Source organism: Equus caballus, chromosome 21 (assembly GCF_041296265.1).
Source record: "Equus caballus isolate H_3958 breed thoroughbred chromosome 21, TB-T2T, whole genome shotgun sequence".
Lineage (NCBI taxonomy): Eukaryota > Metazoa > Chordata > Mammalia > Perissodactyla > Equidae > Equus > Equus caballus.
The window spans coordinates 38,165,681-38,229,612 of NC_091704.1; the positions used below are offsets into that span (position 1 = coordinate 38,165,681).

At 42.8% G+C, this 63,932-nt stretch overlaps 1 protein-coding gene across 2 annotated transcripts; it reads right to left on the reverse strand.

Annotated features, from left to right (window-relative positions):
• Positions 1 to 299: 299 nt before the first annotated feature.
• Positions 300 to 57,151, reverse strand: NIM1K (NIM1 serine/threonine protein kinase). 2 transcript variants are annotated; one of them, XM_001498429.5, is made up of 4 exons: positions 56,860 to 57,151; positions 16,191 to 17,226; positions 3,274 to 3,542; positions 300 to 1,165 (listed from the first exon to the last, which is right to left on the reverse strand). In XM_001498429.5, exons 2-4 carry the CDS (start codon positions 16,480 to 16,482, stop codon positions 416 to 418), a joined length of 1,311 nt encoding a protein of 436 aa, XP_001498479.1. In that variant the 5' UTR covers positions 16,483 to 17,226; positions 56,860 to 57,151; the 3' UTR covers positions 300 to 415. The 2 variants fall into 2 exon arrangements, with proteins under 2 accessions (XP_001498479.1, XP_023481456.1); XM_023625688.2 differs by lacking the exon at positions 56,860 to 57,151 and adding an exon at positions 24,190 to 24,393.
• Positions 57,152 to 63,932: the final 6,781 nt, after the last annotated feature.

Sequence of the window (63,932 nt, forward strand, 5' to 3'; positions counted from 1 at the left end):
AATATCAGATCACCCTATCTGAACTCTCTGCATAGCACCTATCACTATCTAATATTTTTCTTAAAAAATATTTTCTTGTGTCAGAGCCTTTGTCCAGTCTTAGGATATCCTACTCAGGAAAGGAAGGACCCGGCCTATTTCATTCTTTGCTCTTTCCCTGGCACCTTAAAAAGTGCCTGGCACATAGTAGGCACTGCATAGATATTTCTTGATTAAACGGATGAATGCTAGAGTCTGTGAACGGGATAGCAAATCAAGCCAGAATCTGAGCTAACAGACACCTTTGGGGAAAAAATGCATATCTTAAATTAAAATTTATTTAAAAATTACAAAAATGTCTCCACCCAAGTTGTCCTTGAAAAAGTTTAAAAGCAGCAACAATGATCTTGGTTAATTACCAGCAACCTAATGCAATTTATAAAATTGAACAAAATTTAGATGTGTGTCTTATGCCTCTGTAGACACGAGACCCTTTCTTTAGGTCCCTTTCTTTAGGGTCTGGAAGTATCATTATTGGGACACTTTCCAAAGCCTTTTTCCTTTGGACTCTGTGTAAAACGATTCGATAGACCCCTGTGATGGAGCTTCGGGCATCTCTCCCTTGGTTATTCCGAATATGCTCTTCTGTAATACCCAAATGTTCTAAAGTGCTTTTGACCTCATTTTCTTCTTCTTTGAGGGTGCTGGTTTCTGACAAGTGTTTGGGATCTAGCTGGAAAGGTTCCAAAGGAGTGGGATACGGCACCCCTTGCATCCATTCATTGTTCATGATGGAGTCGATCCCGTACCTCTCGGTGGGCGTGGGCTGCAGGACGCCCCGGATGAGGCGGAGGCAGGGCGCCGACACGTGCGGAGGCACGCTGTACGTGCCCTCCAGGATGCTCTTCTTCAGTTTGGCTACCGTCTCTGCTCGAAATGGCATGGTGCCTGTCACCATAAAGTACAGAAGCACTCCCAAGGCCCAGATATCCACATAGACGCCGACGTAATGCTCGTCTCGGAAAAGTTCGGGTGCAGCGTAGGGAGGAGACCCACAGAAAGTATTCAGCATTTCACCTTTTTTACTCACTGTGCTGAATCCAAAATCGCCCACTTTCACGCAAGTATTACTGGTATAGAATACATTTTCTGCTTTCAGATCTCTATGAATAATTTGGTTTTCATGCTGTGAAAGAAGACAGGGAAAAATCATAATTCTGAAAGTAAAATACCAACACAAATGCATCAGTTGCTCTGAAATGGTGGGATGACGATGCCGTAATAACCAAATTCAGTGCAGATCAACTTACATCATGTCAGCCAACAGCAAGAGCTGCCCTGTCCTAACCTTGAGCCAAACGCAACCCACTCCCCCGCCCCCTCAAATAGACCAAAGGTTCTATTCTGTCGGCTGAGGGTTGAAGCCTGTTTCACACATGTGGATTCAGGAATTAACACCAGAAATCAGACCCAGATCTTATGAAACTACATAATGAAGCAGTAATCCTTCGTTTTTGAGGCCATATATGAGTCTTTCTGGCTGAGCAATTTCTTAACTAGGGCCAACACTGAGAAGGCTTGGAGTCCTCTGTCAACTTTCTAGCCATGCTCCTTTGGGTGGGCTCCTTTTAATTCTTTATAGAGTTTAGTAGAAGGAAGACGGCTATTATTTGGCAAGGTTCTAGCAGCAGGTCCCGCTGTGGGTTGTGAGCACATGCCCCACCCCCAACCCTTGCATTCTGGATCCAGACAGATAATCTTGAGGACCCTTGACTTGTTCAGTCCCAAGGGCTCTTGGGAAATGGTTTAATGTTACTTTTCCCCCATGGGTCTTCTGGGGTATGATTCCAAGCTTTGGAGCTTGACAACTTGGTTAATTCTGGGTCCAACTATACCAGCTATGTAAGGTGTGTATCAGTTTCTTTCTTTGTAAAATAGGATGCTGCTAACCACCTCCTAAGGCTGTTGTGAGAACTGTATGTGATGCTGCATCTGCAGTGTTCAGCATGGTCCAGGCACATAGTGAACTCACTCAATACAATTAGGATCTATGTCTGTGATTCACTCTTCCTCCTTTCAGAGACCAGAGAGCTGGGAGAAATGTCAGAGTGCGAGCTTCAGAGGACTCAGCTGGCACCCTCTACTGCTGGATTCTCTTCTGCTCTCCCACTAGATTTCTTTTCCAACTAGAATGTGGAAACTCTTTGCCCATCTGTCCTATTGCTTGGTATGGGTCTGGCTTATTCCCTGGCCCTGGGAAAGGACAGCACAGCACAGGACCGCTTAACTGACAACTGGTGGTGGTACCCTAGGTCTGAAACATCCACTCCCCTTGCAATCACGGTCTTCTATCTCACTCACTTCTTTTTCCTACCCCTCTCCCTTCTGACTGCTGTCTTGGGCCCCCAGGGTCACTGATTCCTCTGCTAATAATTTGGCCAGGAGGTCACTGACCCCAGTTCTTGCCCCACAACATCCAGGTAGAGAAGCAAACCAGAAACAGCCTCTCAACTAATATGGACTGCAGACAAGCATCTCTTTCCTGCCAAGTGGACTGAGATCTGGATAGAGAGAGTGGTCCTAACTTTTGCACTAACAGAACAGTAAAAGTGGTAGTCAGGTCTGCAAGTCACATTCCTCTTGCATGCCCAGCAATACGACCAATGCTAGAGAGGGCATAGATGAACCAATTCTTGGGGGAACTAGGGAGTGTACTTTAAGGAGTCAATTTATCGAAAGAAATAATCAGAGAACTAAAATAAGAATGACATAATCCAGTGTTAATCTGCTGAACACACAGGCAGCAAGAGGTAGAGGAGTCCACCAATGGCTGTGAGCTGATGAGAGACTCCAGAAAGTTTCAGAGAGAGACAGAACTGAGCAGGGATAGCATTTGAAATGTGAGGCATGACAAGAGCGGAAAGGGCATTCTAGACACAGAGTTAGGAAGGCAAAGCCAAGAAGCAGCAAGAAGCCAGCTCTGCGGGTAGTGGAAGAGGGGGTTGGAGAAACAGGTGTGGCCACGGAGTGGGTGATGGTTATCTTGCTGCTCAGAGGTACTCCTGCCAACTTCCACAGAAGTCAGGAGGCTGCCATGTAACGGGAGATCCCTGGGCATTGTTTCCAAGGCAGGGAACACAATCCTAGCCAGACTTCTGACGCTCACAGAAGGGACTACTGTCAGCCTTTGTAGGACTAAAACGCTGTGGGATGCTTAGATGACGGTAAACTAAAGCCCCACCCTCGTACTGTGGGCAGAATGTGAGCAAAACTCTCACTCCTGTCCCCACTCACCATGTGCTTCACGGCAGACACGATCTGGGAGAAGATGAGCTTGCTTTCTGGTTCTGAGAACTTCCCTTCAGTGCTAATCTTCCCAAAGAGCTCACCACCCCCTGCATACTCCATCACCAGGTGGAGCTTGGATAAGGTCTCCACGACTTCGTAAAGGCGGATGATGTTGGGATGGTGCAGTTTTTCCATGCTGGAGATTTCACGGGATAGTAGCCTTTGGGTTTTCTGGTCTAACTTGGTCTTGTCCAGGATCTTAATGGCCACCTTTTCTGGAAAAAAAAAACAATCAAAGTATATGTCAGATTTCCTAGGAGCATAGATATTTATAACCGGAATGGACCTAGATTAGCCCCTTTATTTTACTAGACTCGGAGGCTAAGTGGCTGTTTCCAAGCTCGGAGAGCCCATCAGCGGTAATGACAGAGAGCAATCCTTGAGTTCAACATCAGTGCTGGTCCCGTGGATCAGTGTGAGTCTACCACGCACAGGTTTTGATGCCAACTCCTGCCTCTCAAGGAGGTTTTAGTTTGATGATCTTTATCCAGTTTTCTGGATAAAGTTAAAGCTCCTTTACTGAGCTGAGAAAGCCCCTCTGGATCAGGCCCAGCTCCCTCTTCAGCCTCATAGTCCGTCACTCCTGTTCCTGGTCTCTACCTCTCTGTGCACCCTTTAGACCAACCGTTACAGAACTTTCTGTGGTTCTCTGAAAATGGACTGAACATTCCCACCTGGGACCTTCCCTCTGCCTGGATCATCTCCTCTCTCTGGCTCATCACTCCTTCCCTGTTCTTTGCTCAGTTAACTCCAGATGATCCTTCAAGGTTAGCCTCAGAACCAGCCTCTTCAGGAAGCCTTTTATGACACTTGTCCCAGAAAGATCATGATATCCAAATTCTGTGTATGCTCTGTACTGTCATCTCAGCACACTGGCCTGTAAATGTTCACTCCTCGCCTGTCTTGGCCTCCTCCCCCCTTCCCTGTGGCTGTGTTTTATCTGACTTTGTCAGGGCCTGGCACATAATGTAACAGCACAGGACACACCAGTACTGAATGTGTGTGAAGTGTTGGTGACGGCATGAGGAGACCAGCACTGCAATGGGCTGCTGGTGGGAGGATTAATTGGTACAGAGGTTCTGGACTGTAGTTTGCTATTACACATTGAGAGCCTTTTGACTCAGCCATTTCACTTTTGGCAATTAATCTTAAAGAAATAATCTCACACATGCACAAGACTGCATGTGTAAGAATATCTTTGTGATACGGGGAACAGCTTAAGCATCCAGCAAGAGAGATTGTTAAAGTAAAGGGGGGTTCGTCTCTCTCTAAAATGGTACACCATGCAGCTATCAAAATAATGATGTTGATCTTTATTTATTGACATGAAAAGATGCTCAATATAGAAGAAGTGAGGAAAAATACAAATATACATTTGCATAGAAAAAAAATCTGGCAAGATATTCACCAAAATGTTTAGAATAGTTCTTTTATCAATAGGGGGATCATGGATGGCTTTCTTTTAAATTTGTCTTGCTTGTCTGTATTTTCTAATTTTCCTACAATTAATTATACAACCTAATTAAACAATTAATATAGGTTGTGTAATAAAAAATAGTTAACATTTGAAAACTAATGCACCTCTACTCCAAAATAAAACTTCATTCGTGTTTTGGTTCAAACTGGACCAGACTTTCTCTTAGATAAGAAAGAATTTACCAGGCGAGTAAATGGGGAGAGCAGATCGCAGGGCACCTGTTTGACCTACTTTCAAAACAACTGCTTTGAAGATCTTTGCCTCTGTGATTCCCCCATGAAAACAGATGCCACTGGTTTAAAATAGCAGTGTTATTGGTATATTAAAGCAGGTCCATTAGGGCTTCTGGAATGGAAAGAGGCAGGGTTCGCTGGTGTCTGATGTGGCCACACTTGCTCTGGTGGTGGCAGTGTTAGGAGAGGAGGAGGCAAGCCATAAACAGGCAGAACCCTCCAGGCTTGTGAGAAACCGTGGAGGACGATCGACCCCAGCGGATGGACCTCCACTGCCCAGCCTCCGGACATTCTTCCTCCCCAGTGGCATCTTTTCTGCTGTTCAGTCTTTAGGATTAAGATTCCCTTCAGCTGCTTACCTGAAACAGAAACTTCTGGTTTTGTGTGTGAGTGAGCTCTTATTTTAAGAGCTAAAATAATGAATTCCATCCTTTACTCTGGCAGATTGCCTGTAGCAGAGGCCACTTCTCCTCCTCTGTCTCCCTCCAGCACTGACCCAGACTTCTGTTAAGGTGCGTGTCCCTCTCTGCTGCCCTCTCTGACCTGCAGCAACTGCTCACACCATTCCCCACATTGCAAGCACCCAAGAATCATCAGGTCATGGTGCAGGTCAGGCTGCTGTCACAAACCTCCCTTTAGCACATCCTAGTTTTATGTTATTTTTTTATGTATATATATTATATTTGAGTGGCAGCCCTCCCAGGACTGGGTCCAGAGTGAGGCAGGAGAGGAGTGGTGAGAGGGAGAGCTTCCTTGGTTCTGCACCCCACGCGCCTTGACGGCCTCACTCTAGTCCCAACCTGTGTCCTCCACTTTGTGTTAAATCAGATTGTAGGCGTGCCTCGTGACATGAATGTATAATCATATATGACATTTAAAAAGCATTGGTATTCCAAATTGTCACTAAGTGGTAGAAACTGCTGTCCCTTGAAGAACCAGGTCTCTCAATCCACTCTTTCAACAAATGCTCAGTGAGTACCTACTATGCACCAGGCGATGAAAAAGACAGACGCTATTCCCACAGTCCAGGGAGCGCGAAGGACTTTGCGAAAAGCCGTATTACAAGTGTGGTCATGTTAGGAAAGGATACAGACAGGAGGACGGAAAGGCCTCTCTGGGCGAGGACACAAGTTATGAGCAGGAGGTGAGGAGGGAGCCCCTACACTGGGCAGTGGGCAGTGAGAACGGCATGTGTTCCGGGTTTGGGCAAGACGTAACATTTGTGTTTGAGGACCTGAAAGGAGCGCACTCTGATGGGCACAGAGAAGGAGGGGAGATGGTCCCAAACCAGCCTGGAGCGGCAGGCAGGGGTCAGACAATGCAGGGCCTCCAACAGCCTTGGAGGCTGTCTTAAGAAATGTAGCCTCTATCTTTAGGGCAGTGGGAAGACATTACAAGGTTTTAAGGGAAAGTGTCATAATCTGATTTCCATTTTAGAAGGAACACTCTGGCTGCAGTGTAGGACACGATAGAAGAGGAACAAGCCCCAGAGCAGGGGCGTGGTTTAGGAGGTGATTACAGCAATCCTGAGACAGGACTCTCTTGGTAGTGGCAGGGGAGAAAGAGAGAAGTGGACAAATTTGAGAGGTAAACCTCCCCTTTCTCCAAATCTGGTGAAGAGTCTGACATGGGTCCCACCTAGTGGGCAACACACGCTTTAAAGCAGGACTTACAAATTCCAATGTCTCTAGAGGCCAGGGTGGTAATCAGGTGGCAAGTGATGCAATAGGCAGTAGTGAGGACTGTGGAGTCCTGAGGAGTACACGTCCCAGTGCAAAGGGGCAGCTGCTCCTCAACACCAGACACTTGTTACTGTCTTGCATGTAGGCTCAGTGTTGCCAAATCTGATTTTTTCAAGAGAAGCCAGACATCTGAAATTTTTTTTTTTAAGGAAGATTAGCCCTGAGCTAATGGCTGCCTATCCCCCTCTTTTTGCTGAGGAAGACTGGCCCTGAGCTAACATCTGTGCCCATCTTCCTCTACTTTATATGTGGGACACCTACCACAGCATGGCTTGCCATGCAGTGCCATGTCTGCACCCGGGATCCAACCGCTGCACCACCGGGCCAGCCCCCAGTCTATACACTTTTTTGATTGGCTTCCTTTATCAATAGAATAGTTTTGAGCACTACTCTATGTATATTTATTTATAAATTATATGCATGTGCTAATAACATATGCATTTTAAATATACATAATCATAGAAATTAAAAAGATATAATTACATATAAATATAAATGGAAATGCCAGTATTCTTCCCTCATCCCAGTGAATCATCTTGGGCACCCCCTAGGGTATGTGTACCCTACTTTGGAGACCACTCAGGGTCACCAATGACCTCCAAGTTGCTAAAGCCAGCGATCAGTTCTTAGGCTTCATCCCTCCCTCCTTGAAACACCTTTATCGTTTGGTTTCTAGGAAAACACACACTCCTGGGTTTTCTCCCACCTCTTGCCACTTCTTCTATGGCTCCTTTGCTGTGTGCTTTTCATCTCTTTGGCCTCTAAATGTTGGATCCCTGAAGGCTTAGTCCTTGGACCTCTCCTCTACAGTCACTTCCTCAGTGATTCCAGATGCGTAAATACACCTGCCTACATGACCTCTCCACTTGGTTATCTTAGTTTGGGTTCTGCCAGAAGCAGATCCTGAGGCCAGGATTCAAGTGCAAGTAGTTTATGAGGGAGGTGACCCCAGGAAATACTGGTAGAAGGATGAGGAAGTGAGAGAGGAAAGGGAAGATGGACAATAAAGCATGTGTTACTAAGCAAGTTACCAGTTAATCCTGCTAGGAGTTATCATGCCTAAGTTTTATCATGAGAAGGCTGAGAGAGCTGGGGTATTTATACATCAACTACTGCCAGTAACTAGTTGTTAGCTGCTCCTGGGGGACGTTAATTCCCCTGTATTTCTGGCCTCCCATGCATACAGGAAGAGCAGGCTCCAGTAACTAGAGAAAGCCCAGAGGCAAAGAGATGGAGAGACTGGCATTTGAAGGCCAGGCCTGCATGCACTGAAATGCTAAGGCCCAAGGAGACATGAGTGAGGCACCAACAGCCTCTGCCATATATGTGTAATAGGTGTGTAATAGGCATGTTCAATACTGTGCTCTTGATCTCCTCCCAACCCCAAATCTGCTCTTCCTATAGTCTTCTCAACTTCAGTAAATGAAGACTCTATTCTTGCCATTGTCCAGAACAAAACATTGAGTATTTGACTCTTTTCTATTATACTCCACTTTCAATCTATCAGCAAGTCCTGTTATCTCTATCTTCTAAATATAGCCAGAATCCAGCCACTTCTCAGCATTCCGTGGCTTCCTTCCTGGTCCAAGCCACCACTGTCTCTTGTCTGGATTATTGCAATGGGCTCCTAACTGATCTCTCATTTTCTGCCTTTGACCCCTTGCAGTCTATTTTCAACAGAGCAGCCAGGGTGATCCTATGAAAGGATAAGCCAGATCGTGTCATTTCTCTGCTCCCTCCGAGGGCTCCAGTTTCACTCACAGGAAAAGCCAAAGTCCTCACTATGACATATTGGCCTGACATGGTCTGGGCCCTGCTACTGTCTGCCCTCATCCCCCTCAGCCATGTCTGGAGTACTACAGGCCCGCGCCCACCTTGGTGCGCATATGCTTGCGTCTCCCTCTGCCTGACCACTTTCCCCATAGAAAAGCAGCAGCTGTGGCCAGCTCCCTCGTTTCTTTCAGTTCAGTGATTACCTCCTCAGTAAGGCTATCCCTGCCAACTTATCCAAAGCTGCGGCCCTCACTGCTGCCTGTCCCTGCTCCTGCTCTGTTTTCCTTCTCATCGCTTATCCCTACATAACAGAATATTTTACTGACTTATTTTTGTTTGTCTCTTCCCGCTAGAATATAAGCTCCATAGGACAGAGATTGTTGTCTGTTGGGTAAAGTGCTGTATTTCCAGTCCCTAAAAGAGTGCCTGCTACATAGTAGGTGCTCAACAAGTATATGTTGAATGAATAATCTCATTTAATCCTCACAAGAACCCAGGATAAATATTATCATTGCAGTGTACATTCAGTTTGGCACCTGGCATCTTCATTGACTATCGCATCCCAGGCATCTTCCACGTTACCACAGACTCTTCATAATCATGATTTTTTTTTAAACTTCTCTTATTTTTTTTTCTTTTTCTCCCCAAAACCCCCCGGCACATAGTTGTATATTCTAGTTGTGAGTGCTTCTCGTTGTGCTCTGTGGGACGCTGCCTCAGCATGGCCTGATGAGTGGTGCCATGTCCACGCCCAGGATCCGATTTTTAATCATGATTTTTAATGGCTGTGTAACTTTCTATCCAGTGTACATGCTTTAATTTACTTGACCATTCCTATATCACTGGGTCATAGAAACTATTTCTAGTCCTTTGCACTATAAATAACACCAAAATGAACATTTTTGGTTATAGTATTTCTAATATTGGACTTATTTTTAAGATGGATTCACCAAAGCCACTAACTAAGCATTTTTAAAATAGGAAAACAATTTTAATTGCTGTTTTAATGAATACGTTTAAAAGGAGGGATCAATTTTTAAAATCAGTGGGCCTTCTCTATTAAACTTTACTAGAAAGTGAGTTCCTCTGAGAAGATTACAGCACAGAGAACTCACCAGTGAGTACTGCCATCCATTGCTCTCCCTCCAATATCTCTTCCCCACCACTACTGGATTTTCATGAGAAATTAGTGTACTAACTTAATTCCCCAAGTATTTGTTGAGTGTTTATTATAACGCATGTGGGGGAACTCGAAGGATCAATACGATACAATGTCTGACACCAAGAAACTTGTAATCAGGACTTCCAACACTGTCCCTAAACCCTGGATTTGTTAAGCCCCACATTTTCATATCTCGTTCATACTTTCTCTTGGGCTCCAGGATGGCTATTGGACTCATTTACTTCATGACCTCCATATCTTTACTCTCAATTCCATTTCTTCTCTTGTATTCGCTCTTCCCTGCTGACTCATTAAAGCTGGAAACCTGGGAGTCGTCTTCACTTCTTCCTTTCCCTGTCCCCTCCTGCTCTCCCCCATGCAGTTGATCACAAGATTTTCCAATATTCTAAAAGATTTTTCAAATGCATCCCCTTCTCTCCATCCTCACTGTCACTTCCTTAGTTGAGATGGACATCGTCATTCATCTGGACCATCAGACTAATATTTTATTCTAACTTTCCTGACTCTTCAACTTCAATTCACTTTCCTCACTGAAATCAAATCATATTAATGACCTGTATTAATTGCTTGCTTAAAGCTCTTCAATGGCTCCTGATTCCTAAATGACAAAATCCAGATATGTAAGATTCTCCATGATCTAGCCCCTGCCTACATCACCCACCATATATCCCACCACTCTGTAGGTGCATTCCATGCCCCAGCCTCGCTGAATTACTTTTAAATCCCCAGTATCCCCCACACTGGCTCACACCTCCATGCGCCTTACATCCTCTCTCTCTGCCTGGAATTCCCTTTCCCCTGTGACCTGTATAACTTTTTCTCAAACCTCGAGACCTAATGCAAGTCTTTCCTGGCCAACTGACCCTTTCCTGACACCCTTGGGTACAACTGAGCATGCCCTTTGGGCCTTACTCTGTGACAGCACTTACCATTTGTTTCCTGTCTCCATTACCTACTGTGAGTTCCCATCAGGCAAGAACTGTATCTTATTCATCCCTCTAAGGCCCAGAACAACTTATGGGCACAGGAGAGTTTATTGTATTAAAAAAAAAAAAAAGAGGGAATGAATGAACTGATGAATAAATAAAGAGAAAAGAAGAAAGGGTTCTAGAAACATGAGACTAGAGTAACAGAAAGAAAGACCAGGGAAGAAAAGGTCAGGAAGGGCAGCAACAGAGAAAGGGATGGGCATCCATGGCCTCTTTTACTTTTGTTTGTGACAACAGATGGGACATAAAATATTTAGAAGCCCAGGGCATCATCTCTTTTGAAAAATTTCTAATCAGCCTAAAAGGGGACTCATGACAGCTCAGCCTGCCCTATCAGCTTGCAAGGCCAGAGGGAATCTGAGCTGTTAGCTATAAAAATAAACTCCAGTCAGCGGGGGGCCTTTACTGGAGCCTTCTTTCTAGAGATCCAGAGCAGCTGGTGCCTTTTTAAAAACTACTGTCCTAGGAGCTGCCCCTGGTACTGAAACCCACTGCTTTCCTGGGACTCTCCTCCATTGTCTTACCCAGACTGTTTACATTTCCTAGAAAAGCTGATGACAATTTGGGGCAAGTTGACTTTTTAGGGGGACCATATTTGTACAAATCACTGTTCCTACTATGTAATCTGACATGGCCCGGCAATGGGACAGGGTACTAGAAATCCCCAGAAGGCTTTCTAAACCACTCACAGTAAATGTCCTTCCTCTTCCAGAGGTAAAGATTTTAGAGGAACGTTCCTTCTTTCTTTCCATTCCAGTCAGCTCAGGGTAGCCAAATGTCCTCCCTCCTTTTCACAGTCTCTTAGTCTTGACTCTGCCATCCTCCCCCAAGATTCCATTTCTCAACACCTGAGCGGCTGTGCTCTTTCTTCATCCCCTCCCATCGATTTGCATCTGGGTTTTCCCCTCCTTCACACTTCTCAGTTCGTTTCGTTCTCACCTTTCTACTCTTTCCTTGACTAAGGGGCTCACTGAAGGGTAGAAGCCCAGAAGAGAGATGAGGAGGTTCTAGGACTAGGCCGTTACAGGATGGACCTGCAAGTCAGGAGGTGAAGTCTGGGATTCATTTTTCTGTTGCAGCCTTCTCCTGTGCTCAAGTTACCTGCCATTATGTTTTCTGGCTTGTTTAAACTTGCTTCTTGGACTGAGCTTTCCACTGCCTTGCTTTTGGCCTTCCCCTTCTCTTTCACACATACCATCCCACAACCAGAGGGGACATTATACGTTTGACAATAGGGCTACTCTGTGGCAGGTTAGGAGGGAGGGGAGCATGTCAGTGAGGCCACAGGGAAATGCCATGTTCTCTGAAACTCAAGGGACTAGAATTAAGTTAATTTTATAATACCACAGACAAGAAGCCTTTGGCCTTCAAGAAGAAAGTCACTGTGTAAATACCAGTTGTTGTTGTTGCCCCTTTTTATTCTGTCCTCTTCATATAATAGCCTGTCTACAGAATTAGACACTTTCTTTCTCCTGGCTTGTGGTGATCGCTCTGCTTAGCTGGTTATAGTCTCTATGGTAGAAATGTCCATCAATTTGCTGCTCTGTGTACTCCCCCTTCTCAGAGACACTTCTGTGGACCTCAGGCTCTGCCTAGAGAGCAGTGGGCCATGTGACCCTAAGGGCTGCAGCTGACTTGACACAGGCATGCCTTTGACTCAGGGGTGGCCCATCACCACCTGGCCAATGAGCAAGCATATTCTCTCTCTTTAAAATTTAATCTGGAACAGAATGAAACTAGTGAGATGGACATGGCAATAAAGCTGAGAGATTATGTAGATATGGGACTGGCAACAGCCACTCTTGGTCAAGTGCCTTCTGATGACTAAGAGAGAAAGTTACTCTGTAGAAAGCAGTGTGAAGATGGAACTCTTTCATCAAGGGAAGTAGAAATGAGAAACCACATGGCCCCAGAGAAAGACATGGAGAGAGTATTATCTTGAAATCTGGCTCTGCTTCCTTGCTGTGGGCCCACAGAATTCCCCTGTACACAATTCACCCCTTTCAGTGTGAGCTAACTTCAGTCGGCTTCTGTTCCGTGAACTGAGTGATGTGTGACTCAAACAGGCCTACAGGACCTTGTCTTTTTTGAAAGCAGATGAGTAATAGGATTTAATGAAGACTTACTGTGTGCTCTGTCTCGGCTCATGGTAGATATTCGATATATTATATTTTGAAAATCTGCTCCTCCCAGGAATCCTATGCAGCTGATATATTTCCCTCACGTATACACGAGGGAATTGAGGCCCAGAATGGTAAAATAACTTGTCCAGGGTCAAACAGCTAGAGAAAAAAGAATTGGAACTCCAACCAGGCCTGGCTGACTCCAAAGCTAACATCTTCCCACAATATTGCCCTGTCTTCTGCCCCTTAAGACCCGGCAGCAGCTCTCCCTTATCCGCTGTCTGAACAGGGAGAAGGTCAGGAAGGAAGTAGGCTGCAAGAAGAGCCCCTGCTGCTTCCCTGAGTCTGGGTGATATACTCTCCTGCTCCCTGTTGTTTCCTGTTTCCTCAGCCCTTCTGCAGGCATTTTGAGGGCAGGACCCCTCCTTGGGAGTATTGTCACGAAGGAGAAGGATGGTCTGTGAGCGAGCCGGGGTCTGGCTGGGGTCTGCTGTTGGAGAAGGCAGTGGTACCCATTTTGCTAGCTGGTCCAGGGCACAGTGTGGAAGACTTGTCTCCTCCACACTGCAGCAAAATCCTGAAGTGGCTTGGCGGAGTGAAAAGAAAGCTGAGTTCTAAACCTGCCTCTGCCATGACCTTGGGGTAGCAAACACTGGGCCTCTGTTTCCTCATTTGTAAAATACAGGAGAACTAGATGAGGTCAGTGTTTCCCAAAGTGGAACTTTTAACACTCACGGGCCAGAACGATTCTAGTGCATGGAAACAGCCTTAAATAGCCCTGATTCACGGCATCCAAACCCTATTCCCGTTTCAGTCCTCCTTTCCTTCTCCTAATTAAGGCAAAGAGAAAGTCTCAGATTCGTTGTTGGCTCGTTTTAAATTACCTTCTATTACTTGGTAATTTTCCTTCAAGATTTTTAGAAAGTTTCCAGGAGAGTAGATTTTAAAGGTTCTCACCACAAACAAAAAATTGGAATTACGTGAGGTGATGGATGTGTTAACCAGCTTTGTGGTAATCATTTTGCAATATGCACATTTATAAAATCACTATGTTGTGCACCTTAAACTCATACATTGTTATATGTCAATTATTTCTCGATAAAGCTGGAAAAATAAATAAATAATAAAACTTTTCAATTTGTTTGCATTTTATTTATTTTTACCATTACCTTCTATTCATAGCAAGTGATGTTGGTTTTTCATTATTTTGGTAATGTTACATTTCCTTTTGAAATGTTTATTTAAGTAAAAAGTAGAGTTGTACCAATGATAGTTACCATTCATTGAGGGGCCACTATGTGCCATGTACTTCACATGTGTTATTTCTAATTTTCCCAGTACATCTAAGAGAAGGATCATTATCTCTGTTTTACAGCTGAAGCGACTGAGGAGCAAGGAGGCTGAGTAAGATGCAAGAAGTCAGATGTCTAGTAGGTGACAATAAGGATTTGAAACAAATTTGTCTGGTTCTGAAGTCTGTGTTCTTTCCACTGCCCCACCCTGCTTCCTCTCCAGTGGAATCTAACATCTGGACCCACAGTCAGGAAATAGCTCCAAGTTGGCCACTCCAGCAGCCTTTGTGCAGACTTTCACTGCTGTGGCCTCTCTGCTGCATTGGATGCTCTCTCCTTCCTGAATTCCTCTCCCCTTTGCCTTTATCCAACTTCTCTCCCCTTCGTCATCATGCCTTCTGTCTCATTTCCGGCCCCTCGTCTCCCTATGCATTTTATCTTTTGTCTTTCATTTTTGCTCTAGACCGTTGAAAAGCAACTTCTGCCTCAATTAGATTTGAGTTACAGCACTACGTCTACTTTTACAAGTAAAGTAAGCACTGCTACTGGCTGCATTTTATCAGTGAGGGCTCCGAGGCTCAGAGGAGGACTATAATTCACCCAGGTAAGTAAGATGAGTAGCTGATGTGAAGACATGAACCCAGACACTCAGGCTCGGAGCAAGATGGAAAAGGACTTGGAGCTCCAGTGGCTCGGGAGCATGTGTGCACGCATGTGTGTGCATGTGTGTATGTGTGTGGGGTCTGTGGTACTTTTTCTATAGGGGTCAAACATAGGGATGGGAAGGGCATGGGATTGGGAATTGGAGGGGAAAGAGAAGAAAAGACAAGTCTAACATAAGAAAAGAGCAGCCTTGAAGACACGGTGGTAGGCTGCGTCCAAGGAGAGAAAATGTCAGTACGGGACTCACAGGGAGAGGGGAGAGCCAAAGGCCTTTAGAAAGTCAGTAAATTACACTGAGTTGCAAGCTTTCTTTTTCTGTCTCGTAACTCCCTTCTGATAATCTTCATGCTGTAACCAAGTAGAGGTAACTTGGGGAAGTGCCCGCTCTGGGTTAGGGCAGCAAAGAGCTGCTGGGCTCTCAGCACAGTTCCTCCCAGAGGCCAGAGTGGTGGGCACTGCTGGTCTAGAAGCCAGAGTGCCCAGTAGCCAAGTGTGGGTCTTTGGTAAAGAGCAAGGAGCCAAGCAACAAGGAGAAATAGTACAGAGTAGACTGAAGGAGAGGAGGTCCTGAGGTCAAGTCTCTTTTCTCGAAATTTAACAGAAATAGCAGGGGCCAGCCCTGGCGGCCAAGCGGTTAAGTTTGCACACTCTGCTTTGGGGGCCTAGGGTTTCACTGGTTCGGATCCTGGGCATGGACCTAGCACCGCTCATCAAGCTGTGCTGAGACGGCCTCCCACGTACCAGAACTAGAAAGACCTACAACTAGAATATACAATTATGTACAGGGGGTCTGGGCCAGTGGCTTTGGGGAGAAGAAGGAAAAAAAAAAAGATTGGCAACCAATGTTAGCTCAAGGTCAATCTTTAAAAAAAAAATATCAGAAGTAGCAGCCTCCGGTAAGGAGGGGAAACAGGACACTGCTGTCCACTGATAGTGGCAATCGGGGAGGTCTTCCGTGCCATTCTATGCCATTGCTAATGACACAAACGCAGAAGTTATAAATAAGGATTTGCCTTGGAATCAAGCCACACTCCACTTCACCTTTCCAAGGTCTAATTGGAGAGGACAGATTCCCCTCAATGTTTGAGTGAGTTCATCCACATGGCACAGTGGGAGAGTTTTTGGAGTCAAAATCATCTCAGATGGAACTGCTGACACCACGTTTAACTTCTTTGGATCTTACTTTCTCTATTTGTAAAATGAAAATGTTGACCTCACACCGTCACTGTGAAATGCCGGGATAACAATGGATGGCAGCTGGCACGGGGCTTGTGCCTAGCAGGGGCTCAGAGTGTCTCCTCACTTGTTCCCTTGGCCCCTGACTCCTAAACCATCCCCAGACTAGGTCCCAATGCCACGGGGATGACCCTTGGGAGGTCAGATCCTACCTTTGGTTAGGGAGTGAATCCCGAGCTTGACTTGGGAAAAGTTCCCACTTCCGATTTCCCCTCGGATTCGGTAGAAGCCAATCCGTTTCCCCAGTGTGATCTCTCTCACCACCTTCTCATCTTGGGACATGTCCTGTGTCATCTTCTCGAAGGGTGTCAGCTGGCGAGGCTGTCCCTCCTCATCCTCCTTGCTGCACTCTGTCTGACAGCCACTCTCCACGCTCTCCCGCCGATCCCATCTGGCATAATGGGGGTTCAGCAGGCTGCCTCCATTCACATACACTGCAGTCATCGTCCACACGGGCTCACGTCTCCATCTCAGCAAAGGGGCACCGATCAAGGGCAGGTTGGGGAGGAGCGGAAGAGGCTGGTGGGTGGGAGATAGGAGTTAAGGACTGCCAGAGCCCTGTGTCCGTGAGAGCTGGCCTGCAGAGCTGGGCAAAGACTCCTTGGTGAGCAACTCCCTTCTTGGCTTCAATCAGAGGAGGGCAGAGGCAAAGGGGCCAGCAGAGTGAACCGAGCCAAGCCAAAAGCTGCCCACCTCACTGGAGACATTTCACAGCTTCCTTCATGTTGAACTTCCCAGCTCCCACTATACAATCAGACACACATGCATTTCCCACAGCCACTTCCCTGAGCAGGCTCCAGGAACTCTCTGGCTGGCCGTGCAGCCTGATGCTCCGTGGTAGGCGGCTGTGTCCCAGAACAAAGGGTCGGGTTTGCTATTTCCTTTGATGGCCAGAGAATCTTTCTCTCTGGTATGTAAAAGCCCCAAGGAGGCCCCCAGGTCCCTGCTGCTGGTGCTCATCTCGGCCTTTCTTCATTTTGCACTTCTCCTGCTGTCAAATTGCAGGGCCCCAGAGACCTAATAATCTGGACTGCAGGAAAGCAGAAACTTGCAAATCAGCCTTCTGGTCACATGGGAAGTCAGAGAAGGATTAAATCCTTGCAATGTCACTTTAGCCGACCTTTATTTAGATGAGCCTTCTTCTAAGCTGTGAGCTGTCTCAAAAATTGGGCAGGTGCTGGGTCATTCCTAAGCACAGACAGTAAGAAAGTTTATTAGCTCATCTAATGTACTGTACAGGATTTACAATGAACGTGAAACTGCTTTATAAGCATTCATCTAAAAGCATTATGTAATTTAAGTTATGACTCATCTCAGTCGTAGATGCCTGTTTATATATGATTTAGTAAGAAGAAAATGTACACTCACACTCCTCAATCTACATTTTAGAAAAGCTCTCACATCCTGTAAATATTTCTAGCAAAACAATCTTTCTATTTCTTGATGTTTGGGAAAATACGCATGTTGCCTTGGGTTGCTTTAAAGCCAGATTTTTTGAATAATATGATAGTAATGATTATAAAGATTTCAGTTTTCAAAAGTTCTTACATTGATTCAAATAACACCGTGTTCTGTTTCCTTACCCTGCGTGTTCTCGTACAGCTGTTTCTATACTGGTTGCTCCCACATCTTCTTTCTATGTCATTCTGTGACAAAGGCTAATTTTTCTCCTAAGCTTATTTTGGTATTTCTGATCAAGTGTCCAGTCTGATCAGTATCCAGGCCCAGCAGCTTAGTTTGAGGGTACAGAAAGAGAGGGTAACGTTACTGGAGGGTAAAGTCTGTGGCATCCTCAGTGATAAGAAATAGCGCCCAGCCATAATGTCTTCATGACTTTTTTCCTGCACCCTCCAGTAAGAAATAATCACTTCTTCTCTGAATCCCCACAGCACTCTGTGCTTTTCCAAAATGTCTCATCCCTGTGAAGGTGGGGACTGCGTTTGGTTCATCCGTCTGTCCTGCTCCTCTCCTTTCTCCCTCAGCACGGACTGGATCACAGACCAACATCTGAAAATTAAATTTCTTGCACAATGGCCTTGAACCAGTTGTCTTGCCCTAATGGCCAGGGAGACAGTTAATCGTCTGTTCAGTTCAGATCAAGACGTTTTTACAGCTTTGCAAATGTTGCTGTGGGTTTGTATTGAGGATGAATTCCGACTTATCAGGACGTCAAGCAAGCCAACTGGAAAGAAAAATTGAACCCCTACTGTACACCTACTCAAAATAAATTTCAAATAGATCAACTAAGTAAATGTAAACTAAATTAAAACATAAAATAGTAGAAAAAGTCAGACATTTTTTCATCATCTCAGGGAAAGCCATAAAAGAAAACATTAAATTTGACTACGTAAAATTATAACTTTCTGTTTGCCATAAAGTATCATAAACAAACAAAGCAAATTAAATGATAAAATAGTAGGGAAAGCTTTTCAACATATCTGATAGACGAAGTGCTAATTTTCTAAATAAAGGAAGAATTTTTACAAACTGATATGAAAAATACCAACAACCCGAGAGAAAAATGATAAAGAACATGAGAGGACGTTTCACAGAAAATATAAATGGCTCTGTAATATAGAAAAAGACGCTCCTCACTCACAGCCAAAGACATACACAGCAAAACTGCACTATAATCCGATTTTTTACACATTGTATGTGGAAACTACAAAAAAAATTGATAATGCGCTAGTGAGAGAGGGTTTAGAGAAACAGGAACTCTCATTCATTGTTACCGAGGGTAGAAACTGGTACAGTCATTTGGAGGGCAGTTTTGACTATAGCTGTTAAAGGACAAGTGTACAGATTTGCCTCAGCAATTCCACTTGTCGAATTTGTCTAACATACACATTCACAAAGATATATCTATTTCTAATACAAAAATGGATAGATACATATTCACTGCTGCATTGTTTTGAGGCAGAGAACTAGAAATGGTTCAAATGCCCATCAGTAGGGGACTGGTTAAATAAATTACAGTACATATACATAATGGATTACTATGCACTTGTGAAAATGAATGTTACAATATCCAAATATACTGTTAAGAGGTCAGAGGAGCACATCTGATGTGACATCAGATATATAAGAAAGAGGAAGGAGGGCCAGCCTGGTGGCGCAGCCGTTAAGTTCACTTGTTCCGCTACTCGGTGGCCCAGGGTTCGCCGGTTCGGTGTGGACACGGTACCACTTGGCAAAAAGCCATGTTGTGGTAGGCATCCCACGTTTAAAGTAGAGGCAGATGGGCAAGATGTTAGCTCAGGGCTTCCTCAGCAAAAAGAGGAGGATTGGCAGTAGTTAGCTCAGGGCTAATCTTCCTCAAAAAAAAAAAAAGAAAGAAAGAAAAAGGAAAAGAAAAAGAGGAAGGAATGCCTAAGAAACTGGCAATAGTTAGGGCATCTGGCGAGGGGCACTGTTTGCCTCGGAATTGGAGTGAGAGAAAGGTGTACTTTTCACTATTTAACCTTTTATATGATCTGCATTTTTTTTCCACATGCATATATTTGCCTTAAAAACCCCAAAACATATAATGTGTTGCCACCTTACACAATTGGTGTGCAATGTTTGCTTTATTTTTGATTATATAGAGAAATTGCTGCACCAGATTCTCAAATATCTAATGGATTGCTCTTAAAATCAAAAGCTTAGGGGCTGGCCCTGTGGCCTAGTGGTTAAGTTCGCACGCTCCGCTGCAGGCGGCCCAGTGTTTCGTTGGTTCGAATCCTGGGTGCGGACATGGCACTGCTCATCAAACTACGCTGAGGCAGCGTCCCACATGCCACAACTAGAAGGACCCACAACGAAGAATATACAACTATGTACCGGGGGGCTTTGGGGAGAAAAAGGAAAAGAATAAAATCTAAATTGCTATTTTAAAAAAATAAATAAAATCAAAAGCTAATTAGGGACTCTGGTTAAATACTGATAAATTTCATGTATCGCTCCTTCCTTCCAAAAATCCACACTAGGACTAGGAGGGGAAAAGGTATAAACTCACAAGGACAAAGAGCATAAGAGAAGAGATAGCAGCAAATGCAAGACGCCAACACATTTTTGGGGGAGACAGAAAGCAAATTGAGGAGTGGTGAGTGACTTGGCAAGGACTGTGAAGAAAACGGCAACCTGAATCCCACATAAGGGCAGGCCAGTGAGATTCAGCTTTCTGAACACTCCAAAGACTTCAAACTATGAGAGACAAAGTACCTCAAAGTTTGGAGGAATGGAGCAGACCAAACACAAGGGAATTTTTGAATGTGGAGTGCAGACCTTTCCCTCCTCAAAGCCAGGTAGGTTGCTACTCTCTGCCACTCCCAGCCCAGCTCAGGAATGCAGGGCACAGGACAGCCGATTAGGTCAGACTCTGGGTTATGGGAAACCCTGATCCCTTCTTCTCCCTGCACTCCTGCACTCTGAGTTTCCAGAATGGAGGGAAACAAACATAATCTTCCAGGCAGGGCATTCCTCCTTTGGATAAATTCAGGACTTCAAGAGCAAAGACCTCCTGAAGCTGACATGTGGAGGATTTCCAGCACAAAAGCTTCCTGACCACCCACCGTGCAATCCTCCACGTGCCAGGCTCACTCACAGGCACGGAGCTTTCAGTCAGATTTCAGTGCCTTCTGCTTAGAATGAACGTCCAGGCAAGAAGCACCAGGCACCTGAGCAGAGGCTCCACAATGAAAGAAAGAAACCATATTCAAGCCAAACAATGACAACCAAAAGGAATTTGCAGGAAACAGAGAGCAGTTCAGGAAGCAGGAGACAAAAAAATTACTGCATGCGTAAACCCAGAACAAAATGCTAAAAAAAAAAGAGACAGAAAGAAAGAATAAGAAAGAGCCCTCTTGGAAACTGAAATTAAAGAATTCAACTGAGGAATTGTTTAAAAAAAAATCTAGAAGAGATAAACAATAGAGAAAAAAAGGACAAGATAACTGGGCAATCCATTCACGAAGTCCAATATCTAATTATTAGAGTTGCAGAGTCACAATACATTCCCAATAAAGTAAGACATACGTATGCTATCGCACTTGAATTGCCAACAAATCTTAGCAATTTCAAAAGTACTAATGAATGAGGGTAAACTCCAGATTCTCACATGTTTCAATAGAATAAAAATGTAGAAGAAAAAAATTTAACAGGAATGATAAATCCTGTTTGGATATGAATACTCATTTTTATTTTACAGGATTTTTGTTTTTCTAAAGACTTGTCTTAGATGTCTGGAAACAGAAATCCTGATTGCAGGTTGTGGGGATGCTATAAATAGTTTATATTTTGATTACTTTTTGGTAGTGTTCCAAAACATCAAGCTACATCATGTTGAAAAATAAGCAAATAATGGAAATTATGATATACCTAATTGCAGATGAAATCCCCTCTTTTCTTAGATGCAAGTGAGATTTGTTGTCATTTTACCTTTTGCCCCTTTGATTTTGACCAATTTTTATGGACGTTAATGAGAGTTTAAAAACCAGACAAAAACATGGAGTCACGTCATGATAGATCAAAGCCCCTGGAGGAGGCGGAACGGCCCTTTAATTATTCTCTTACTGTTGCTGCATGGCCATGGATTAAATAAGATTAAAGAAAGCAAAGCTTACTTGGTAATTTATTTTCTTGACTTGTGACCCACTGTGAAAATAATATCAAAGAAAACCATCTTGCCTTTGTTCTCTTTGCCTGAGTTCAAATTACAAAACTTTGGACGAGGCTCTCACAACCTCTTCCTTGGTTAGCAAGGCCAGGCACTGGTTTGCTCAGACGACAGGCTAAGTGTTCTCTCTGTGTGGCAACAGGATGCAAAGACAGCCCCATTGTAATCCTCAGGCATGCTGCACCCTCAGGGGATCATTAGCTCACACGCTTCATTTGAAAATCTATTTTACCATTTAAAAATCATGTGCATCATCTTAGCTTTTGGCCTTAGCTCTTTATTTCTCAGTACACATGTCAAGATCCCCATGGGCGGTGGCTGGGGAATTTTGAAGCAAATGGAAAATTCATGTGAACTGGCTGTGCCCTGGTGATGAACTGTGCTGCTCCTTGACACCACCTCTTGCCCTGCTTGACCTCACAGGCTGCTTTCCCGGCCACTTGGCCCGGTCTCCCGCATTCCCCTATTTACCCTCACCATCTGTGGTCAGTCCACTCAGTCTGACGGCCTTCCCACACTGAGTTCTACCACCCTTGAGGTTCCCTTGACCATCAAGGTCACAGACTCAGTGCTGAGGAGGGCCATGCAGGTGTTCTGTGGGGTTTAGCACAGCAACCATGCCAAACTAGGCAGCCCACGCTTGGCTCCAGCCAGGGTAGCCACGCTGGGATGGAGGCTTACTCTTGCCAGGTCTTTTAATTTAAAAGCAATTGGAAATCAAGAAATTTTTGGTGAACTCTCTCCATTTTCCAATGGTGGATTAAATATTTTAAAATATTGTGGTCAAGTGAAACTGAACTGTCAGGTCAAATGTGGCCTTCAGGTTGCCAATCTGAAGATTCTGCTCTAGGTTTTAGAGGAACATCAGAACAAGGGGAGGGCGTCCATAGGTCCATAGTCCAATACATCCGGGAATGGCGCCTACTACACCCCTCTTAGATTTTTGCATTAGTACCTTACGGTCTTGAGATATTTAAAACACACACACACACCCCTCACCAAAATCTGTTTGTCTATTTAATTAAGTGTTCTCCAAGTTTATTTAACCATCTAATTCATCCTCACAGAATACCTTTTTGTCACTGGTATTTTTCTTAAAACTCTGACCTCAGAGTTAGACAAAGTTATAAAATACTCAATTAACTGTCAATTAAATATTAACTGTCAAATAAATATGTCAAAAGGAAGATTATGAAAACAATCCACTACAGAATGAAACAGAAAACAAATCAGTTGAGTTTAATCTACAAATGTAGCCAACTGGGTGGGAGCACCCACTTCTGTGAGGTCCAGGATGACTTAATAGTTTCTTAGTGATTAAATATCTTTTGACCTTGGGAAGATTTAGCATTGAAAACAGAAATGTTGGGCCGGTCCAGTGGCTCAGCAGTTAAATGTGCACTTTCTGCTTCTTGGCAGCCCCGGGGTTCGCTGGTTCAGATCCCGGGTTTGGACATGGCACTGCTTGGCAAAAGCTATGCTGTGGTAGGCGTCCCATGTATAAAATAGAGGAAGATGGGCATGGATGTTAGCTCAGGGCCAGTCTTCCTCAACAAAAAGAGGAAGATTGGCAGTAGTTAGCTCAGGGCTAATCTTCCCCAAAAAAACCCCCCAAAAACCATAAATGTTTAAGAGACTCAAATCCCATAGTATTACTATTTTTGTTTTGATGAGCCTGTGTGAAATTGGTATTTTATGTATTTGTAATGTGAAGAAAATTTGGCGTAATAAAGTAACAAAATAGTTTTGTGATTCAAATTTAAAATGAAGAATTGAATAATTGATTTAAACTTGTGGTTTTAAGTTGAAATTTTATTGTTCATAAATAGCATTGGAGTATATTTAAGAGAACTTAAAGTTTACCCTGTTGAAATGCTTAAATCATCGTATTTATAAGAATTACTAGTATTTTGGAAGTTTTTGTTAATCAAAGTGCTTCAAAAGGAAATGAAATAAATTATAAATGCAGTTTAAAGTGATTAAAAGGATTTTAAGTTTTAAATGAGATCAAACAATAATCTTTAAAATTGTTAGATGCAGTATGTCTGGAATTTGCTTCGAAATAATCAGGAGTGGCAATTTAAAAGTGGAAATGATGAGAATTTAAATTTAATGAGCACATGGAGGTTTTAATGTTCTTTGCACCATTTTTGTATATGTTTAAAATTTTCTATAATGCAATTTAAAAAAATGATTGTTAAAATTTACTAGATCCAAAAATAGAATACTTGTAATTTTAAAGTGCTAGGCATTTTACAACAGACAGCAGTGCCTGATGAATGAATGAATGAATAACATGACATGACATGACAACCCTGTGAAGTAAGGTATTGTCATTCTCTTTTCACAGATTAAAACAAAAAACAAAACTGAGGCCGACTGAAATTCAGGAAGTTGCCCTTGATGTCTTGACAGCTCCATCAGGGTGGAGACTGTAAGGAAATCTTACACACGTGAAACCAGGAGTTTCAAACACATGAGGAAGAGAATGGACTTACGTTCCAGTGGAGACCTGGCGGAAACTCAGGCCCTTCTCCATAAATTTTTTAATCTCATTTATACTTCATTTCCAAAACACAATCTTCCCATCACCTCTGAGGGAGTATGCCGGCCTCCAAACAAATAAGAAATGGCATTAAGATACAGAACAGAATCACGCATTGAATCACAAGCAGGTGGCCCCGAGCAGAAAAACAAAATGTATTCTTCAGCTCCTCAGAAATAACTAATTTAGGAAACACAGTGTGGGAACACTCTTGCTTATTTGCAGCTCTTGGTTTATTTTTAGGGGATTAAAAATATTTGCAAGTCAAAGCACAAACTGCTCTTTCACTGCCTTGAACTTTCTCTAGCTCTAACGTAGTGAGTTCACCACGAAGGAGGGAATATCGGAGTGATGGCCTTAGGGGGTGTTAGGAAAAAAACGTTCTCCTTTTCTATTTGAGCAGAACTCAAGAGTCTCATGGCAGGAGGCTGGAGGGCTGAGGTCATGAAGAGGAAAACAGTGTTACAGACAAAAAGCTCGTACTTTTATCATCATAAACACTTCAAGTGGATTCGAAACCTTGATTAAGAACCTCTCACACCTGATAAGGTCCCGTCACACAATATAAGCAACACATCTGAGAATTCTTAAAATGTTTACCCAGTGGTGGAGGCACGTGAGGGCTGCTGGCAGGGGACAGGAGAGGAGTTCTTAAAGACAAAAAAAGCAAGAAGGGTCAGCGTGCAAGAGCAATTTGAGCTAACAGAATAGAGAATTTTTTTTAAAAAAAGATCTTTGTAGATATGGAAATTTAATATGTTACTAGAGATGGCATTTCAAACTAATGGAAAAGAGAAATGATTCAGGGGCCGGCCCAGTGGCGCAGCGGTTAAGTTCGAAAGTTCTGCTTCTCAGCGGCCCGGGATTTGCCGGTTCGGATCCCAGGTGCGGTCACGGTACCGCTTGGCACGCCATGCTGTGGTAGGTGTCCCACATGTAAAGCAGAGGAAGATGGGCACGGATGTTAGCTCAGGGCCAGGCTTCCTCAGCAAAAAAGAGGAGGACTGGCAGTAGTTAGCTCAGGGCTAATCTTCCTCAAAAAAAAAAAAAAAAGAAAGAAAGAAAGAAAGAGAGAAATGATTCAATATGACAAATAAAAATGGCAAGTAATAGGATATATTGGAATATATGAGGAAGCCATTTGGTGTAAACCTAATTCGGCCTGACCTTGTCTTTCCAAAAGGGCCTGACCAAGGCCGTTGAGCATGCATTGTATATCTGCTTTAGAGATTCCCTATGGCAAGAGCAAAAGGCCCTTGAGATAAAGGTGCAACTTCCCTCCCCGTCCCAACGTTGGCCTCTTTAAGGATTAAGCATCTTTCTTTAGGCTAGAAACTGATTGCTGCACTCACCTGTGACTGCCCAGCTTGAGACAATAGACTTGCCTCCTGCTACGCCCACCGAGATAGCAGACCACTACCTGCTGTGTCCATCAAGTGCTGTGCCGACAGGGCAATCTTGTGACTATTGTGGGAGGGACATTTCAATCATATGTGAAACACCCTCTTTGAGGGTATATAACCACCCTTATACCCCCACTTCTTTGGAGTGCTCTGTTCCTTTGTGGAAAGACTCTCCCGGGTTATAATCCTAAAATTTAAGCTCAGAATAAACTCACCCAAATTTTCATTTATAGATTGGTTATGGATTATTTTCGTCGACAAATATGTGATGCTTGCAGGAACTCAAGCAGGAGGTGGCATTGGTAGGCTTTAGCTCTCCCACCACCTCAAATTCTCCTTCAGACTCTCCCATGCTTTAATGCAGATTCTTCCTATTTTCTTAAATTCAGGTAAAGTGCCATGCAAACACAGAGGCTCATGCCTTTTCTAGTAATATGACTATCCTAAGACCCATCCATATAGGAATTCTGGAGTCACTCTTGGGCTGTGGGTGTTGGGAAAGACCACGTGTTTATTTGCATATTCATAGAAAAAGGTCTGGAAGAATACACATTGAACTAGTGGATGACAACTAGGGTGGGGAGTGGGTGGGTCAGAACTGGGAGCAGTGAAAGGGGGTATATGGTGAGGCTTAGTTACCCTCCCGCAGTCTGTTCCTTCTTTCTTCTTTAGCAGCGGTTTTCAGCCTAGACCTGCATTAAAATCACCACGGAGCTATTTTAAAATGCAGAAATCCAGGCCTTGCCCCCAGAGATTCTGATTTAATTTGTCTTGGGAGAGGTCATGCTTTTTTGTCTGTCTGTTTATTTGTTTTTCAAGGCACTGGAAATGAGAAGAAATATTTGCCTTTCTTTTTTTGTTGTTTTTTGGTGAGGAAGATTGCCCCTGAGCTAACATCCGTGCCCATCTTCCTCTCTTTTGTATGTGGGACACGACCTCATCATGGCTTGATGGGTGGCGGGTAGGTCGGAGCCTGGGATCCCGAACCTGTAAACCCCGGGCCATGGAAGCAGAGCACGTGAACTTAACCACTATACCACTATGCCACCGGACTAGCCCCTTGTCTGTTTGTTTTTAAGTTTCCCAGGTGATTCTGTTGTATGGCCGGATTTGAAAACCACTATTCTATAACACGGAAGTTTTAGATAAGCACACTGCTATCCAACTGATGTGCTTCCAGTCTCCCCTCTAGTTAGGTTTGGCCACGGGTCTGAGTTCTAGTCACTGGCTGTGAGCAAAAGTGATGAATGCAGCTTCAAAGTTGTGCCCTTAAAAGGAAAGCAACATGCTCTCCTCCCCTTCTTTCTGTCCTTCTTCTTGCTGGTTGGAATATAGACATGGTGGTGTAAATGGAAAAAACCATCTTAGACCAAGATAGAAGCCATGAATAGCAGGGCCACAAGAGAGGAGGAATCAGGGTCCCCATCACTGCAGGGTCACCGTGAGCCCTGGATTGCCTATGTGTAGACTACGATGTGAGAGAAATAAGATTGTACCTTCTTAAGGCCACTGTTGTTTTGACTTTTGTTACAACAACCTAATAGTTATACAATCTAATATTATACAATGCTTATAATGTTTACACAATGAGTTTGTTTCATTTCATACCTCAGATGTTTCTATATTGTTTGAAAGTCTTATAACATGTCTAATTACTTCAAAATTAAAAATGGATAGGGGCCAGCCAGGTGGCGCAGCAGTTAAGTGCCCACTTTCCACTTCAGCAGCCCGGGGTTCACTGGTTTGGATCCCGGGTGCGGACATGGCACCACTTGGCAAGCCATGCTGTGGCAGGCATCTCACATATAAAGTGAAGGAAGATGGGCATGGTTGTTAGCTCAGGGCCAGTCTTCCTCAGCAAAGAGGAGGATTGGCAGCAGTTAGCTCAGGGCTAATCTTCCTCAAAAAAAAAGGATAGCTAGATAAGAAGAAAGTGCGTGGGTTAAAGGTAGAATAACAATTGCAGAGACTTCAGACTTATATCTCAAAATATTTCAAATTATTTATACCTTCATACAAAGCAAATTCACAAATAGTTATTGAGGACGGTCATATGAAAGAAACTAAGGTGATACAAACAAATATGTCATTGTTTTGAAAAGTACTATATTTACTTATGAGTAAGAAATTAATTTCAACAAAACAATGCCATCTATACTTTTCAAGTAATATTTTTAATCTGAATTTCATTGGTTTGAAGTTTTGTTTGTTTTTAACTCTGTAAAATGTGGTTTGCTTTATCGTTGTATACAAGCTGTAAGAAAAAAGAATTTAAATGGAGTTTTATATTTGTACATTTTTCAGTATCTTTTTTTTTTAAAGATTTTTTTTTTCCTTTTTCTCCCCAAAGCCCCCCGGTACATAGTTGTATATTCTTCGTTGTGGGTCCTTCTAGTTGTGGCATGTGGGACGCCGCCTCAGCGTGGTTTGATGAGCAGTGCCATGTCCGCGCCCAGGATTCGAACCAACGAAACACTGGGCCGCCTGCAGCGGAGCGCGCGAACTTAACCACTCGGCCACGGGGCCAGCCCCTTTCAGTATCTTTAATGTAGAATTTTTATTTATATTTATCTATAATAAAATAATTTAAGTCCCATCCATCCAGGGAGGTGTGAGAATTTTATTCCATTAAAAGTTACTGGTACATGACACAAGTTTGAGAAACTCTGCTTTTGAGGAAGATTCTTCCAAATCAAACAACCAAATAGGGTCTTGGAATAAGCACTGACTTAGGGTCAAATGAGGTTAGGGTCTTGACTTTCCCACTAAATGCCTGTGTGACCTTAAGCAAGTCCCTTCCCTTCTCTGGGCTTCAGTGTCTTTACTGGCAAGTGAGAGTGTTGGACCCTACGATGTCTACAGATCATTCCAGCCCTGACTTTCTGAGATTCTGGATTTTAACAATAGAGAGTGCATTCCAAAACATTTGTGAAAAAAAAAACCCTCCTGAAGTCCAAGTGTCACATTGCCCCCTTCTGGACCTTTGTAGTATTCACATGGATGAGATGATTAAAAACCCATAAGCCTCCATGGACAAGCTGAGATATTATAGCCCAATTCCTTTCCCCGCTTCACAAGTAATTTATAAAGCCAGATTTGAAGGTTTTCTAACATAAGTATTGGAAGACAGCCCGGGAAAGGAGAAACGGCAAAGGGCATCAAAGGAGTAGGTGCTGACATGGGGCTAGGGCTGGACTCAGGAGAGGTTGAAGTTTTATCTCCACCTATTCCCCCAATACAATAAATATTATTAGGTGCCATTTATCAAGTGCCCATATGTGCCAGGAACCAATTTTTTTTTAATCCTTCTGACAACTCTTCCAGCCAGGCCTAGAATATCTGTGTCCTGAGTGGCTCCTGTTTATTCCCACAACTTTGCCCCTTTTCCTCTCTATCTTCTCCATCCTATGAAGACGGCTTCTTTCCCATTTTCTTCTAGAAGCATCCTTTGACTCCCTCTGACCACACTGCTACCATCCTGTGGCACCTGAGATCTGTATCCCATGATCTGGTCCTTGACTTCCTATTTTTCCTATCTCATTTCTGTGAGTCAGCCTCCTCAAGCTCTCCCTGAGAGCAGGTCCATGTACAGGGCATCATGCCCGTTCTCTTACATTCCCGCATCACCTAGAATAGGGCTGCTCACATTGGGCTTAACAATGTCAACTCTCAAGGTGACTTTGTCCTCACCTTGTTCCTCTTTAGGGGAACTTACCTGTACCTTGGATAGTAATCTCTCATATTTACCCTAAAGTAGAAAAACAAAGCTGCTGATTTTCTTTCCAGATTTGTTCCTCTTACATCTTGATAAATGGCAACATATCCTTCCAGCTGAAGCCTAAAACCTTGACTCCTCTTTTTTATCTTATATCTCACGTTCAGTCTGTCAGCAAATCCTATTGGATCTACCTTCAACATGTATCCAGAACACAACCTCTTTATGCCATTATTATTCAATCACAGTCGTTCCATCGAGTCCAAGCCACCATCAGGTTTTGACTGGATTATGGTTAACAGTCTCTAGAGCTGGTTTCAGAGCTTCTGTCCTGCCCCCCACAACTCCCAACATGGTCTGTTTCAAACAGAGGAAGATCCTTCTAAAAGGTGTCAGATCATGTCACTTTTCTACTCAACTCTTTGATGGCTTCCCATCTCAATCAAAGTAAAAGCCAAAACCCTTAAAATGGCCTTCAAGGCTCTGTCCAATGTGGTCCGCTTCCTCTTTGATGTCATCTCCTCCAATCTCCCCCTCAGTCACTCCACTGCCGCCACACTGGTCTCCTCGCTCTTCCTTGGGGGCACCAGGCTTGCTTCTACCTGATGCAAACTCCTTCTGATCCCTTAAGGATAATTTTAAGTGTTACCTCTTTCAAGAAGCTTCCCCACCCACCCACCATAAACCAGGCGGAATTCTCTTTTGTACTTCCAACATCTGTGGCTAGCGCAGTGATTTTCGCCACTGCTTGGTACGATTATGACTTCTATGTCAGGCTGCCTCTCATCAGATTGTAAGCTCCTTAACGGTAGTGATCATGGTTGACTTATTTAGACTATATTCCCAGGAGCTACAGTAATCAAGACTATGTGTAAGGATAGACCAATAGATCAAAATAAAGAGTCCAGAAATTGACCCACACGTATATGGCCAATTGATTGTCCATAAGGCACTAAGCCAATTCAGTGGGGAAAAGGAAAGTTTTTTTAAACAAAAGATACTAAATTGGATATCTCTGTGAATAAAAGCTGAACCTCGACTTTTATCTCATACTTTACACAATTAATTTGAGATTGATCATTGACTTATAAAACCTAGGACCATAAAGTTTCTAAGAAAATATCTCCAGGACCTCGAAGTAGGTTAAGTTTTTTGAACTGTATACAAAAAGCACAAACCATAAAAGGGAAAAAAATTGATGTTTGACTTCATCAGAATTAAAAACCTCTGAATATCAAAAGATATCATTAAGAAAACCAATAGATGAATTACAGACTAGATGACATACTCAGGGCTCTAAATAGTATCTGGCACACAATAAGTGCTCGCTTAAATATTCATTGAACAAATGTATAAAAGACCTGGCTCGTTTCCACCACAATACACACCTATTCTAATGGGTACAGACAGCAGGGATGTCAAAACCCTGTGGCTGTTGAGTGGGCGGTGCTAGTGAGAAAGGAAATCTATTGTTGAAAGAAGGAAAGCTATCAAGGTTGGCTAGCAGAAATAAAATGTGATAAGTCAACAAATTCAAGAGAATGTGTACAGGTCACCAGCACCTGTAGAGAATCAGACAAAGTAAGAAGTGAGCAACTGCAGAACGTTCACATAAGTAAATTAGCTAAAAAGACAGATGGAATGTCACCAAATGGAACAGAAGGCATAGGCCTCATTCTTAGTTGCCTCAGGAATGCTGATGATTTTATAATGAGAAAAATGTTCGTGTCCACGCTGTCATTAGCAAATGAAGGTGAAGCTACAAGGGGTCTACCTAGATCTTAAGAGGAGTTGGGGGAAGATTTATCACAGACAAAGGATGGGATCAGGAAGGGAAAAAGTTTAATTAGGTAAAAAGGACTAAACTGATCCTGAACACTTGAGACTACTTCTGGGGCTGGCACAGACCCAGGCTGACCAGATGTTCTGGTTTGCCTAAGAGGGTCCAAGTGTTTCCCAACGTAATTAATATTAGCTCCTTTTGCACTCTCAGATGTGTCCTTGTTTGGATGATATATAATGTGACCATCCTACTTGTATGTGTTGTTTCTTCTTCTTACTTTGGATAGCTGGTGAGGATAAATAATCGTGTAGTTGCATATCCATTGTGTTATTTGTTTTACCTGTAAGCAGCGCTCCCTGGAAGGAACCTCAGGCCAAGTACGAGTGAGTGCTCGTGCCCCTGGTGAGAGTGAACGACTGGGCTGAGCTACTCTGCAGCCTGGTGTTTAGACTGCTTCCCTGCTCCTAACGGTAACCAGGGGAGCTGGGCGGTGGGAATCTTCAGTGTAATTATTTTGAATTAACATAGTTCTATTTCACTCTGAAAACCACCAGTCATATTTTAACAGATAGTCTCTTTTAAAGACACTGAAGCTGAGGCATGGAATGTTGCAGTTAAATGACTTGTCTGGGACCATTCAGGGTAAAAAATCTAGTTGAGACTTCTATTTATGTCCAATTTTTTTCAGTTCACCATCATCACCATCATTCACTCATTTAACACACATTTATTAAACACCTATTATATGCCATCACTTCCCTCTCTAGTGATGAATTTATTGAGGACTCAATGTCCTGGACACTTACTGTGCGTGTGTGACTTAAAATAGGCCATCTGCTACCGAGATAAGAACATCAGGTATCGATGATGCTCAATATTTAAAGCACGTTCTGCTAAGAAAATTGACTGGAAGGGACCTGCAGTTTTATGGTAAGAGAAATCTTAATTGTCCAAGTGAATTGTTCTCCATGGGGCCAAGCAATGCAAGTGGGTTATAGAACACTTTGATTGTGGGGGGTGGGGGCACTTCTTGCATTCAGTGATAGAAATAAACATTCAGCCTTTCTACTGTATCTTTCTAATCTAAAATTTTTTTTAAGCTTCAAAAAGACACTTTCATGATGCTGCTCTTTTGCATGATAAAACCAACTAGGAACAGACTTTAATTACTGTTTTGAATGGCTCATACATTTACACCAGAAACATCACCTTCGCTGCCTTTGATTCCTGAACCCATTGATCTGTCGCAGCTTTGAAATCTAAGGAAGCAATTCCCTCATATAAACCTAATTTGAAAGAAAAGAAACTGCTTTCATGCTCTATGAATTATCCATCCAGGGGTCTCCCCTCTGTTCTGGTAACCTCTGGAGTGGAGCTGGTTTTTCAAGGTAGAAAACAGCTTTTTGCCACGAGTTAATCATTTAACAAAATGAAACAAACATATATAAGAAGAGAGTTATTGCTTCTTAATGACTCAAGCTATAAAACAAACAAATACACGTATACATAAATGACTGCTACTAAAAAGACGCCTAGGTAGCCAGGTAGTATGGAAAATGGGAAATCTAAAATGTTATTGAAATTTACTGGATAATCTCAGTTAACTAACTATTCTGGTCTTTGTTTAATAATAATTATTATGTAAAAAATAATAGCCAGCTCTTATATAGTACATACTATGTGATAGGCACCATTCTAGGTGCTTTGTCTGTTTGAGCCATTTAATCCTTAAAAGAATTTGGGAAGGTAGGTACTAATACCTCAATTTTACAGGAAAAGCAGCTTTATTCAGCACAGGGAAGTCAGGCAACTCCATTCAGCTGGGAGTTAAGCCCAGGCAGGGGGGCTCCAGTCTTGGGCTTCTAACCACTGCAGCGTGCTATATAGTTATTTCCAGAATGTTCTTACGACAACTAACTTTTTTTATGTCTAGTATTTAATAAGGAAAATTGAACATTTCATTACATGCATTTCTAGCCTGGTACAAAACAGGCTTTCAATTAATATTGTGGGTGAATGAATGGGTAAAAACATGAAGAATATCACAGGTTTTCTCTCAGATGCCTCAGTCTATCACCAATAGTTTTCTTCTTCCTCTTCTCACTGTCCACCTCCCACCCCACCAACTTGGCTAATGATAAATTTGTCCTATCTTCCCTCTGCTCAGTCCTAACCAACAGGCTTGTACTTCTCATCCTTTAGTGATTGGACATCCTGCTCAGAATACACAAAAGGAGCTGACAGTCTGGTGGGGATGTGGGACACAAGGTGAGGACCCCAGAAGAAGCACCAGTGTAGAGTCAGGGACACTGAGAAGAGGCAAAGGGTGTGTCCATTTGGGGAGCATAGGGACTTCTAAGACTGGAATTCTCTTCCCTTATCCTCCAAGATCTGCACCAGGCATAGGATGCTTCACTCATTCATTCAACATTTATTGAGCATCTACTATACGCCATTGCTGCAAGGAACCAGACACATAAGGAATGAGAAAGACACTTTCTTCTTACTTTTCATTATGATTATTACCTCTCCTCCAACGTCACCACAACTCACATAACTTTATTCTCTTAATCTCTTCATCATTCATCTCCACTTCTTATTGGGACTCTGTCTGGGAGTTCATTTATTATCTGTATGAAGATTGTTATTCATTCATTTACACATTATGTGAGCACCTATTATGTGTCAAACACTGTTCTAGGTGTAGAGGATATGACAATGAGCAAAACAGAGAGCATTTCCACACTCAAAGGGCTCATAATCACCCCCAAGTCTCTCCATACTTGCTATTCTTTCTTCTCTTAGCTTCTTTAAAATACATAAGATTAGGGCTGGCCCTGTGGCCTAGTAGTTAAGTTTGGTGCACTCCACTTTGGTGGCCTGGGTTCAGTTCCTGGGCATGGACCTACACCACTCTGCAGTGGCCATGCTGTGGCAGGTGACCCACATACAAAATAAAGGAAGATTGGCACAGATGTTAGCTCAGGGAGAATCTTCCTCAGCAAAAACCCCAAAAAATCCCCCCAAAACATACGATTATATAAAGTAATAATTATAACAATATGTTGTTGTATGTTTAATATATACAGATGTAACATGTATAACAATAGCACAACAAAGAAGAGGAAGGAATGGAGCTGTAAAGGGGTAAAGTTTCTAGATCTCACTGAAATTAAGTTAGTATAAGTCTAAACCAGGTTCTGATAAGTTAAAATGTGTATTGTAAGCCCTAGAGCAACTACTCAGAAAATGAGTAGAAATATACAGTTAAAAAATAATTAAAGGGCTATGCACAGGTACTAGAATGAAAATAGACCCCTACCTCACACCATAAACAAAGGTTAACTCAAAATGCATCAAAGACCCAAGTATAACAGCTAAAAAACTAAAACTCTTAGAAGAAAACATAGGCATAAATCTTCATGACCTTGGATTAGGCAATGATTTCTTAAATGTGACACCAAAAGTAAAAGCGACAAAAGAGAAAATAGACAAACTGGACATCATCAAATTAAAAACTTATGCTTCGAAGGCTACCATCAAGAAAGTGCAAAGACAATCTACAGAATGTGAAAAAAGATTTGTAAATCATATATCTGATAAGGGACTTGTATCTAGAATCTATAAATAGCACAACTCAATTATAAAAAGATAAATGACCCAATTAAAAATGAGCAAATGATATAAATAGACATTTCTCCAAAGAAGACAAACAAATGGCTAATAAGCACATGAAAAGGTGCTCAACATCATTAGCTATCAGGGAATGCAAAACTACAATGAGATACCACTTCACACCCACTAGGATGGCTAGACTCAAAAAGACAAACAATAACAACTGTTGATGAGGTTGTAGAGAAACTGGAACTCTCATATACTGCTGGTGGGAATGGAAGTGGTGCAGTGCTTTAAAAAACCAACCTGCTAGTTTTTTAAACAGTTTAAAAGGTAGAGTTATCATACAACCTAGCCACTCCACTCCTTGGATTATACCCAAGAGAGATGAAAACATACGTCCACACAAAAACTTGTATACAAATGTTCTTAGCAGCATTATTTATAATAGCTAAAAAGTGGAAACAAACCAATATACATCAAGTAAGGGATTAAAAAAATGCAGTATGTGCATACAGCGGAATGTTATTCATCAATAAAAAGAAGTGAAGTACTGATATATGCTACAACATGGACAAACCTTGAAAATATTATGCTAAGTGACAGAAACCAGTCACAAATGACCATATATTGTATGATTCTGTTTACATGAAATGTTCAGAATAGGCAAATCTATAGAAACAGAAAGTAGATTAGTGGTTCACTAATATTTGTGGGGAGGAATTAGAAATACTGGCTAAGCCAATTACCTTTTCAGGGTAATGAAAATATTCTAAAATTGATTGTGTTGATGAATTCACAACTCTGTGAATATACTAAAAGCCACTGAATTGTATCCTTTAAATGAGTAAATTGTACGGTCTTTGAATTATATCTCAATAAAGCTGTTAAAATACATTTAAAATAATTAAAGAAATTAAAATATTGTACTGGAAAATATTCACTTAATGCAAACTACCCAGCCAGCCGCCTCTAAATCTTTATCCTACTACCTTGACCATGTTTTTGGATTAAACAGAACCTCCTCTTTTTTTTTTTTTTTTTTTTTTTTTTGGTGAGGAAGATTGCCCCTGAGCTAACATCTGTGCCAGTCTTCCTCTATTTTGTATGTGGGACACCGCCATAGCATGGCTTGATGAGCAGTGCATAGGTGTATTGTGCCCAGGATCGGAAACTGTGAACCCCAGGCTACAAAAGCAGAGCACACAAACTTAACCACTATACCACCGGGCTGGCCCTAAATACAACCTTTTGATTCCAGACTGTTCATGTTCCCTTTCTGCCATGCACATGTCTACCCACATCTTCCGGTCCAACTCGCATCCCTTTCAGACTTTTATTTAGACCTTGCCTACTGGCCTTTGCCCAAACTGCCAAAATTGCTAGAACAAAGAATCACACAATTGTGGAGTGTTACAAATGGAAGACACCACCGTACTCCTCTCCTCCCACCTCTTCACTCTATGGATTAGGAGACAAAGGTCCAGAGAGGTTACATGACTCATCCATGGTTCCCAAAATACTTTGTCCCTGCTCACCTCCAAAAACCTTCATTCCTGAAGCGCTAACATTTCCTTCTCTTTCTGCCCAATCTCTGATACTTTTTTTTTCTTTTTTAGGAAGATTAGCCCTGAGCTAACTACTGCCAATCCTCCTCTTTTTGCTGAGGAAGACTGGCCCTGAGCTAACATCCGTGCCCACCTTCCTCTACTTTATATGTGGGACGCCTGCCACAGCATGGCTTTTGCCAAGTGGTGCTGTGTCCACACACGGGATCCCGGCCGGCGAACTCTGGGCCGCTGAGAAGCGAAACGTGTGAACTTAACTGCTGCTCCACTGGGCAGGCCCCTGATACTTTTCTTTCTTACACTACTGGAAGGTATCAAATGCACTGATCTCAAGACATCATTCACATTTGGACTCATGTCTTGCATTCCAGAGGGGAAAAAGCAGCCCTTTTATTTTTATCTCCATGGCCACTATTTCTATTTATTTATTTATTTTTGAGAAAGATTAGCCCTGAGCTAACATCCGTGCCCATCTTCCTCTACTTTATATGTGGGATGCCTACCACAGCATGGCTTGCCAAACGGTGCCACATCCACACCCGGGATCCGAACCTGAAAGCCCCAGCCAGCGAAACAGAACGTGCGCACTTAACCGCTGCACCACTGGGCCTGCCCCACTCCATGGCCACTATATCTGATGTCTCAGCTGCTGCACCTTTTCCTTTCTCTGTTGTCACGGACAACAATTCAAAACTCATAGGAGTCTGGCTTCAGAGCAGGCAGGAGCAAACACAGGGACAAACTCCCTGCCTGGTTTCCATAGAAGACATTCTCTCCATTCACCTCACAGGAAACCATTCCTACGGTCTTCACAAAAGAGCAATTAGTCCATATAAAATACGGCATCTCTACATTTTTAAATGCTCTCCAGAAAGAAAAAGGTAACAAAGGGTATTTACATTTCTTTATAGGTTTATACCTATAGGTATACCAGGATCAAAGATCACTTTGCTTTTTTAAATCAAATAAATATTCATCTTGATGGGAAACCGAAAACCCTCTAGGGAGGCAGGAAATTCACGTCATGTAGATACAGGCAGTCATTCTGGACTTTACATGAAGAAAAACATGTCGAAACCAAACTGGCCTTCCGTGCGAAGGTAGCCTTGCAAATAATGATGTAAACCACTAAAGAACGTGAGTCATGACGTCAAAGATCACGCAGACCTATCTGGCTCGGAAAAGCAAAAGAAACTGCTCTGTAATGAAGAGGGAGCACCTTGCCGTGTCTGGCTGTGCCTTTACAGCTCCGAGAACCGCTGGGCACAGGCGTCCGCACAGAGGACCTTCTTGACTGAGGAAGAGAAAGGCAAATGTAATTAGAGACACTTTCTTCCCGGAGCGGGAACCGATTCAGGACTGATTGAAGAAGTGGTTCCACGATGCTGGAGAGGCAGTTTAAGTGCTGCCCCGCCCAGGGAACCAGCAGGCTCTCGGAGCCAGTCTGAGAATTACACGCTGCTCATGGTGCTTGCTAATTGACCTGGTATTTCTGGCTGCAAAAATTTCCCCAAGGAGGCAAGTGAAAGTAGATAATGAGGATCTCTCACCTCACAGGGCAGCTCACGAGCCAAGCTTGAGCTCTGGAGACAAGATATTATTTAAATGCATAAAACTGCAGAAAGGTCACAGACTGAACATGAAAAGATTCACAAGGATGCATCGAGAAGGCTGCCGCTGGGATTCTCGGCGCACACTCCCCGCCCCCCACCCTTTACTACTTCCGTTTGAATTTTATGAATTAAATATAACGGTAAAGATAAGCTGTGTGTAGGGGAACCACCATGAGGTCCATGAAATGGGCACATTTCTCAGAGCTTAATGATAATAGTCACCACTCATTTAAGTGGAGATCTCTGCGTGTATAAGGAAAGACATCTGCAAAGAGCAGGGAAAGTTCTGGCGCCACAAGTACCCAACTGTTGACAGGGAGGAGGGAAGTGAAATTGGGCTCGAGGGGGAGAATTCAAGCAGCTCTTTCACATTTTACCCTGCATCCTTCTATGTGAGCTTTTGTTGTTATTTTGACTATTTATAACTACAACAGAGATTTTCTTGGCTTAAGGACCAAAAATATGCATTTAGGGGCTGGCCCCGTGGCCGAGTGGTTAAGTTCCCGCGCTCTGATTCAGTAGCCCAGGCTTTCGAGAGATTGAACCCTGGGCGCAGACATTTCACCGCTCATCAGGCCATGCTGAAGCGGCATCCCACATGCCACAACTAGAAGGACCCACAACTAAAAATACACAACTATGTCCAGGGGGGCTTTGGGAGAAAAAGAAAAAATAAAATCTTTAAAAAAAGAAAACGCATTTATCTCCACCGGTGTCTGGGGAATATGGCCTGTCTCTGATGACCATGTGTGTAAACGTGACCCATCCCTGATAAAATCAACTGGCCCATCTTCCTGAGATGGTCTGGTCCAGCGCTCCAAAGCTGAGATTTTCCCAAATTTTGGAATCCAGAAATAGGATAACTTAGAAAGAAATGAAATCTGGCAGCTTATGTCAAGTGGCTGAAATGGTGACAGAGTTACCAGTTGACTATAGAATACACCCCTAGGCAGAAGTGGATGCTGGAGTATTGGTGATGAAAAACACTAAGTGGTACCTGTGGGCGCCTGTGTCCTGTACTTGGCCTGGAAGAACATGGAGAAGGAGCTGAGCTCTAATTGAGAATATATCTAGTATGCACTCTAAATTTGTTTTTGTTTGTTTCTCTTGAAGTTAGGGCTTTTAGAAACCTGAAGAAAACAGTGTGATGAACACTAGGCCCAGGATCATGGGGAAAATTCTCTTCCCAACCTTAATGCTTCAGAATATTCAGGAAATCCCAGAAATATCTTTAGCTGCTGCCTGGGGCCTTGTTCCCAGACAGATTTGGGGGCTGGCAGTGGATTATGCATGATGTTGGGATAAAGCTGCGTCTCCCTCAGGCTGCATCTTGTCCTTTTGTTTCTGAGCCACAGTCCCAGAGTGAGTAAGGGGACCTTTGCATGGAGGAGCCACTAACTGTGGCAGGACGAGAGATGGGAGAAAGAAAGGGGGGCCCTGCTGAGCCCTCCTGTCCTGAGCCAAGGTTGTGTCGGGAGCTTCATGACAGAGCAGTGCTGAAATGGTGGTTACGTCAGAGGCTGAATTGGGTCCAGAGGATTTTAAAATCTGTGAGGGATTTATTTGGGGCCCTCAGATAAGGGCATTTAAACATATCTATTGGAGCCTGGACTAAGTGCAAAGGATGGAGGGACTCTGCAAGGGGAACAGATGTTGGAGGCGTTCCTGTCCTGGAGGGGGGCCTCTGCCAAGTGTCAGGAATGATGAGAAGTAGAAATCCAAAAGCAGTGCATGGCCACTCCCATCAGCCAAGTCAGAAATCCAGGCACCATCCCAGGGTTCTCTCTTCCCCTCACCCAGTCTTGTGATCCTCCCACTTCAGCACCCCCCAGTTCTTTTACCCATCAGCCCGATCCTGACTCTCCTGGGCAGGGCTGGATCCCACAGTAGGTAGAGATACACTCGCTTTAGGCACCAGTAGACCAAGGGTACCGAAGAGAGGAGGCAATAAAAATCTTAAAATATTTTGATATTTGATATTTTTTTCAACGTGTCTAAACAATCATCATAAAAACAATCAGAACTTGGGTTTTATTAGACTCATTTTTATGGTTAGCTTTGCGTAAATTCTGCATTGCATGTGGAGGATGATGAGGAGTGGTGGCCTCTAAAGGTTTTAATCCCATCCTGGACCTAGTTTGCTGAAACAGCCTCGTAACAGGTTTTCCTACTTCCTGTTTTGCCAAGCTCAACTTTATTCTCCATGAAACCACCTGCAGGATCTTTCTAAAATGCAATGATTACTGCCCTGCTTAAAACCCCTCATTAAAATGACTGTAGGATAAAATTCAGTCTCCACTGCGTGGTCTAGAAAGCTCTTCAAGATCTGGTTCTTGATTTTACTTCTAGCCTCATTTCTCATCTCCCCTGCTCCCACTTGCCACCTTCCATACATCCTGATGGGGTTCAGGACATGAGACCTCAAAGTAGGGCACCTTGGTATTTTGAATATTTTAAGTAGGAGAGCTACTCTGAGTTCCTTCCCCCCTCACCCTTCTTTCCTGAAACAAGTCATAAAACCCTCATATGAGAGGAGCATCGTATCTCTGAAGACAAAGGGACACCAAGAAGAATCCTTGGGCCTGGCCCGGTGGTGCAGCGGTTAAGTGCACATGTTCCACTTCAGCGGCCCGGGGTTTGCCGGTTTGGATCCTGGGTGCCGACATAGCACTGCTTGGCAAGCCATGCTGTGGTAGGCGTCCCACATATAAAGTAGAGGAAGATGGGCATGGATGTTAGCTCAGGGCCATTCTTCCTCAGCAAAAAAAAAAAAAAAAAAAAGAGGATTGGCAGCAGATGTTAGCTAAGAGCTAATCTTCCTCAAAAAAAAAATAATAATAATATGGCCCCGTGGCCGAGTGGTTAAGTTCGCGCGCTCTGCTGCAGGCGGCCCAGTGTTTCGTTGGTTTGAATCCTGGGCGCAGACATGGCACTGCTCATCAAACCACGCTGAGGCAGCATCCCACATGCCACAACTAGAAGGACCCACAACGAAGAATATACAACTATGTACCGGGGGGCTTTGGGGAGAAAAAGGAAAGAAATAAAATCTTTAAAAATAATAATAATAATAATAATCCTAACAAACAGGCCTTGCAAAGTTTCCCCCAGGTAATTACACTCACCTCATACTCCTTAACCTATCATACTCCTCCACGACTGTCTACTCTTCATCAAATCTAGCATAAAATACTCAAGTTTAACTGTTTCTTTGGGTCTTCATTTCCTTAAGAAGGCTCCCATGTCACATAAAAACTTAAATGTATGTGTATACTTTTCTCCTGTTATCCATCTTTGTCAGTTTAATTTTCAGACCCAGCCAGGGACCCTAAGAGGATATTCCCCCCTACAACTCTATATTTGAGACATATCAAAATACTTGAGGTCCCATAACCATCCCATGTTGCTTCGTGCTTCTATGCCTTTGTAGCTGACATTCCCTCTACATGGACTGCTTTCCTCCATCCATTCCCCACTGAACCTTCGAAACTCTATCTCTCTGTGAAGTCTTCTTTGACTCCCTTAAGTCCTTGGTGCTCTCAGAGCATTTCATGCACCCCTGTGTTGATACTTTTTTCCCTGTGGTATCGCTATTTGTTTGCACATCTCTGTCTACCTGTCTGGACAATGAGGGTACGGAGGACCGGGAGGATGTTCTATTCATCTCTGTCTCTAAACAGTGCCTGGTACATGATAGTACTCAATACGTGTTTATGGAATAGATGAAATGAATAAGTGAATTAAAATAGGCTTATTTTGTTGGTAGGCACAAAAATTATTTGAAATTCTTGTTTCACAAGAGATTAATTACTTATTTCTTATTTCAATCATCTAATGGTTGAAATCCTACCTATTATTCAAATTTAGCTTAAATTCCCTTCTCTACCTTTCCCTTCCCCTCTCTTCTGTCTCTTCTCTTTTCTTCCTGATACTCCAAGCAGAATTCAGCTCTTCCTTTGGTATTTCCCCCATGAACTTTGTGTTTTCCTTCAACATCTTCTGATCCTGTCTGGTGTTTGAATTACTTGTGTACATATTTGTCTTCCCTACTGGATTGTGGGTTTCTATGGGGCAGGTCTTGGATCTTGTTAATTTCAGGATTCTGGGCACCCAGTACCCAGGAGGAGTCCATAAATGCTAGCGGAATTGACTTGAATTATATGGATATTTTAAAAGGTAGTGCGGATCCCAGAAGATACAGAAATAGATATTTCTCTCATAAACATCCTTCTCTGGCTGGGAAAAGAACGCACAAAAAACCATGACAAACAACTATTCTATGATGAAGAAGAAAAGGCAAAATTTTTTTAAAAAACAACCAAAAAGAAAAACAAAACTCTTTCAAGTTCTCTCCTGAAACAAGGGCAGGTTTGTTACAAGCGCCCCTAACCAGAGCACCTCTGGCTGGAAAATTTCTGAAATACTGTGGGTTTGATGAGGTGCCTCATTGCTTTTGTACAACATTCTAAGGTTGCCAGTGAAGCACACCTCAAATGTGGGTAGACATTCCTAAGAAGGCTATTTAAGTTGGAAGCTTCAGAATGTTTAGAGACCAGTATTTGCTCCAGCCCACAGACAATAAAAACAGCCTGATTATGGCTTCCCTTTGGAAGGCTACCAAGGTTAAAATGATCACAGTGAGAGTCAAAAACGCTCCATTTCTCTCTGTTTTTATTTTTAGGGTGTGATATGTTAGTAGACTCCAGCAGAATTTGCTTTATTTTGAAGCAGGAGAAATAATAATCCTTGCTCTATTTTCAAGACCTTCTCTGCACTTCTCAATTCCTCCAAAGCAGTTCTGCAAATATACACATTCACGCACTTGCCTTTGCCCTTCTCCCTACTCCTTGCCTTCTTTATGTTTGCACTTCCCCAGGGGAGCCAAAACCAACACTAATTAGCAGAGAATCAAATCCCACAGCTAGGGCAGCAGAGGGTCAGTGTTTACCCAGGATTCCAAGCCATCCCAAGTCCCTTTTCCTAAAGCTCAAAGACTCACAGTTAAACATCCAGCGCTGAAGGAAAATTCTGAGATCTGAATTATGTAATTTATTCCTAAAGTTTTACCTTCCCTATCACAAAATAACCTTTCATGTCCAGGCAGCTTTACACACCCAGCTTGCCCTGACTGGAACACACTGCTCCTTGTCTTTTTTTGCCTTCAAGATCCTACTGAAATCACTTTCTTTCTGTTTTCTTCTCTCTACTCACCTGGACAGCGTTCGTTGCTCCATCCTCAGTACTCCCACTGAACTTCTGTCTTGATATTCTCCTATCTTATCTTGATGTTCTATCTTGATATCTCATACCTTATATTCTATCCATTCATATTCTAATTCTATTTGGCCTTGCTAGACTCACCCCTGTGGCTTCTTTATCTCATATCCTCAATGTTCCCCAGCATCTAGTACTAGGATGTGGTAGGCACCAAATAAATAGTTGTTTTAAAAAATTAAAACATCATATCTGAAAGATGCTGTAATATAAACCTATAAACCACAAACTAATAGCACCTTTTGAAGGACATTTGGAAGCAGGCAAGCTTTTAGTTGGTGTTAACATAGTGTTAGCATTTTATTCAATATAACAGTGAAAGTATACTAAAAGCTACTTTTATTAAGTACTTATTATACACCAGACACTTTGCTCTTTTATACCATTGATTTACTCATTTAATAAACCCTGTAAGACAGATATTAAAATTCTCATTGCACTGATGAAATAACTAAAGTTGGGAGAGATGGAGGAGTTTGTCCAAATTCAAAGAGCTAGTGAGGGTCGGGGCTAGCATGGGAGCCAGGCCCACCTGATTCCACTTGCTCCATTTGGTGTATCCTACAGTGGAACACAACGCCCTAAGGAACAGGCTGCTGCCATGAAGTCCAAGCTTGGACAAGGCAGGAATCGGCGCAATAGTGGCAAGGGCAGGAGGGAGATTCAGGAAAGAAGATTCTTTAACGTGCTTTGTTTCAGAATAAACCATTGGGCCTGATGAATATCAGTGATAGCAAATACACCAATTAAATTATCCTTAATCCCAACTTTGTAATGGACTCGTTATCCCTCATTGCAAGTAGCCAAACTGACTTGATGAAACTCTAGTTAACCCTCTGCTATTGGATGACAACCTGTACAAAAAAGGTCTAAAATGGCTTATGACTATTATCATTATTGCTAAATGAGTACAAATGCTTCAATGGAAGTTATAAATAAATAAGAATACACAGCAATACTTGCTGTATATGTTCACACTAGAGAAGAAACAAGCTATACTCTAAGCTAGAACCACAACTCAGGCCATCTTGGAATAGAATACCTGTTGAAAGTTTAGCAGACTGTACAAGAAAGTGAAATTATAAGCCAATTTCACTCCCTAACATAGACACCAAAAATGTAATAGTACTAAATCAAATCTAGCAGTATGTTTATAAAAGTATGATCAAGTAAAATTTCTCCCAAGAATGTAAGCATGGCTTAATAATAGAAGACATGTGAATTTAATTTAACACATAAATCAATTAAAGGAAAAAAAATAAAATGACATCTCAGCAGATGCAGAGAAAGCATTCAGTAAAATTGTACCCTCCTTATTAATAAAAATATTATCAAACTAGGTATAGAGGGGAACTTGCTCAACCAAGTTAAGGCTATCTACAAAAACCTATAGCAAACATCCTTTTAAATGGTGAGATATTAGAAGCATTCTCTACAAAGTCAGGAAAAAGACAAGGATGCCTGCTAACACTGTTTCTATTCGATATTTATTGGAGTCTCTAGCCAATAAAAGAAGACAAGAACTAAATATTGAAAAGGAAGAAATAAAATGGCTCTTATTTGCAGACAAAGATTTTAAACACAGAAAATCCTAGAGACTCTATTCATAAACTTTTAGAACTAATAAGTAAGCTTCACAGTGTTGCTGGAGAGAAGATTAGTGCAAATTCAATAACATTTGTATGCACCGATAATAAGCTGGTAATAATAAGGAAATGCAATAATAAAACATATTCCATTCACACGAGTAGCAATAAAATTCATGAGATATCCAAGAATAAGTCTAACAAAGGAGTTGAGAGAGATAAATTATGAAAGCTTATTGGAGAACATAAAAGAGCAACTGAATGGAAAAACAAGGCATGTTCAATCAGGGAAGACTCAATACCATGGAGATGTGAACTCTTCCCCAAATGAATCTATAAACAGGGAATTTCAATTCGAAATCTCAGCGGCTTTTTGTTTTTGTGTGTGGGTAGGCCTAAAGTGGTATATTTAGTTTTGTATTCCATAACACATAGATACAAAAAAATCTGTTTCAGTTTTTTGCTGTAAATTAGTACACTTGCTCTCATCTCCACATTTCAGGACTGCAAACATCTTCATACCTTCTAAAAGAGGTATGAGCAAGACTGTTACATACGAGTCATTCATAACAGCCACAGAAGTGTAGAGTTTTAAGCAACTTTCCAACAAGGCAATGAGTTGTCCTGGGCATGAAACTGGGAGGAATCTTGTTCAACATTTCCATCAGTCAGCCAAAGCAGGAAGTGCTCAGTAGATGCTTCCATGTTCTGAGACGTGAAAAGTTGAGGAAATCAAAATCTTGCCTGAGGAAGATTTCATAAAAATAAATGAGTTTTTAGGAATGAGGAAGATAAGCTAGCAAAGAAGGTATAGATGAGGACTTACAGGGAAGAAAAAATTCCAAAATAATTCCAAACCACAGTAAAGGTAGTCAGGGATGGGGTCTTGGAATGCATCAGGAATAGGGTCCTTTAATAGCTTGAAGACATCAGTCAGCATCACCATTTCAACAGGCAACTTAAATATCAAAATCCACAGTGTGGTTACTCCTTAAAGTGGCAGTATGCCATTGAAATGCTAATATCTTCAACTACTTGATAACACATCTCCCAAGGGAAAAATCTAAACAGAAACTGGTAGAAATGGCTGAACATGAGAATTATGTAGATTCTAACCCTTTCATCAAAAATAAAAGTGACAGGAAAAGAAGGCTGCAAAACATAGGGGATGTCCTTTAGAAATGTGATATTAGCAAAAATGAGAGTGCTCCTGGAGGGGTGGAGTTGAAGAACAACCAATGATAGACTGTGCCAAATGATGAGACCTGTAAAGTGCCGGTACATCTCAGGACACAAACCCAGCAACAGGTGAGCTAAGCCTCGCTGTCACTCTGCTCTTTGGACCAGATCTGCCATTAGGTCATTGAACACTGTAACATAGCTCAGAACTTGGGATAAAACAAGTCTTTTCCTTCCTTGTCAGTCTTTCTTCCCTCCAACTCATCCAAAATACCATTTTTTTTAATTAAGATTGTGATAGTTAACAACCTTGTGAAATTACAGTTGTACATCATTATTAGTCATGTTGTAGGTACACCACTTCACCCCTACTGCCCTCCCCCCACCCCTCCTTTCCCCTGGTAACCACCGATCAGTTCTCTTTGTCTATATTTTAACTACCACCTATGAGTGGAGTCATACAGAGTTCGTCTTTCTCTGTCTGGCTTATTTCACTCAGCATAATACCCTCAAGGTCTATCCATGTTGTTGTGAATGGGACCAACATACCATTTTTTCACACTGATCTTCCACATTGTTTAGGAAATGCCTTCCCTCTGCCAAAAATGAATAACAAGTTACTTAGTAGGACATTCGGGTCATTCATGGTCTCATCTCAGTTCCTCTGCAATCTTACTTCTTAACACATTCCTAAGCCAAACCAACTTGAGGCTGCAAGCAGCTTGGCTGTTGGCTGTTTCATGATTTCCCTTGATAACCTAAGCACGTGCGTGAACCTTTAGGAGTACAAAGTGGAGAGTCCCACAGGATTATTTAATCTCTCATTTTGTATTTGAGAAACAGATCCAGAGAGGTAAAGGGACTTGCTAGTTAGTGGCAGGGACAAGACTAGATCCAAATTTCTTTACTTTGTCCCTTTCCACTAAGTCAGCCCACCAACCAACCCAAAAGAATGAATGAATATCCAAAACAAATTGTTGGAATTTAAAAACCAAGCTAAGGAAAAATAAATAAATAAACAGCGAAGTAAGTATTTTCATTTGAGATCAATGCAAAACAAAATTTGGAAGATGCAAATATTTTCTCTTGATCAAGAAGGACTTTACTGGGGCCAGCCAATGGCATAGTGGTTAAGTTCACGCTCACCACATCAGCTGTGGCACAGGGTTCACAGGTTCAGATCCTGGGCGTGGACCTAGAAGCCACACTGTGGCGGCATCCTACATAAAATGGAGGAAGATTGGCAACAGACGTTAGCTCAGGGCCAATCTTCCTCATAAAAAAAAAAAGGACTTTATTACTAAATAGCTCAAGGTCACACCCTACTATATGCAGCACATGAGAATAATTTAGAAAATCATTTTTCCTCTGACACAGAAAATTTTGTGAAAAGTTTTGTGATGGCAAAAAAGTATATTGGACTTAATAAATACAAATGGCTTTTTTATTTTGTAACATGAGTCCTTAAAATGCTCTTTGGCCAAACTGTATCTTAGCATTGGACCCCATATTACAAAATGTTTATCACTCAAACAAAGGCAGCATGTTGTTAACCTTTTCAAAGAAAAGTTCCTGGTGTATAAATGGTCTACTTTTCCATCTTTCAAACTGTCCCCAATCCATGTATTTTTCACGTTAATATCGCCTGGTGTTACATCTCCCCACTGCAGTTCACCTCCATCCAAACCAGCTCACCCAACTCATTTGCTGATTCACACTCATTTCTCTCTCCTGTGAATCCAGCACATCTGCTGCCTGTACCACACAGGCGTTCATCACACGTAATCGTGGCTTGTTATTTATCTTATGAGTGCATTCTATCTTCCTTATTAATAACTACTGTTTAATGAGAGGTTACAATAAATAGCAAGTGCTCAATAAGTGAGGTGAGCATAGAATTTGTCATTCAAACCAGGGCCCTTTTGAGAGTAGAGGGGAGTGCTATTTATAATCACACTGGGACAACAGGTGTAAACCAGGGCTGTCCCTGACAAACTGGGACATATGGCCACCCTATCAATAAGTGATAGTGTGGCAGACATTGTAAGCTGGCTCACTCAATATCTTTATTCTCTTCTCCCTTCCTTGCCTTCTTCTGCTATAGAAACCGGAAAACCCAATTTCTCTTTCTCCCTCACAGCTTGGGTTCGCCAGGAGACACAGTTCTGACCAACGAGAGCTTAGTGAGGAGTTTCTGATAACTGGTGCTTCCTGATAAAATGGGATAATTACAAGTAGCACAGCTCCTTTCTCCTTCTTCCTATGTGGACCTTGTCTGGCAGTGTAGTAGGCATCTAAAGACCATGAAGTGATAAATATGAGAGCACAAGGAAGGACAGCAGAGCAGAAAGATAGGAACAAACTGGGTCTCTGATGGCAGCTAAAACAATGCTATCAACTGCCTTTGGCAATATATGAATTGTGTCCCCCTCCTCATATGTTGAAGCTCCGACCCCCACTGTGATGGTATTTGGAGAGGGGGTTTAGGTTTAGATGAGGTCATGAGTTTGGGGCTCTCAGGATGGGATTACTGTCTTTATGGGAGAGATGAGAGAGCTCTCTCTCTCTCTTTCTCTCTCTGCCATGTGAGGACAGCAAGCGAGTGGTTATCTATAAGCCAGGAAGAGCTCTCATCAGAACCAGACCATGCTGGCATGCTGATCTCATACTGCCAGCCCCCAGAACTGTGAGAAAATTAATTTCTGAGGTTTAAGCCTCTCCGTCTATTGTATATTGTTACAGCAGCCTGAACTGACCAATACTCCCATCTAGACCTCTTCTGCTGCAAGAAAATAAACTTCTTTTAACTAAGTAGAAAAGTTCTTTCACTACTTGCAGCCAAAAGCATTCTTAACTTAGAATAGCTGTCATTATTTTGTTCCATTTAGTTTATACATATTTTCTTTAATCCTGATGACAGCCCTGAAAGGTGCCTACAGTTATCCTCATTTTTCAGACTAAGTAACTAAACTTCAGAAGGATTTGGTAACTTGTCCAAAGTTGTGCAGGCAATAAATATCAGTCTGATTTCTAGCCCAGGCCCGCCGGGCCTCAGAGCCCATGCTTCACACACGACAGATGCAGCTGCTTCACCTGGTCTCATAAGTGGAGTTGCACTGTCACAGGCAATCCCCTCTGAGCAGATGTTGCTACAAAGGAAGAGGATGAGAAGAGATTGTCCTTCCCTACTTTTTTGCCCTCACTCCCACCCTAAGCAATGTGAGGTGGCTACCTTCTCATTCTACTGCAAAATAATCCTCCAATGTCAAGATGAAATGCCCAGCTCAGCAAACATTATTTTTAAGTGACTGCCTACTTTATGCCAGTGGTCTAAGGTGTTCCTCAAGAGCCATGTAGACATGACTAAATTATCAGTAAGTGGAGCATAGTAGATACATAAACAGATAATTGAAATACAACGTACAAAGCCCTAGGTTAGAGACGTGCACAGGAGAGTGGTACCCAGAAAACACCTCGGGTATCGTGAACATTCAGGGAAAACTTCCTGACCTCGGGTATCGTGAACATTCGGGGAAAACTTCCTGAAGGAGAGGAGGCCTGAAGGAATTTGCTCATGTGATTGAGCAAGTACTAAGATAAGGAAATGTAGTTCAGGGAAACAGAAAGTAAAATGTGAGGTTTTTAATATACCACTGAATTTGGGGTAATATAAAGGCTGGGAAAATCTGTACCTCGTTGTCTTCTACAGGAGCTCAAGATCTGGTGCTGCTAATCATGTCCGAGGGGTATTTATCTAAACTAGAAGCTCAGAAAAATTTAAAAGGCTTAAAAAAAATCTTCATGGTTAAATATGATCAGAGTGTATTTTATTAGCCAGCAATGGAACTAATATTCTGTATCTGAATCTTGGGCTCTTTTGTGACGGGCAACTTTCACCAAATAATCTACCCATGAACAAAAAGGTTTAAGTCACCCATTTGCAACTCTCATTGAGTATTCTAGTAACGAGACAAACAGGTTTAAGCCAAGAGTCTACTTACTTAGCACTGCTATATAGTAACCTTTAAAAATGTGGTATCTGGGGTGAGCCCCGTGGCCAAGTGGTTAAGTTTGCACGCTCTGCTTCTGCAGCCCAGGGTTCGAATCCTGGGCGCAGACATGGCACTGCTCATCAGACCACGCTGAGGCAGCATCCCACATACCACAACTAGAAGGACCCATGACTAAAAATACACAACTATGTACCGGGGGACTTTGGGAGAAAAAGGAAAAATAGAGTCTTAAAAAAAAAAAAGTGTTGCGTCTTGTTTTCAATAGATATTGACCAACTCAATTCTCTTAGAACTTTGGTAAATCTTTTTGACTTTTCTTGGCAGACAAGAGTCACCAAACCACACAGAGTGGTTCTCACTTGGATGTGATGTGCTGTACAGAGAGAGTGACTCTTAAGGAAGCATGGGTTTGGGCAAGACAGAAGTACTCCTCTTCACCTTCTAAATCACCTTCTAAATCTCTCCATCCAAGCTGGCCACCCAGCCCACACTCCTCTGAAGAGCTTCTCTGTTTCTGGGGAAGACAATAATTCGCTAACACCGCAACATGACAGAATACAAACCCACTAACACAAATTTGTCTCAGTGTTACACACAGTGCCCTCAAGGGGCATGAATCTTCACTGGAGCTGCTCAAGGCTTAATTCCAAAACCCTGAAAACATTGCTAAGTGGCTGTTTCTGGTCACCTGTTCCGTGTGAATGAAGCAGACTGATGACTGTCATGTATTGCGGAAGCGCCAAACCGGGCGAGGTTCCCAGGAGATTGGGGAGATCAAAGCAGGCCGGCTGCCAGGAGGTGTCTGCACACAGAGCCTTCTCACTGGCTTCCCAGCCTCACCTAATCTCTGAGGTTCCAAGGGAAAACCAAAACATCAAACCCACATTTGGCTTCTGCTGTGCAGGTGGGGAGACGTGCATCTCCAGGCTTGGTGGCCCCGCTGAGTCATGCCGCACTGTTCCCATTCTGGTTCTCCCTCACGCCTCCCCCATACTCCTCCATCATCTTTTCACAAGCATTGCCTCATTCTGTTGTAATCCACACTTCCCAGGTGCATCTCTAGAGTGCTTTTACTGTATAGAGAAAGAAAACACCTGTCCTAGTTGGAGGGGGGCTTCTCAAATTCCCAGTGAGAGGACTTCTCTTCAAGCTGTCCCAAACCCTAAGGGTCCAGAAGGAGGTACTGGCTTCCCAGTTAATTAGTACTTATTAAGAACCTAATTTGTAAGGTTCTGTGTTAGGATCAATACAGAAAACAAATATGCCATACAGAAGAATAGTGACTATTCAATAGCATGGAGAAAAGCTCAAAATATAAAGATAAGTGGAAAAAGCAACAAATAAAACTGTATGTGCAATATCTCCATTTTCTTGCTTTGTTTTTAACTACCAAAAAGCAACCTTCTGAAATGTTAACCATGGTCATCTCTCTTGCTGGGATTACAGATAAGATTAAAGATAGAATTATAGATGATTATTTCTTTCATTTTAACATTTATTTCTGTAATTTTGACAATAATATTAGCAACAATGACTTTTTTTTTTGAGGAAGATTAGCTCTGAGCTAACTGCGGCCAATCCTCCTCTTTTTGCTGAGGAAGACTGGTCCTGAGCTAACATCCATGCCCATCTTCCTCTACTTTATATGTGGGACGCCTACCATAGCATGGCGTGCCAAGCAGTGCCATGTCCACACCCAGGATCCGAACCTGCGAGCCCCCGGCCGCTGAAGCGGAACGTGCACACTTAACCGCTGCACTACTGGCCAGCCCTAGTAATGACATTTATTGTGTGTCAGGCACCTTCTAAGAGCTTTACATGAATCAATCAACTAATTTAATTCTCACAACAATCCTAGAAAGTAGGTGCTATTTTTATGCCCAAGACAGTTGAGGCACAAAGAGATCAAACTACGAGCCCAAGGTCACATAGTAGGAGAGTTGCAGAGCCAGGATTCAAACTCAGCAAGCTATGTCCAGAATTAAGACTTAACCCCTATTTCTTGCTACCTCTGGAATATGTACTCTTTCATAATACATATTTTATAATATGCTTTATAACAAAAAAATTATATTTCTTTATGATAAGCAGGCCTACTTATCATCAATTCCCCAGAAACACAGGACACAAGTTTTTTGAGCCCACTAGGTAGATGAACATCATCCATAGAAAGCGAATCCATACTTAGTGAAATTTCATAAAACATGAGAGGATCCTACAAGATTCTGGGGAGAAAAAATAGATTTCATGACAAGAATCAAGAAACAGAACGGCATTGAACTTTCAGCAACACTGGAAGCTAAAAACAATGAATCAGCCTTCAGAAATATGCAGGAATTAATTTTCAGCCTAGAAGCCCATAGCCAGGCAAACCATCAATTAAGTATGAGAGTAAAATAAAGACATTTTCTGACATGCAAGGTCTCAAAAATTTACTTCCCTTAATCCTTTCTTAAGAAGCTACCAAAGGGGATGCTCCATAAAATGAAAGAGGAAAACAAGAGAACAGAGAGAAAGGGAATCTGCACAGAAGGGAAGTGAGGGGAAATCTCAGAATGCTGGAGTGTGTCAGGGCTGGAAACGAACTCGTTTAGACTGGGGAACTGACGGCTCCATTTTGGAGAGCTGGGAAGGAACTAACTTGTCTGATGCATTTCACTGTGCAGAAAATACCAGGGAGAAGTGTTTTACAGAGCCATTATAACATTTGGGAAGAAATGGCGATAGGTTCTTAAAAATTAAACAAATGAAAAAATAATTATTTTCTCAAAAAAGTTGTACAGAAAAAGAAATACAATCATAGTTCACAATCTGGCTCTGCAGTGATCAATTATTACATAGTCGTGATAATGCAAACTCAATGTTGATTTAACTAAAATTGTGATATTTAACCAAACTTATGAGAGGCAGCGTAGGACAGAACTTTCCACTGAGGTGCCAGCCCTCGTGCCCTGCACTCCTCCTCACCAGCACAAGACTTTAGCCCCTCACTCTTCCTCCCCATTCCCCTGTGTAAAATCCAGATTACCCAAACAAAGGCCCCTAATCTGCAAGGACCACTCCTCCTTCTTCCAAGAGCCATCCTTGACCAACTATTGCTGAACGTAGCTGAACTTTGACTGTTCTGGCTAAAGTCCTAGGAAACACTGAGCCTGTCTCCCCCAAGCCGGATGCTCTTAGGAGCTTTCCCACGCCTGGCATTTTGAAATAAAGGGTTATGCTAATGGTGCTCTGGCTGATTTGCTTCCACCAACTGTGCTGCAAAAATGGAGGAAGGGAAGTTGGAGGGTGTGGAGTCAGAGAGCTATATCCTCCCCTATAATAAGAGAAAACACATAGATTCTGTCTAAAATGGATAAATGAAGGACCAGCCACATAAATGAATTATTTGGAAATAGTGAGGTAACTGATCAAACAGCGAAGAGCGGAGAGTGCTTGTATCCAAGAAGGGGGACTGCTGTTTTTGTTAGAATCTTTTAACATGCTCTAATTCATAAAATTAGATGAATGCACTATTTCAATAACAACTGAAGCAATTTTTTAAAAGTAAAAACTTGCAATTTCAAGTTAAAAAATTGCAGTTAAAAAATTGCAATTTTTTTTTTTACTTTAAATTGCAATGGTATAATCAAGTGTGTCTATAAATTATCCCAAGTAAATGATCTCAACAAATGGAGATGTAGAACGCTTTGTTGATGGCTTCAGGGTTGAGAAGAAGCAGCTCCAGTGGGCCGCTAGTTTGGCAGAGCTGGAGGAGATAGAGGTCTCAGCCCGTACCACTGCAACAGGAGGCCCTGAGCCACAGAGCCCTTCCGTCAGCCACTCAGACCCCCTAGAGATTCTCTAAGTCAGAGGATTTTGCTAAATGCGATACCTGGGGCTTTCTGGAAAAGCATCAAGCTCTCTGTTCTCCGTAGAAGATGAACATAGAGTTCTTTTTAGCTTCCTGTTCTCCAACTTTTTTTTTCTACGCAACTCTTTATACTCAACTTTTTCTCTTTTACTCCCTTTTCCTTAATCTGTGAGTTTTCTCCTCACTTAAGACTCTTTTTCTCTCTAGTTTTATTTTTCTCTCTAATCTTAAATTCTTCCTACCATCCCCACTCTGTCTCTCTTCTCACTTCGATTTTCTCTAAGTCTTGGCTGATACTCATGTATTTTTGTCTCTTAATTTTCCAAGTGGTTAGCTGAAAGGACTTGAGTGTTCTGAACACAACTTGCCCATCTGTAAAACTGGCTAATATTCCTTGGGATGCTGTATAACAATGGTTGAGCTATCTTTGAAGTGCTGGAGAGGAAGCAATTTAAGAACTGGGACCCACCCAATTAAAATTGTGGTTTATTGTCTTCGTAAGTAGTTTGAATATTTTCTTCTTCTCTTAAAATTTATAACTTCAATTCTGGAGAACTTTTTCTAGAATGACAATAAGAAATGACAACAATAGAATGAAACTAATTCCATAAACAGTTTGTCCTTTCAACAACTGAAAGAAAATCAGCCAATGAATTCAAGCTGTTTGGTTCCTAGAGAAGCACTGTAAGGAGAGTCAAAGAATGAAATTGGATTTCACACTTATATTTTAATTTTTTAAGTTTCTCAGTATGAAACAATATATTTGGCTGAAAACATTAACCTACTGAGACAAAAATCTTTTCATCTTTTAAAACTGTAAGTCTAGGGACTTTCAAATTTTCCAATCATATGCTGTCAATGTGTAAAATTGATTTATAGGATTCATGCTCAGGAATGGTGGATGTGTAAAGAACTATGGTTCTTTAAAGACACGAACATTTGCTAATGAAAGTATTTGAATGGCGCCACTTTCTTAACTGAAAACCTAAGGCTAAACCAAGTGCATACAGGGCTCTATGACCTATCTGTAGTTATTACTGGGAAATTTAGATTTCATACAAACCTGCCTTTATTTTAAATGCAGTTTAGTTATTAGAAAAAAGCACACACCTCAAACTAAGTATCCAAGCCACATTTTTTCCTAACACAGAAGGAGGCCTCTCTGAAGGTTTTTCCAGGCTTACCGCTTAACAGCGGTCAAGCCAAAAATAAACCCTTGAGGGCTTTGCTAGGCAAATTCAACAGCACACAAAACACCAGTCCATGGCGAGCTGGACTGAGCTTTTTCCCCATTAGCCTCTTTCTGGGACCCCCACCCACATTCTCCCTTCTCTTAATTAGAAAGCTAATTAGGATTCCAAATTTAAATGCTAAATGGGGAGAGAGAGCTGGTCGCAGGCCAGGGTTCCTTTAACATCAAACACTCTCCTCCTGCCTCCTCCAGCACACTGAGCTGTGGGAAGAGAGCTGGGCCAGCAGGGCTGATGGGCTGGAGGGCAGCGTTTACCGTCAGTTGTCTGAGAGGGAAGATCCGTTTCACAAATTGCAAACTCTGAAAATATAAAATTAAAAAAAAAAAGTGCCTTGGGCTCTTAGTACTTTAAGGAAAAGAAACAAGTATCTTACAAGCTCAATTATTATTACCATGGTGACATGAGGGGACATGAAGAGATCTCTTCAAAAACAGTTCCTGGTTCGAGCCAGGCAGCGTCTCAACAGCGCAGGGCGACTTCTTCCGTTACCATGGCAACCAAAATTAGAAGTGCTTTTGCAACACTAACAGAAACCATCTTTTGAAGCGCTTGGGTGAATCACATTGAATACCGATGATGCAAGCTTGAGTGATACATATTTTCAAACATTAAAAAAAACACGACATTGCCATAAACAAATACTCGTTTTAGATTCCTCTTTGAAATCTTAACTTGGAATAGATTTTTTAGGGCTGGTTTTGTTTGTTTCCCTTTTGGATTCCCGCGGCCTCGCGTGCAAACGAGACTTGTTTAATTTCCAAACTTGTCTAAGTTTCACGGGTAAGAGCTTAGAATGTGGTTCATTCGCTCTCTTTTTGAGATGGGATGAGGAATGGGGTGGGGGAGGGTGGGTCTAACAGAAAGCCTGCTTGTCTCCCAAACTCAGGAGGACGAAAACAGGGTGGGGGTAGGGGAGAGACAGGCAGGGAGGGAGGGAGACAAGAGAAGAAAAAAGTGCAGATGGCTGAATCCTCGCTGCCCTTACTCGGGCTCATAGCATTTTTATCTGTTGCCTTGACCTCTCCATCTGCCCAGATGTTGTGTCAGGCACCCAAAAGCTGACCAGAAATGGCATCTGAAAGACGCTGTTGCGATCCTTTCCTGTCGTGTCGCCGAGTCCAGGGGCTCCTAATCTTCCTGAAGGGACCTCCGGAAGAGGAGTCGAGGTTTTGCTCCCTTGTACAGTCTTTCAAAAGAAGCACCTTTCTTTGGGGGGTGTCGTGGTGTGGGGTGTGGTGGGAGATTTCATGCCCCGGGCCACAGCCGTCGCCGTCAGTCCCCTCCACTGCCTGCCCGGGTCACGCGCGTCCTCAGCCGTTGTTACAAACTCTCCAGACTTGGGCTCGCGCCTTGGGGCTCCGCTCCCGCGCACCCGGTGCGCGCCCTGCGAGGCGCCGAGCAGCCCCCTCGGCTCACGTGTGGGCGCGCGCTCGGACACGGGTGCCGGCAGCAGACCCGGCTGGGGGACCACGCGCACGGACGCCTGGGCGCCGCGCATCCCTGTGCCTGGCCCACACGCGCGAGCACACCCTCGCACCAGCTCGGACGCCCTCTCCTCTCGCGCGCATGGGCCTGGGATGGGGACGCCCCCGAGGAGTGCCGACCCTTCTCCTGACCGCAGTTCACCGCCGGAGAGTTGGGTCTCCCTTCCCTTCTCGGGTCGCGGGGAGGAGAGGCTTCCCTCCTCAGCCACCCAGTCTGCAGCCCGGCGGAGGACAGGGCGGGCGGAGTGGGGGTGCTGGCCGCGAGCCCCGCGGCCCTGGCTTACCTAGGTCGCGAGCCCGGCTCGGGGCTCGGCTGCGGGCGCTCGGGGTGGTGGGCGCTGGAGCGGCGCAGGCGAGCGTGGGTGTCCGGGCGCAGCGGCCGCTCTTGGGAGGCTCCTGCAGCTGTCAGGGGCGCCGACCTGACCGACAGCGGCCCCGGCAAATCCAGCCCGCCAGCGCCGGCCCGGGCTCTGCCGCGGGAACCGAGGCGCCCCGCAGCGTTTCCCGAAGGACCAATCCGGAGCGGGGGGCTGGCCCGGGGGAGGGGGCCCGGGGGCCGATCGGGCACTGGGACTCGGGCCTGGACCTCGTAGGCCAGTTTCTATGGCAGCCAGGAGGGAGGGGCAGGTTGGAGGGGGACGCGCGGCGCGGGGACACCCATCGCAGACGCCTCGAGGAGGGAGATTTGGCCCTGCCGCAGAGAGGACCCCTCCTAGAGCATGGATGGGAAGCAGCGACATAGTCGAAAGAGGGTTGTCATAGCTCCCATCAACTCACCCCTTGTCCTGAGCCGCTCCAGCCTCTTGGTCAAAGGTGTCCGTGTCCTTGGGAGACTGCGACCCCAGTAATCCTCCCAACAGAACAAGAGTTTCCAGCAGACCACCGTGACAGCTCCTTCGGGTGAGTCTGGCAGGGTTTAGGCTCTGCATAAAGAAGTGCTAATGCCACCCTCTGCCCGGATTCCTCGTGTACATTAGACTTGGTTCCTTTGGTGCCATTTAAACGGCGGGTCCCTAATCTGCTTACTCCCCGTCTATGACCCTGCGGCTGTTGGTAGGTGCCAAATATTTTCTAGTTTACAAACAAGGAAAGCAAGTCACTGAATTGACTGTGGAGCCAGGAATGCGATTCACAGAATCCTAAATAAAGCATAGAGGTTATTTATTGAAGTTCAAGTCCTTCATTTCACAGAGGAAGAAACTGAGGTCGGAGAAGTCAATTAGTGTAGCAAAGGTCACATGGCTTTATGACACACGGTTAATGGCAGAGCCAGGACTAGGCACCCTAAGTCGCAGTTCTGTGAGCATTCTTTCCCTCTCCTCCAGCTTCCAGATCCTGTGTTTATGATTGCCAGGGCAATATTTACAAAAGCAAAAGTGCTGAGGGGAAAAATAACCTAAGTTTAAAATCCTTTTATAGTAGAAATTAGAGAACTCAAAGATTCCGTTTTTGCTACTTGCCAGGCACTGTTATAAATACTTTCACAAAGAGTAACTGATTAAATCCTCACAATAACTTTGCAAGTTAGGTACTCGTATTACCATCTCCATTTCGACAGATGAGGAAACTGAGGCCCAGAAAGGTTATTTGACTAGATTAAGGTCACACAGCTGTCCATTGCTGGTGCTGGGACTCAGACCCTTGCAGTTTGACTCCAGAGTGGGTGCTCTTCCTTACTACCCTCTGTTGCCTCTTTGCGTTATGACTAAAGAGGCCAGGAACAGGAAGGTCAAGAAATAAAACCTTGGACAGCTCCATGGACTGACCATTGGATTGGCAAGAAAACCAAAAGAACCTGGAATAATTTCTTCCTTGGTTTATGAGAGTGGTCATCTTACTGTGTATGATAAAGGTTCTCTATGAGAAAGGTTTGTCTTTAAACAGAGAACCTCTCTTCGAAAGACAAGTGGGTTTTTTTTTTAAAGTAATCTTTAAAATAGTACATGCCATCAGTTTTTCTTTCTAAAGCAATAAAATGCAGGATAAAACTTTTCATATTTAAAAAACATAATACAGGGCCGGCGCGGTGGTACAACGGTTAAGTTTGCAGATTCCACTTCTCAGTGGCCTGGGGTTTGCCGGTTCGGATCCCAGGTGCAGACATGGCGCAGCTTGGCAAAAGCCATGCTGTGGTAGGCGTCCCACATATAAAGCAGAGGAAGATGGGCATGGATGTTAGCTCAGGGCCAGTCTTCCTCAGCAAAAAGAAAAAATAATAATACAAAATGCTCCTGGAATCCTACAACATGACAATACACTTGATAGGATTTCATAAGGATACTACCTAGAAACCAAGAGCCTCAACCTGACACAGACTCTCTCATAAACCCTCCCATCCTGCCCCGTTCGAGCACCATAGAGCAAAGCTGATGCCAGATTCTAGAGGCTTAAAAGGTTACTGAAGACTTCAGGATATCACAGAAAAGGAAACCTTAAAACTCAGCATCAGAAAACACTTCTCCTGAAGTCCACGGGCCAGAGCCCATTCCAGGAGACCCTCGCACTCCCATTTCTCTTGCAGCCATGCTGCTAGCGCCTGCACTCTTTCAAATCACAACCCCTCCTTCATGCCTTCCCTCCCCTTGGGAGTCCTGGGTTTCCCCCCTCCCTCCTCCGCAGCCATCCAGGACTGACTTGGCATTCAATTCTCTTCACTTGAAAAAAGTGCTTTCTCCTTGAAAGGGACATTCAACAATAGGTGGATTACAATGTAACAGTATATAGAGGTTAAAAATTCTTGTTTTGAATCGTTTGGGGAAATATTTTCAACAAATTAAGTGAAAGCAAAAGTTACAAAGCAAAGTGATACAAATTTGTGATATGTATGACTAGAAGGAAACACACCAAACACTAGAAATGGTTTTCATTACCTGGTGGAATCACAGGTGATTTAAATGATCTTAATACTTTCCAGTATTATTTGCATTTTCTACAATGGGCGTGTCAGAAAAATATTATTTTCCACAAGAACTGATGACACTGTCAGATCTATAAAGACAGTGTAGGCAGGTTCATGGTTATTGGGGAGCTCATTAAAGTTTAGTCCTCTAAACCTTGCTCCTTTGTGTTGGCAGGAAAGAAGTCAAATACATTCTTAGGAACAACCGCAGGTGATTCTAATGCAGGAGGTACTTGTTCTATGCTGAGAAACATTGGCAGTGGCTAAAAGTTTAAGACTTTTGGGTCATAAAGCCACACCTTGACTCCTAGCTCTGCTGCATACTAGCTGTATGACACTCTTTGGTTTCAGGCATCTTCTAGCTTCAATTTCCTCATCTGTAATCTAGGTGTTCTGAGAATTAATGAGATAAAGTTTCTGGCAAATAGTAAACTAGGATTTCTTAATCTGGAGTCCATGGGCTGGGGATGGCTGGCAGGAGGATACCCCACTGAAAATGTGTTAAAAGATACTCCTTTCATCACAATCTCTAAGTAGTTGGGGCCCAAAGAAGGCCAGAACCTCCTAGAGTAAGTGGTTGCTGTTATTATCATTGTCAAGTTCTGAGGGATCCTTCCACATTTGGTGCTGTCCTAGGGCATAGAGGGACATGCTACTCTCATTTCCTGGTCATTAAATTACCTGGTAGACTGCTGCCTGTGTGTAAACCTGGGCTATTCATGGGGTTTTCCCACCTGCACTCTCCTTCCTCCTTCCCTCTGGTAGAGATATTTGACAAATCTTGGGAGAGGATGCAGAGCAAAAGTCTTCCAAGATTGCATATTTCTGTAGAGTTGAATCTGCATCTCAAAATGGCATATATCCTGTTCCAGGAAAATTTTTTAATTTACCTTGTTTAGGATTTGTGCAGTACCTGAATCTAAGAATTCATGTCCTTCAACAATCCAGAAAAAATTCTCAGATACTCTTTGAACACGGCTTCTATCCCACGTTTTATCTTTCCTTCAGGAATTCTAATTGGACCTTATGTATGTCAGACCTTTCTATTCTATCTTATGTCCTTTCTCATGTTTTCTGGATTTTTACCTTCTGTTTACCTTCTTTTACATCCTGGGTAGTGTCTTCAGATCTAGCTTCTATCTCACTTATTCTCTCTTGTGCTGTAATTAATCAGCTGTTTAACCTGCACATTAACTTTAGAAACCTTGACAATGCAAATATAATTAACAAATCAAATTGAATGACTTAAAACAATTAGTTATTAAAATTCTTTTTTCTTTAACTTTATAGGAGCCTTTTAAAAACTAATATATCTTGTGGTAAAGAAACATTTATCTGAGGTTTACCAGTTTCTTCTGCTTCCCTTCTTATTTCTGTCAAATCCAAACAAAATTAAAAGAATTAAAACTAGTGTCCAGCTTGGTGGTGTAGTGGTTAAGTTCGCATGCTCTGCTTTGGTGGCCTAGGGTTCATGGGTTTGGATCCCTATGGACCTACATACCACTTATCAAGCTGTGGTGGTGTCCCACATACAAAATAGAGGAAGATTAGCACAGATGTTAGGTCAGGGCCAACTGTCCTCACCAAAAAAAATAAATAAATAAAGTTCTCTTTCGTGTGTGTGTCTGTGTAAAGACAGATATTCATGTAAAGTTAACAGGATTTTTTTTTGGCAGGGAAAGATTTGCCTTGAGCCAAAATCTGTTGCCAATCTTCCTCTTTTTTTTGTACATGAGCCACCACCACAGTGTGGCCACTGACAAGTGGTGTAGGTCCATGCCTGGGAACTGAACCCAGGCTGCCGGAGCAGAGCACTCTGAACTTAACCACTAGGCCACCGGACTGGCTCTTGCCAGGTTTTCTGATCTCCTGTTCCCTCCACCCACAACCCCATCAAGGGCTGATGTGGATTCCAAAAAGAAAAATGGGTATTTAGCCTATGCTTTGTGCAATTCAGTCTTGTCAACTACAAAGAGATCTTACACAGAGGAACTGTATTTTAGTGATCAAGAGTGTAGTCTGTGGATTCAAGCACCCTGGTTTCGAATACTGACTCCACTTTCCACTAACTCCTTCTCATCTCCTCCTTGTCTTAGTTCCCTCCATTTTAGCTAATAATATAATTATCTCATGAGGTCATTGAGATGATTAAATGTAAAGTGATAAGTGATTCATAAATGATGCTATTATGTTACAGCGAGATTTTTATTTCCTAGGCTCTATTTTCATACAAACATCAAGGTGAGCATTGCTTCAGTTGAATAACTGTGTCACATTTGCGGTGTCATACTAGGTTGTAGAAAAGTTGAGAAGAAAAAATACTGAACGCACACATGGCCTTCCGACTCACCATGTCAACAGGACTAATGAAGTAATATTTATAGAACAAGGAGTAGTTTTAAGATAACCTGGAAGTTCAGAATACATTTATGATAATGACAGCCTCTGCATTTACAGTTTTAAAACAATACACTTCTAGGCCTCCAACTATACAGGATCTCATTAATTGGTGGTGGTGGTGAGTTTGATAGTTTTAATTCCTGCTGCTTCTCATTTGCATCTTTTATGACAAATTCTGCAAGAGCTATAGCACAACTCAGCACATTACACGTGAAAACATTCGGACTAGGTTTCCCTCTTCTGATGTAACTAACACATACGTGTTAATCTAATGAATCCAAAGCTATTACATTTCTCCAACAAAATCAGGCTAAACTTTGAAGGTCACCCATTTACTTGTAATTTTGCATGATATGATAGTTAAACACTGTTTCCATGTGAACACCTTAATGGCCATCTGATCAGCTGTCTAAACTAACCCATGTTAAATTGAAGATGTTCATTAAAATCCACTTGATTTGCTGGTGGAGGCTGTCTACACTTAGGCCTCAGTCAATACTCTCGGCTTATTCAAAGTGGGTAATTCACCTAGAAGACCTTCATGGACCGTTCTAATCCTGAAGTCTCTAATTCCAAATTGAATGTAGCGGGAGCAGAAGCATTTCCATGTCCATGAAAATATTCCTACTTTCAATAGTGTATGAGGATGGTAGCCTTTTTAAACTAGTAAGACTGTTAAGAGCTTTCTGATTTTGCACATATTAGAACGATTTCTGGGTTTTAAATATACTAACATTAGGGTTCAGTTTAGTTTTCCTTTAATCTTAGACGGCAGGTGTGGTATAATTAAGAATACTTATCCCTAGTTCCTGGCACAGAGCTCCTAAAACACTTGGAATTTCCTGAGTGATGTTATTCATTAACAAGCCCCTTTTGCCCATGTCTGAGTTTATGCTAATGAGGTGACTCTTGGCACTGGTCACCAGAGGAACCAACCAGATGATTAGAGGACTAGAACTATCAGCCCCACCCCAAGATCTCCAGGGAAGGGGGAAGGGCTGGAAAGTGAGTTCAATAATGGATGGCCAATGATTTAATCAATCAAGTGTAGGCAGCGAAACTTCAGTAAACAAGGTTAAGGGAGATTTCAGTTTGTTGAACACAACCATGTGCTGGAGAGCGGAGCACCAGGAAAGGGCATGGAAGCTCTGCCCACCTCTCCCCCACCACCTCCTTGTCCTATGCATCTCCTCCATTTGGCTGTTCCTGGGTTGTATTCTTTACAATAAAACTATACTCATAAGTGCTTTCCTGAGTTTTGTGAGTCATTCTAGTGCATTATTGAAACCAAGGCGGGGGGCGGGGGTGGTGGTGGTGGTGAGAAGCCCTAATTTTTAGCAGGCTGGGCACAAGTGCAAGTATTCTGGGGACTCCAATTTTGGCTGGTGTCTGAAGTGGGGGCAGTCTTGTGGTACTGATCACCTAACTTGAGAAGTCCATGCTAACTCTGGGTAGTGCCAGAAGTGAATTGTTGGACACCCAGTTGGTGTTGGGGAATTGAAGAACTAATATTAGAACAGGGGAAACAGGAGAGGCTCTCCTATCATTCTCCAGTGCACCTGGGATTCCTGTGATGACCAGTGTCTGGCACTCTACTGCCCAGTTGTCACACTGTAGATGTAGCCAAACACCCCAGTAGGAGTAAACTGGGAGGAACAAAATATATATACTTCAGTACTTTAAGTAAATATACAAAATGGTTTTTAACAGCTGTTTTATATTATATGTAAAATGCTTTGCAAACTGCAAACTGCTAGTTAACATAAGGTTTATCACCATGTAGGTAGCTTTCCTCTCCTTCTGCAATTAAATTAACTGGCATTTGGAGCATATCCATATAGCCTTTATATTTTTTTTTGGAAAAATAAAATGAACTATATCTGCCCTTCAAACCTGTCTTGAAAGGCCTTGCCAAATCTGAAAATTCAAATGATAACTTTAACACTTTGTTGTGCCTTTTTCCCTGATCTCTACCTTGTGGTCAGAGCTCTTGAAAGATTATGTTTAAAAATAAATCTTGTTTCATACCTTGGCTTAAGGGCACAGCATGAGCTATTT

Excerpts from the sequence above, each read along its gene's own strand:
- NIM1K (XM_001498429.5), bottom strand. The coding sequence starts at position 16,482 with ATGACTGCAGTGTATGTGAATGGAGGCAGCCTGCTGAACCCCCATTAT. Across the intron at positions 3,543-16,190 it reads GATTCACTCCCTAACCAAAG|AAAAGGTGGCCATTAAGATC; the intron begins GTAGGATCTGAC and ends TTTTTTTTCCAG. Across the intron at positions 1,166-3,273 it reads TGTCTGCCGTGAAGCACATG|CATGAAAACCAAATTATTCA; the intron begins GTGAGTGGGGAC and ends CTTCTTTCACAG.